Source organism: Meriones unguiculatus, chromosome 1 (genome assembly GCF_030254825.1).
Source record: "Meriones unguiculatus strain TT.TT164.6M chromosome 1, Bangor_MerUng_6.1, whole genome shotgun sequence".
Classification (NCBI taxonomy): Eukaryota; Metazoa; Chordata; class Mammalia; order Rodentia; family Muridae; genus Meriones; species Meriones unguiculatus.
In genome coordinates this window covers 113,982,542-114,054,431 of record NC_083349.1, presented here as the reverse complement: position 1 = coordinate 114,054,431, position 71,890 = coordinate 113,982,542, and the positions used below count along the sequence as shown (strand labels likewise).

The following is a 71,890-nucleotide window of genomic DNA, read 5'->3' as shown; positions in this document are numbered from 1 at the left end:
TTCATGGCTTAATTTAAACCTAGTTACTTCCCAAAGGAGCATCTTTACATTGCTTTGCTGGGGAGATTTTGTTGTGTGAAGGGGGCACAGCTGGGTCTGCAGTAACTTGAAAACAGACTTACAAGCTCCTTAGAGTGAGCAGTGGCATTGACCTACATTTCCTGTGTCTCCCAAGAATGGCTTTGGAAAGCTTCTCAAAGACTTTGCCAGCTCACTAGGTGACAGGGACTATGTTCTGAATCATCTTGTGGTTTCTTCCCAAGTGTGGCTTCCCCCACAGCCAAGTGTTCCCTCAGATGAGCTTCAGCTATGGTGAGGGCTATGTGGAGGGACACTGTTGGAGAATGTTGCTATGGCATCTTTCTGGTCAGCGTGACTCCTCCACCCTTTGTGACATTTATTCTCCAGCGAGGACAAACCAGGAAAACAACTGCTCAGAACAAAGATAGCTTGTTCACAGCTGCAAAATAGCCCAGGAAGAAGCATGATAAGGCTTGTTGACTTTGCCCTGTAGAGGGATCAAAAAGCAACTTCCCAGAGAGCTGTGGACTCTCCGGCATCTTCAACCTAGCAGTGCCTGAGCTCAAAAGAAAACACAAGTACAATGCTGGGCATCTGAAAATGCAATAATGAGCCCCATTATTTTGTATGTTGACTAAAAGAAATAACAAAAAGAGATAACACAGCCACCAACTTTGCTCTAATGGGATGGGGGTTGGCTAGTGCTTCAGTACAGTGAATGGTTTGGCTTGCAAATAAGAGACATAAAAGTACCACTTTGTAAGAAAAGAACAGACCCCCAAACTATGAAATTAGAAAGGCTTCATTTGGATGCAATGCCAGGCTTCTTCAAAGAAGTGTTAGGGGAAGCATTTTTGGCTCTTTATATGTGATATCTTTAAAGTGACTCTGAGGACATCAGCCAGCCTATGAACAAAAGGCATGTTAATAGAATATGATATCAAAATGAAGTGAAAATGTTATACCACTTCTCTGAGCACAACAATAGATTGATTCCATTATGGTCAGAGCCTTTACTCTGTATGATTCCAATGCTTTGAAGTTTGTTGAGGTTTGTTCATAGCCTAGAATATGGTTTTTGTTGGTGAATATTCCATGGGTAATTGAAAAAAAAGTGTTATGCTGAGATTTATTTTTTTGCAGTTTCTACAAATACCAGTTTAATATTACTTGTTGATGCTGTTGCTGTTTTTATTTATATCTTGGCTGGTTTTGTCTTTTGTTTCTAGGACAAGGGTGTTGAAGTTCCTACATACAAATGAAGCTGGGTCTCAAAAACAAAAGCCAAAAGCAATAAAGCTTCCCAGTGTCAGCCAATCAGTGGACCAGGATAAAAGTATTTACCAGCCTTTACTAGGTACTGACAGAGATAGAGTGTGATTAAGATGACTAGGTTCTTCCATCATATATGAAATATGTGTATGTTCATGTTGATGGGTTCAGATATATGTAACTTCTTTTTGAAAATATTTTTCAATTTTTTGTTTGTGTTTGGTTAATTTTCCTCATTAACCACACTTGGTTCTATAAGGAAGGCATGGCTTCTAACATTTGGAAGGCCCAAGGTGATTGTTGGCAGACTAAGAAAATATCATCCTCGTTTTCCAGAGCTACATTCTCATGCTTCAGCTACCTTTATAAATAATTAAGATGCCTATTATAAGGTTCAAATTCAATCTACATATGTGTTTTCAATATATATGGACTGATTGTTATGGTTCTCATGCATCATGGAAAGGATTCTAGATTTCCTATAAACAAAAACAATTTATTGAGAAGTTCTATATAAAGTGATCAGTACTGAAACTGAGCATCTGCTTAAAAGATGGGCTGGAAAAAGGGCCTAGAGAACAGAGAACTCACAGAGGATGGGGGAGGGATGTCTGCCCTGTCTGCCCCACCTCCCTAGAGAAGGATGAACACTAAAGATCGATCCCCAGGTCTCTGAACCCGTGAGCCCAAGTCTCCTAGAAACTGTAGAGCCCCACCCTAATGTCATAATATTTATGTCCAATCAGCAGGATAGATTAGTGGTTAAGATCTTGGCATCTAAAGTTAGTCTGCCTGGGACTGAACCTTTCTCTGGAACTCCATGATCTCCAGAGGGTTGCTTGATATCTTTATGGCTTAGTGTAAAATTGGAGATAGTCATAGTCCTACCTTTTAAAGATGGTCTTGTTATTCAGGTCAGATGAGTTAGTATAGGTTCACAGCCTTATAGGAATAGTAGGTAAAGCATAATAAAGCCATGTACATTGTTATTGCCATGTGTGTCCAAGTCATGCTTCACTTTATATGTGCATACTAGAATTTCCCCACCCTAACATTTGGTGCCTGCTCTTCTAGCACTTTCTTCTCTAAACAGGAGGTCATTCCTCTGGAAATACCAATACTTGTTTATTAGTCTGAGCTACTTGTGACATAACCATTTTTTCAGTGCACAAATTATTAAATATTGAACATCGCTTATGGTTCAACCTAAAATAAAAAATAAAGACCTTGAAATAAAACCTTCACACCAGACAATTTCCACTTAGTGCCGCGGGTCGGGAGCTGGATGTCTCTTTTGAAGCCCTCCCAGTCCTGGCACTGGCCTTTCTTCATTTGTCGCCTCCCTCCTCCGTTGTCCTGTAGAATTAAGAAAAATGAACAACAGCAGTGCAGGAGTCTTTATATATAAAAATCATACACATGACTTCTAGTAGAAATTATCTTAACTTAAACTAACGTAACTATCTCTTTATCCACACATTAGGGCACACGCGTAAACACACACATATATAGCCATGAGATAGTTTTGCTATTATTTATCTGCTTCATGAGTGGTCCTAACTTTGAAAAACTGACGATTTGCAAGAGACAGAAGCTGTCAAGTTGTAATGTATGATTGGACTGTGTATACATAGGTGCGTACTCTACTTGTGCGATTTGCAGTAGTGATGGTCACAAAGGGCTATTCTGTGAGCCTAACAGGAACATGGACAAAACATACTTATAGACAGCTTATAACAAAAGACAGTTCTTAAACAGGAAACGGTGAGCCATCTTTCCTTTAAGAAAAATACCATTCTTGATACTGTGAGATATCGTGTGAAAGACCTCCTAGTGGTTGGGAATGATACCCCTGGAGGCGGCAGGGGCGGAAGGGAGGAGTGACACTCCTCTTTTCTCACTTCTCTGGATGCTTCTGCACTTGTTTCCCCGGCCACAGCTTGGAAGGCAAAGCCTCTACGAGAAGCCCCTCACAAAACGCAAGGTCATCGTGCCTTTATGTGCTTTCTATTTGTTTCTTAGAGCTGTCGTTCATCTTGTCAGCACTTCTGTCGTGAGCCCTACCCGGTCCTCTGCATGTACTATCCGCATGGGAAAGGCATACGCGACATGACTGTCACTCTCATAAAACCCAGAAAGCAGCAGAAAGTTAAGTAGAAATGTGTAGAGTAAGCACAGGAATATGCTGAGCTCCTGCTTTTTTTTTTTTTTCTCCCACTAATTCAGAATTTGTTTTATTCCCCACTGTTTTGGAAGGCTGCCAATAAGTTGGGTCTGACAGTCCAGGCGAATTTTGGTGGTGGTGGTGGGGCATTATTTTGCTATGACTCTCTATGTTTCCTAAGAATAAAGGCACAAAGAGATGATATCTGCTAAAGGTAGCCGCACTTGCCACACCAGGCCTCAGACCACCACTTCCTGTTGTTTGGGTGGGGAAGATGCCTGGGTAAGCGTTTCTCTAGTGTTCTGAGATTCTGCAGAGGGGTGTCTCTAAGAGGGTAGAGGGAAGCTCTGTTGGCATGGGGAACGCTGGTCAGTGACAAGTACTGACACACACACACACACACACACTTATGATGGTTATATGGCTTATTTCCATCACTTTTCTCACCACCTCCTGACCTCTGAACTTCCCCAAGTAGGCACATACACTTTTCCCCATCTGCTTTTGCTAGTTGCTAAGAAGGCACCAGGGTGGTCTCCTATCCCCTGCCTCTATTCCCATGCTTTGTACATTCCCAAACCTGCTGACATGCTTCAGACAACAGGCTAATTGCTCTGCCTGTGTCCTGACCCTCCCCTGCTTTCATAGCTTCTTGTCCCACTTGTCATTGCTGTCTCTTCTAGCTCAAGACTGCTCCCTCAATAACGTTCTTGTTCCAAGCCTTGGGATTAGGTTTGGGTGTTCAGCCTGCTTCAGGATTCACTGGTCTTAGAATAGGCGGATTGTTTAAGTTCTCAGAATCAGCTTCTCCGTCTTCAAAAGGTCAACAAGAAACACCTTGGTACCACGTGGACTTTGAGGCCAGATGTGTGCTCTTTCCTAGCTTCATGCCCTTAACAAACACCTCACTTCTCTGTGTCTCTTCTCTTACCTGAAAAATGGGTGTGATAATATATATTCTTTTGCCTCATTAGAATTGTGAAGGTCAACTGGGGTAATAAATGTCAGTTAGGACACAGCTTGGCACATGGCAGGTACTTAATAAAACTTTAAATATTACCTTTTATTGTGGTTCCAAAGTTAACTGGGAAAGCATGTATAGGAAGCACTAAAATGGCACATATAAAATGTGTCGTGCTCTTTACACATAAAATCTCCCCAGTTTACCTGCCATCTTGAAGTGTAATTTGAACCCTGGACTCTCCCCACCACTCCCTGCTCGCCTTGATTTTCATGTAAATGTCTTCAATGCGCACCTCACAGGCGTCATCACCATCTCTTCACCTCTGAGTTCTCAGTTCAGTGCTGTCTGATGCAGCCCTTCTTACTACTCAAAAAGCACAACACTGCCTTGTTAACATCGCTGAGGCTTATTCTACGAATCCAGCGGCAGCATCTCAGTTATTTCCCTGATTAACCTAACTCCAGATGTTTTTGTTTAATTGAAAGGTGCCTAATGCATTTAAAACATTGCTCTACATCACCAATCACTAGGGAAATGAAAATCAAAACCACATCGGAGACCTGAGAGATGGCTCAGCTGAGGCAAGCTTTCGCTGCTTAAGCCTGGCGATCTGAATTCCATCCCAGGAGCCCATGTGAAAGGATGGGTATGGTACTGCACATCTGTAATCTCAGTTTTCTTCTGTGAGATGGGAGGTTCTGGAGTACGGTGCCCGGCGGCAGAAACAAGAGACCCCTACCTCACAAGCTGGAAGATGACGCCTAATCCTGAAAGCTGTTTTTGGGTTTCCACACATGCACCAACCATAGCAAGCTTCCTTGCATTTGCACATGCACATGGACATGACCATGCATGTGCATACGCACACACACACACACACACACACACACACACACACACACACTAAACTACATCACCACACTGAGACATTATCTCACCCTATAGATAATAGAATGGCAATTATCAGAACGACAAAAACTGAAAAACGTTGTGGGGAAAATAGAAACAGGAAAATATTATGCATGGCAGATAGGGATGTGAGTTAGTGCAGCTACTGAGAAAGCACTATGGTGGTTCTTCAGAAACGAGAAGATGAGCAAACGCTATGACTCTTGGAATGTCCATGGCTCAGATCCCTGTGTTCCTCCTGGTCTCATGTCATCATGTGACTAGTTCTCTTCTTAGCTTGAGCATAGGGTGTTTGCTGATTATACCTTCTGTTCTATCTCTTCCTCCCATGTCACCTTTCTCTTAGGCTCTATCTTTCCAACTCCTTAACTTATATCTGTATGTCTATGGTTCCATATTTATATTTTTAGCTCAGTTCCCCACCCTACTCCTGGCTTTCTAGATAGATGGATATAATCACTGACTAGATATGTCATGAGAATACATCATTTCAAGCATCTCCAATGCCCAGTGAATCTCTTTCCCTTGAATCTTCCCTAGTTTACTAAGTGGCACTTATTTTACCGAGAAAGAAACCCAGCAAGTGCTACAGTCCCCTCTCTCACTTATGACTCCCACCCCTGTCAATCATGGAGCTTAAAAAGCTAACTTTTAAAGTATGTCCTTCATGCATTCCTCTGACCCCTCGATTGTTACCCATCTAAACAGGACTCTCCTATTATTGCAACAGATTCTCTGCTCTCTGGTTGCAGTAGTCACAAAATCAGTTCTTGGTTTCATTGATAGTTCAAGGTATCTTATGACTCCAAGCCCTTGGAGATGTCTATCTGCCTGGAAGGCCCCTTTCCATTCGTTTAACAAACAGCGTTAAATTTATCTCCACAGTCTCCACAAAAATCCCCAGCAAAATTAACTGCTACTTCCAATGCTATCCATGTGCTCTGTGTATATTTTCTTGATAGAAATACCCACTTAAACTGTAATTGTTCGCTGGGCTGTAATTGTTCATCTGGCCACCTATCCTTCTGTTACTCAAAACATTTGGGATTGTGGCTATCTATGAACTTCCGCTTTTGTCATCTGCCTGCCAGGCACAGCAGAAGGTTTGTGACTGGCTCAACGTCCTGCACATATTTCAAATGTGACCCACCGGATGTGTGAATGAATTAATTAGTTGGCGAAGTCCTTTCTCTCTTTTGTCTCGTGAATGTGAGAAGAAACCGCTTTCACCATCTTCAGTGACAAATATTTGATGCTTAATCATGTCTTGATAATCTGTTTGTGCCTGTCGTTTATTATAAGTTATTCCCCTTCCCAAGCCTCAGGTTGTCTGTTCAGATGACAACTGCACTGTTTTCCCCTCTGAGGCAGTTCCCATTGTTCCATGAAAAGCTGTCATTTGGTTAAATCACAGTATCAACAGAAGTGCTTCCTGAAGGCACCGTGTGATTTCTGAAAATGTAGTTTTCTCTTATATGACACGTATTTTAAAACATTAACAAAGATAAAAATGAACCATCTCAATTCACCTTTAAAAACTCATTCATGTACTTGATAAATCTCAAATTAGTGATCTCTGATATGACGTAGTCACCTTATTTTTAAGCACTTATCCAAAAGATTTGATATCAGGGTCTCAGGGAGAAGCTCACATCCTTTGTTCATTACCGTACTGTGCACAATAGCAAGACCTGGAAACAAAGCTCATGTTCAAACGCGTGAGAAGAGAAAGAAAGTGTGACACCTGTGAACAATAGAGTTCTGCTGGGCATTAAAGAGAAGGAAAAATTTCACTATGCACCAATGTGGATGTGTCTTAAGGGAATTATGCTAAATGAAATAAGCCAGTCACAGAAAGACAAACACTGCACAGTAATTACCTTTAGAATGAGTTATTTAAAACAGCCAAGTCCAGAGACAGAATGGATGGTGATTGCCGAGGTTCAAAAGAATGGGAGCTGCTAAACAACGGGCTAAAGTTTTAGTCAAGGATGGTGAATGGGTGGGAATCTTGCTGTTTGTACAGTTTATGACAACGTGTTATACACCTAGAAATTTCACGTGTGGGCAGATCTCATGTTATATGTTATTATTGTGATCCAGTCCAATCCATTCCACTCCAGTGCACCTCAGCGTTTAGTGAGTGTTTAACGGAAAGTCTGCACACACCTTCACACAACATTTAGTGGTCTTTCCCAGCTTCTGCTCACTGGCAAGACACAACAGGAAGTTCTTCCTTTGCATCATGAGAAATTCCTTCTAGCTCTGCTCTTTAAAAAAAGCACTATGAGAAAAGAAACACAGCGTACTTTTATTTTATTCTTTATATGATTCAGTTATAAGCACAAGCTTTTATTTAATGAAATTCTTTGATATTTCAAAAAAAAGTAGTTTACACTTAGAAATACAAACTCTTTGTTACGAGGGCTACCTACTCAGTTCTTTAGCAAAAGGATGGATCAGTTAATAACAATGAAACAGCTATCTGGAAGACGCTATTAAGATAACTTTCATAATTTTTATTGTAATTCGAAATACACCACCATGCATTAAACAAATTATTTTTAAATTTTCCTGTCATAGTTTCACTTGCCACAAAGATGACATCATCTATTACCTTAGCAGCCAGTCGGAATTTATTTTGTGCAAACCTTACACAACTGTCCCAAATCAACATTACGTAACTGAAGACAACTGATATGGTTAACTGTTAACTCTATTCTTTATTACTTTATGAGTAATGACCTCATTCTGATAAAGATATTTATTAACTTAAAATATTTGAGAATAAATCAGGGAAAGGTTACTTTTTATAAAATCTAACCTTTTCAGCTGCCTGATCACAACTGCTAGTGAATAAATTAGTTTTGATAATATCCATAAGGCACATCCATGACAAGTAGGATCAGAACAAGCCCACTTATTCATACGTCTTTGCTTCTTAGGTGAAGTATTATCATACAAGGGAAAAGAAAAAATCCAACTTTATGTCTACATTTTATTTTGCTTGGAAAGCTATCAGACTGCAGTTCATGTTTTGACAAAGCAGCTAGAGTTAAATTACATTTCTTTAGCAATTTAAGGTATAATTCTTTTTTTTTGTTGTTGTTTTTTAAGGTATAATTCTTACATGTAAACTTTTTTCTTTCAGTACCTTAACTTTAAGGACATTCTACAATTAGAAAAGGACTTGGCCTCTTTTGGATCTATGCCTTGGAGTGGTATGGCTGGATCTTGAGGAAGCGCTATTCCTAGCTGTCTGAGAAAGCGCCAGATTGATTTCCAGAGTGGTTGTACAAGTTTACATTCCCACCAACAGTGGAGGAGAGTTCCCCTTTCTCCACAGCCTCTCCAGCATGTGTTGTCACTTGAGTTTTTGATCTTGGCCATTCTGATGGGTGTAAGGTGAAATCTCAGGGTTGTTTTAATTTGCATTTCCCTGATGGCTAATGATGCAAGTACACAATAAGGACATTTGCTCAACTATTTTTGTAGCAGCTTTATTTGTAATAGCCAGAAGCTGGAAACAGCCCAGATGCCCCTCAACTGAAGAATGGATGTAGAAATTGTGGTACATCTACACAATGGAATATTACTCAGCAATGAAAAATAAGGAAATCATGAAATTTGCAGGTAAATGGTGGGACCTGGAAAGAATCATCCTGAGTGAGATGTCCCAGAAGCAGAAAGACACACACAGTATATACTCACTCGTATAGACATATAATATAGGATAAACCTACTAAAATCTGTACATCTAAAGAAACTAATCAAGGGAGAGGACCCTGACTAAAATGCTCAATCCCCATTCCGAAAGGCAAAGAGGAAGGACATCAGAAGAAGAAGAAAACAGGAAACAAATTAGAAACCCGCCACGAAGACCCTCTGAAAGGCTCTGCCCTGCAGACCATCAAAGCAAATGCTGAGACTTATGGTCAACTGCTGGGCAGAGTGCGTGGAATCTTATGTAAGAAGTGGGAAATAGTAAGATCTGGAGAGGATGGGAACTCCACAAGGAGAACAACAGAACCAGATATTTGAGCACAGGGGTCTTCTCAGAGACTCATACTCCAACCAAGTACCATGCATGGAGATAACCTAGAACCCCTGCACAGATGTAGCCCATGGCAGTTCAGTGTCCAAGTGGGTTACATAGTAATGGGAAGAGGGACTGCCTCTGACATAATCTGATCTGCTCTTTGATCACCTCCCCCTGAGGGAGGAGGAACCTTACCAGGCTACAGAAGATGACAATGCAGCCACTCCTGATGAGATCTGATAGACTAAGATCAGAAGGACCTCCCCTATCAGTGGACTTGGAGAGGGGCATGTGTGAAGAAGGAAGTGGGAGATTGGGACTGGGAGGGGAGGAGGGAGGGGCTTATGGAGGGATACAAAGTGAATAAAGTGTAATTAATAAAAAAATGTAGAAGCTGAAAAAAAATAAGGACTTGGCTTCATCACCACGAAAGAATGAGTTGTCTAGATCCATGTTTTTTAAAAAATCGGATTATATATACACACAGCAATATCACATGAACAGTTAGTCAGGATGGGCAGTAACACTATGGAGGGCCTGGGGAATGGGGTCTACATGCTCTTTGTTTCCTGCATTTTTAATAGCAAGGACGGAAGCTACCATGAAGGGCAATCTTGCATTCCTCTGACTATGTGCTTTATACCATAAATTGTGCTGTTCCTTTTTCTTTTCTTTTCTTTTCTTTTCTTTTCTTTTCTTTTCTTTTCTTTTCTTTTCTTTTCTTTTCTTTTGGTTCTGAACTTGTTGGTTCTGTGGGAGTGTGGGAGTAGAGTTGGAGAGGCTACATGGGTGTTATAAGAAACAGTGGCATGTCACTTGTTGGAAAAGGTAGATGTCACAACATGACTTTCTTGGAGTTGGCAGTGAGTCTCTGGAATGAGATCAAGAAGCAGCCTGCTGAGTCACAGGTTCAGATCATTTATCTTGATAGGTAAGGAATTCAGGAAATAACTTCAAATTTGTCTTCGTTCCAGCTTTAGAACCCATGTGTGCGTGTGCATGTGTTTGTGAGTGTGTGTTTGTGTAAGGGAACGATTTTCAGAGAAGGAGCCCCCAAAGTTGTGGGTCTTTTCGAGTTCATAGAGATGACTTCAAGTACACTTTCGTGTATTGATCTGTGACCTTTGCCCTAGGTTCAGATCCTCAGCAACCTCTCAGAGGTAGCCTGAAATGTGCGTTGACTGTGCAGCCACACCAAGTCATGCACGTAGGGTGTGTCCCCGATAACCCATCAGTGCAGGTGTCAACCTACTGTGAGAATGCCCTGTGGGCAAACGTTCCTTTCAATTACAGCACCTTAAGAACACTGTATGGTGGCTCAGGGTGGTAGGCTTTTTACGTTGTGCTGTTTCCATGCCGCTTGCCCTACCCTGGTTGGAAGGATGTTTATATAGTAACCAGCCAGGGACGGGGCTGAGAGAAGACAATGAAGGGAAGAAGATCCAGATTCTGTGTGGGTGCACAGAGTTGAGGTGGATCAGGCAAGCAAGACTTCACGGAGCACAGGGAACCGGCAAGAGACCACCCTTATGTTGCTTCTTCCCAAGTGTGTGCCAGCAAGCCCCTCGCTCTCTCAGGGAGACTGCATAGACAGTCCATGTTTTCTTACCCCCATTGGCTCAGGCCTCCTCCACTCTAGTCCTCTGCTTTTGTTTTTCAATGTCTTGATTCTCACCTTTCCCCCAGGGACTATACCAATTGCATATCTTGGAAATTCAGTCTAATCTCTCAGCTCTGCTTTTTGTTTATAATATGCTGCTACTGAAGAGTAGCCTTCAGTAAGCGTGGCAGCTAAATACTCTAAGTATTATCTAGTTGGTTCTAGTCATTTGTCTGCCAGAGTTAAGTGCTTGAGAGCAAGATGTGGTGGGTAGAGCAAATATGGAAATCAAGAAATGCTGGACTAAGATAATAATCCAATATTAAGCCATAAAAAGGCAGTGAGGCTGAATCCAAATAATTTTATGACTCACCTCAGTAGTTTTAAGATATTTTGAAATTAACTAATATCAAAAAGTCATTTCCTCATCACAATACACTACATGCATACCAAAGCATAAAATAGAGACAAAGTTTACTTAAAGCAAAACTTACTCTTACTATGCACAGTACATTGTATTTTGGTATTTTTAAGCATATATATACATTCATATATATATTCATATGTATATGAATGTATATATATGTATATACATGAATTTGGCATATATTCACTGTACTTGATGCTGGGTTATATAAGAATATTTTAATACAAGTATAGAATGTATTTTGAGCATATTTCACAATCATACCTTTTGCCTCTTCTTTCTCAACCCCCACTGTGGTTAGTCGTCTCTCCCCATTGACCTTTTTGTTTCTAATTCCATTTCATATATGCATATATAATTTCCTGCACCCACATGAAATCTAGGAACCGTATATGAAAGGAAATATGTGTGTGATAACTATTTTTTTGAGAATGACAATTTGATTAAAATGAAGATCTTCAAGAGCATGCACTTTCCTGCAAACAAGTCCAGTGTTCTTTATGTCTGAGAAAAAGTCCACTGAGTCTATGCAGCACGTTTTGTTGATCTATTTAACGCCTGATAAAAATCAGGGTTGGAACTAACCCCTTACACTAAGGTGCACCTCTCTGATGGCTAGTGAAGTTGAGAACTTTTAGATATCCTCACTGACCAATTGTGCTTCATCTTTTGAGAAGTTTCTGTTCGTTTCATTAGCCCATTTTTTTTTTAAATTGAGTTGTTTGTTTTCTTAGTATTCAGTTTTTTTTTTCTTGAGTAAGATGTATTGCTTGCAAATATTTTCTGCCACATTGTTGGCTGTCTTTTTGTTATGTTGTGCTTTTCTTTGGCAAGGCACAGTTTTCTTATTTTCAATTCAGAAATTCTTATTTGTTTGTTAGTTATTGCAGTTGTTCCTAAGCAACTGGAGTTAGGCAAGAAGCACATGTCTATATCTTGAAATGTTTTCACTATATGTCCTTAACAGTCTCAGAGACATGTCTTATGCTGAGGTCCTTGATTCATTTGGGGTTTAATTTTTTACTGAGTGGGAGGCAGGGATGCAGTTTCTCTCCTCAATATGTAAATATCCAATTTTTCCAAGCACCTTTCATTGAAGAGGCTTTCTTTTCTCCAATGTGTCTTTTATATATCTTTGTCAAAAGTCAGATGACTGTTTCTGTGTGGGTTTATATCTGGCTTCTCTACTCAACTATATTCATGCCTATTTTGTGATAGTCCCATGTTGTTTTGGTTATTATAGTTCTGAAGTACATTTGAAGTCACATATTTGTATACTTCTAGCACTGCTCTTTCTATTCAAGATAGCTTTGGCTGTCAGAGGCTTCATTTTCCAAATGAGTGTTAAGATTATTTTTTTAATTATATGAAGAAAGACATTGGAATTTTGATGGCGATTTTATGGAATCTGTGAATTGCTTTTGATAGCATAGCTATTGTTTCACAGGGTTCGTTATTCCAACCCGTGAGTATGAGAGATTCCTCAACCTTCTAGTGTCTTATTTACTTCTTTCTTCAGTGATATGCTCTGTTTCCTGTCTTATTTCATTAAAACAATGTTCATTATTGTCCATTAGTTTTATTTCCTCACATTTTAAATAGGTGGTTACTTGCTTGGTAAATATTGGCTGACTCCAGTGTGACAGTATTATACCTGATAAGAAATTTTTCTGTTTGTATTCTTTTCTAAAACCCCTAGAATGACTTCTAACTTATTAATTTACATAATGTCTACAGTGAATCTTTACCACAATTCTGCACTGAGTTTTACTAGGTCTTAAGGCTGACAAGTGATGACACAGCTATAATTAGTTTCTAGATTCCAGCTCAAAGCCACTTCCTTCATGATGCTGCATTAGCTTCTAATGTACACCTACGTAGTGTTTTCAACTGAGTGAAAATAACAGAAAGACCAAAAATTCACCCAGTGACACACTAGCTGGCCAGAAAGTAATCAGCAGAAGCGGAATGGAATAATGCTGCTGGTTCTAAGCCATGTCCTAGCCTTGACATTGTGTTTGGAGACTGCTTTCTGCTTAATCTTTGCACAATACATTAGACTCCTGTTTTCCTCTCATTGTAGAGTCTGACCAGTAGAAATATATGATCCAAGTGCTTGTCAAATTCTTCGTATATGTTAGAGATACTACAGCTGGATACTGTTGGGCCCTGACCATTTCAGAAAGACCAATAAAAACACTATACAGAAAATTTCAGTTTCTTCTATGTTTTCCAAATATTTAATTTTCTTAAGGTTTTATATTTGTAGGTGAGGTTTCTGCCAAACTCTACTGTCAGTGCATACAGAACAGCATATGACACAGTTTCAGTATCCTGGGATGCCTTTCTAGATAAACACAACAGTTCTGGAGAAACACCAAATTCCACCTGCCTTGAGGTATACACAGTTGTGTATGAGTTGCTGGGTGGGTGGGTTGTGGTACTGAAAAGTCACAGAATAATCAAATTATGATTAATTAAGGGATATATAGGTAGAAATCAAAGCACAAATGGATTCTATGCACATCTTGGCATTTAGTATTTACAAATATTTTAAAGTTAGAATACAAAGTAATGGGTTTCATTGTGACATTTCCACACACACAGCACCTTATGCTTTGCTCTCCAGATTTTTAGTGCATTTATGAATCTGTTTTTCTAGATGATCAATGTAGAGATAGAAAAGAAAGAAACAGTTTTGTGGGTACTTGGGAAAGAAAAGGCTGGTGGAAAGAATTGCAGAGAGGAAGGAGAAGATGAGGAGACCATAAAAACAAGTGTGGAGAATGTGTAAGTGTAAGCACAGCTGCAGGAAGAGCAGCAACAGTTTTGCAGGTTGGTACCAATCCTTGTTAGCTCTGGACTCAGCTTTATCTTAGCTGTTACTCTGTCAGATTTGCTGAACTCAAAGTACAGACAGGTTCCTGTGATAGCAGTCCCCTTGTTGATTTGTTCTTCCAGACCCAGTGTCCCCAGGCTTGTGTAATTATCTCAGCAGGCTTCTTGTAACTGATACTTCCGAGCTGAGGTAAGGGCTAGGGTTCAGCTGTGCTGTGAATTTCTAAACCCAGTTGTGGGGGAAGACTGTGGAGATAGAGGAAGCCTTCTGTGATGCCGAGTCAGATGGAAAACTTGTGGGCAGGAAGAAAACAGGAGTGTTGCAATCAGAGTGTTCACCTTTCTCCCCTGTGCTCGATAAGGTTTTGGGAAAATAGCAGCATTCTTTTCAAAAGTCAGGTCAGCAGTCTCTCAGCACTCCGGTTTCCCAATCCCACTTTGCAAAGTCAAATAAAACAAAGCTCTTGGCTCAAATTGAGTTATCAGCAAACATCTCCCTGCTCTCTGGAAGAATGTGTTCTGTACCAAGAATCTTCTGAATTAACATTTCCTGCTGGAAAAGCAGCTTAATCTTTCAGTGAAGCATGTGATGGTAGACTTGAAGTCCGGGGTTTGGGGCTGTGTCTACTCAGTTGTCTTGGACAAGCAGCAGAATTATGGACTCGGCTTCTGGAGCCATACTTTGTGGCTCTGAGTTGGCTCTGCCGCCAGGTACGTAATTTATATCATCTTATGTTCCTTATGTGGAAATAGAATAAAATATTCTAGTAGAAATAAATAAGGTCATCCAGGTGAGTCTGCAAAATGGCGCCTACATAGAATAGGTGTACAGAATTAAGAGCTATTACATTTTCTACATGGAAAGTTTATTTTGGTGGCTTGTTTCTTTGGTGTAATGGTTAATGATCTTAGGGTTCTTTTAATGTTTGATCTGAAAAGAAGTTTGATAATACAGATGGGTAACTGGGACACAGAGAGGGAAATTCTCCAAGCCTTTGAGGATATACAGTGGTAGATTCAAAGTCAAAAGCCAAGGTTCCTGGGTTTAGATCACTATTGGCTGTGCCACACTTCTCCCAGAAAGAGCACATCTAAGTCCAAGAAGATGTGACTAGAAAAGGAATGCAACTAGAACTGACTTCCCCTTACAAAGGCTCCCTTGTCACGACAAAGACAGACTCACACAGATTCATACACACACACATCCATCCAACCATCCATCCATCCATCCATCCACCCACCCACCCATCCATCCATCCACCCATCTGTCCATCCATCCAGTCACTCAGCACAGATTGAGGCCACATTCAGAAAGTGAAGTTTCTAAAAGATATCAGTTGTAATTAGAGGAAGCATAAGCAGAGATTGAAATTATTCAACAGCACAATTATCCACATACAGTGAAAAGTGCTACAGAGTTTAAGCATCTGCTACATAGCTCATTAATCTCTAGAAAAAGGCTAGGATAAGGCTAGTAAATTTATGAATGGCTAAATGAATGAAGCCCAGTAATGGAAAAGATGTGTGGAAAACATTAGAGAAAAAAAATTCTTCTGGAAGGATCAGTAAAGTGTTCAGGGAGTAAAAGTGCCATTAGAAATGGTCCTGGAAACACGATTAAGTAAAAGAAGTAAAACTGACCCTTGGCTTTCTCCTCCACAAATAATTGCCTTTCAGGTATAAACACTTGCATAATACATGAACACATATGCATGAAATAAAATGAAGCTGTCCATAACGTTCCTCTAAAATGCAGAAGAAAATTTAATTAAACGTAAATGAGTCCACCCAAAGCAAGAAATGCAGGTCCTTTGGTCTAAATCGGCATGTGGCAGCTTGGAATGAGGAGGGTTTGGTTCAAGAATTACCATCTCACGTGAGTTCTTATTTCACCTCTGGCAGAGACGGAGCAAGCTAGTTCTCACAGGGCAGAATTATACTGGCCTGATTTGAAGGGGCAAGGTGGGAAGATTGAGGCCACCTGCCATCCATACCTCATGTGTCAGGAAGGGCCCTAAGCACCCAAATTTTACTGCTGTAGACACCCAGAGGCCTTTGCTGTGCTCCGGTAGCTAGAAAAGTGGAACTAGCCATGCCCAGGGGACTGGTTACCTAACTGCTCTCTGTTACCCGGTTTTCATTCCCACCAGCGATGAAAGAGGGCACTGACTGGGCTTTTCCACACTTACATTATGTGTCTTTTTGGGTTAGAGGTATCTAATGGGTGTGGATAGTTTGTTATTTTGGTCTCAGTTTAAGATTTTCTAGTGTTTGAATGACACTGAGCATGTTTTTAGTGTTTAAAAGCCATTGATACCTGATTTTCAGGCTCTGTTCAGATCACTTTTCATTTTAAATGTGGTTGTCTTTTCACTATTTGAGGTATTTATTTATCTGTTTTTTTCTTTCTTTTTTCTTTTCTTTTTTTTTTTTTTTTTGACAGAGTTTCTTTGTATAGCCTTGGCTGTCCTGGAACTTACTTTGTAGACCAGGCTGGCCTTGAATTCACAGAGGTCCACCTGCCTCTACCTTCTTAGTACTGGGGTCAAAGGCATGCGCCACTACTGTTGAACTCGAGATATTTATTTTTAAATTATTATTTAGAGCATATGATTGTGGACATAGTCCTTTACCTATTATTTGAAAATAGGTATTTCTTTCTACTCTTTGATATTTATCCTCTTATTTCATTGATGGTGTCATTTGAAGCAAAGGCATTGTCAAGTGTCTATGAGGTCCAAGCCATGCCTGCTTTTCTCTTCTCATTTGTGATACTGTCATCATTTCTTTTTTTAAAACAGTACATTTATTTCATTCACTTTACATCCCGATGATAGCCTCCTCCCTCCTCTCCCCCTGGTCTCACCTTCCCTCCCTCTTCTCTCCTAACTCTCTTTCCCTACCCTTGAGAAAAGGGGAGCCTCCCCCCACCATCCCACGTCAGCACATGAAGTTGCATCAGGACTGAGTGCATTCTATTCCAAGGTGGTCTGGTAAGGCAGCCCCAGGGGGGCTGCACCAGGGGGAAGGGATTAAAAAGCAGGCAATAGACTTCCTGTCAGAGATAACCCCTGCTCCCCTTATTAGGGAATCCACATGAAGAATAAGCTGCCCGTTGGTTACATATGTGCAGGGGACCTAGGTCCAGTCCATGCATGGTCCTTACTTGGTGCTTCAGACTCCGCAAGCCCACCTGGGCCCAGGTTAGTTGAACTTGTTGGTCTTTTTGTGGAACCCCTGCCCCTCTGGGTCCTTCTATCCTCACCCCCACTCTTTTTTTTAAATTCTCAGTTCTTTTCTTAATTTTAATTTTGCTTTTTAATAGTAATTACAGCCTATTCACTTTGTATCCCAGCTGTATCCCCTTCCCTCATTCCCTCCCAATCCCGCCCTCCCTCCCTCATCTCCTCCCATGACCCTCTCCAAGTCCACTGATAAGGAAGATCCTCCTCCCCTTCCCTCTGATCCTAGCCCATCAGGTCTCATCAGAATTGGCTTCATTGTCTTCTTCTGTGGACTGGTAAGGCTGCTCCCCTCCTCAGGGGGAGGTGATCAAAGAGCCAGACACTGAGTTCGTGTCAGAGACAGTTCCTGTTCCCATTATTCGGGAACCCACTTGGATACTGAACTGCCATGGGCTACATCTGTGCAGGGGTTCTAGGTTATCTCCATGCATGGTCCTTGGTTGGAGTATCAGTCTCAGAAAAGAACCCTGAGCCCAGATTTTTGGTTCCCTGAACTCTGCCCAAAGTTTGGCTATGAATCTCAGCATCTGCTTTGTTACACTGCTGGATAGAATCTTTTTGAGTCCCTCTGTGGTAGGCTCCTGTTCTGTTCCCTGTTTTCTCCTTCTTCCAATGTCCATCCCGTTTGCCTTTCTGCATGAGGATTGATCATCTTACTCTGGGTCCTCTTTCTTTTTAGCTTTTTAGGTGTACAGATTTTAGTATGTTTATCCTATATTATATGTCTAATATCCACTTAGTATACTTATATACTTATATAAGTATACTCATACTTATAAGTATACTTATATTTATACTCACTTATATAAGTGAGTATATACCATGTGTGTCTTTCTACTTCTGGGATACCTCACTCAGGATGATCTTTTCTAGATCTCACCATTTGCCTGCAGATTTCATGATTTCCTTGTTTTTAATTGCTGAGTAGTATTCCATTGTGTAAATGTACCATAATTTCTGTACCCATTCCTCTGTTGAGGGATATCTGAGTTGTTTCCAGGTTCTGGCTATTACGAATAAAGCTGCTACAAACATGGTTGAGCAAATGTCCTTGTTGTGTACTTGAGGGTCTTTTGGATATATGCCTAGGAGTGGTATAGCTAGATCTTGAGGAAGCACTATTCTTAATCGTCTGAGAAAGCACCAGATTGATTTCCAACGTGGTTGTATGAGTTTACATTCCCACCAGCAGTGGAGGAGGGTTTCCCTTTCTCCACATCCTCTCCAGCATGTATTGTCACTTGAGGTTTTGATTTTAGCCATTCTGATGGGTGTAAGGTGAAATCTCAGGGTCGTTTTGATTTGCATTTCCCTGATGACTAAGGATACTGAGCATTTCTTTAAGTGTTTCTGTGTCATTCGATATTCCTCTATTGAGAATTCTCTGTTTAGCTCTGTACCCCATTTTAAATTGGATTACTCGATTTGTTGCTTTTTAACTTCTAGAGTTCTTTTACATATTCTGGATATTATCCCTCTGTCAGATACAGAGTTGGTGAAGATCTTTCTCAATCTAAAAATATGGAATACTTCACGAGTTTGCATGCCATCCTTGCGCAGGGGCCATGCTAATCTTCTCTGTATCGTTCTAATTTTAGTATATGTGCTCCCGGAAGCGAGCCCTTGCCCTCACTCTTTCACAAGACTACCTGTGCTCCACCTAATGTTTGGCTGTGAGTCTCAGTACCTGTTTCGATCTGCTGCTGGCTGGAGCCTCTCAGAGGACAAGCTTAGCAAAGTGTCCTTAATCGTGTCAGGGGTTGGCTCTCTCCCAGGGGGTGGGTCTTAAGTTGGACCAGGCATTGGTTGGGCATTCCCTCAGTCTCTGCTCCCTATCTTTATTCCTGTACATCCTGTAGGCAGGGTAAAATTTGGGTCAAAGTTTTTGTGGGTTTGTTGTCATGATTTCTAAGAAATAACTAGGAAACAAAAGTCACAATATGAAAAAAACTGAAAAGGGACTGTCTAAGGTACAGAAGGGAACCGACCAGAAGGGAGCAGTGTGTATGGGAGAGCCCTAGGGGAGAGGGGAGAATTAGCAATAACTATAAGGAAACACAGACATGGAAATGTCATGACAACCACATTACTTTGTGCGTGAACTTAAAAAAAATCAATAAAAACAAAGAACCTTGGGTCTAAAGTTATAATCCTGTGTTGCTTCGGCCTTATATGAGCAGTTTATGATTGCATTGTTGCATGCTATGAGGAAGGGGCCTGCTTGGCTGCTTAAAATTTATTTTTTAGAACAGTTCCAGATTTACAGAAAGCATCAAGAAGGTAGTCCGGAGTCCAGTGCTCCTCTGTACCCAGTTTCTCCCATTACTCGTAAAATGTTTGCTACAATGAATGAATGGTGTATATTAATAAGGTCCATCATTCGTTTCAATTTCCCTGCAGTGCATATGACACACTTTCTTTTTTCTGCTTTAGGATCCTGTCAAGGACACATTTATATCCAGTCACCCCATGTTTCTAGGATTCCTCTGGCTGTGACAGTTTCAAAAAATTTTTTTTGTTTGGTTTTGATGACATTTGAGGAATAATGTTAAGGTACATTGAATCAAAATGTATTCCTCTGATGGAATTTAACTGTTATTTTTCTAGTGATTCAGTTATGACTGCAGGTCTTCAGACTTGAGGTGTGATTTTTTTTTAAAGGATGACCAGATGAGAAGTGACATTTTCATCACATTACTACACGCTACACACAATGACTGCACACCATCTGACTGTTGATGCTGGCCTTGAGCACCTAGCTGAGGTCATATTTTCTGGATCCCTCTACTGTAAAGTTATCCATTGTTTCCCCACTTTCCATGCATGTTTTAGAAGGAAGTCTTTATTCATCCCCCCGCAAAGTGTAGAGTGGGGTGTGGTAGTATGTCTCCTTGAGGATGGAGTGTCTGTAAATTCATGGAAATTTCTGTATGGGATATTTGTCACTTCTCTTTTATTAACTTACTTACTTGTTCAACCTGTCATTTATTTACATCATTCTATTCATAGATGCTTACCTAATTCTATGCACTTTAATCCTCTGATGCTCAGTTCTAATTGTCAACTTGACATAACCTAGAATCACTTGGGGAGAAAGTGAAAATGAGGAATTAACTACATCAGGTTACCTTTGTGTATGTCAATGGAAAGTTATCTTAGTTAAGTTAACTGATATAGGAAGACCCTGCTCACTGCGGAAGACACCATTCCCTAGCATGAGGTCCTAATTTATGAGAGTGGGGATACATATGTATATGTGTACATACACACAAATATATATCTATGTATGTATGTATGTATGTATGTATGTCTGTATCGCAAGCAAATGCATTAATTCTCTCTCTTCTCCTGACTATGGATGTGACCTGAGCATCTGTTAGACTCTTGCTGCTGGGAATTCCTTGCAGTGATGACTATAACCTGGAATTGTGAAAAATAAATACTTAGTCCCGTAAATTGATTTTGTTAGGGCATTATGTCATAACAACAGCAATGGAATTAGGGGAAATCTCATGCTACTTTTCTTTCTCAATTTTTTCTACATTTGGCCATTAGGGAGTTTTTTCCATTTATATCCCGTGTGCTCATTGACAGCACCTCCATCATTGTGTGTATTTACCTCCCATCCCATTCCCAGAATCAACCATTTGTCCAGGAACCCCAGGGTTCCTGGTATTGGAGGATGGTATTAGAAATCAAGATCTGGATGCAAGACACACTCACATCAATACATGAGTATCATTGCTCCAGATTCTTCTGATCTGATACGGATCAATATGTGTGTATAGGAAGCCATGTATGTGTGTGTGTGCATACACTCACATATATACACATGTATGGATATATGCATATATGTATATACATATGCAACATCTATATCTAGGCTAAGCTAAGTATGAACTGTATTATATCTTACACCTCATACAACATAAATCATTCTGCTCTTTTCATCTTTCTTTTAGCAAGTTCCCTCTCCAGCAATGGGAAGCCTGGCTCCTTCTGTCCTCCCTCCACTAATGTAACTGCTCCATCTCAGGATGCAGCATTATCAGAACTGCATTCATTCTGAAAACTGTATCAACTCCAGTGTAGTACTCATGAATAGTTTTTTTTTTTTTGCTTTTAATTTACAGATTCCACTCATTTCCAAGATTACTAAGATGAACACCATTTCCCTGACTCTCCTCATTAATATTGTTCCACATATTTTTAAGTTTTTATTCGTTCAATCTGAAGGTTTCTTTTATGTCCCAGATAATTTTTTAAATATTTTCATTGCTACAGGTTTTTCTTACTAGGTTTTGACAAACACGTAGCATCTTATACAACAGTTTGATTCTCTTAAAAATATTCCCTCTACTTACTTTACCTATTCAATTATCACCTTCTCTCCAAATCCCTAACAGCTACTAATAGTTTAAATGACTCTATAGAGCTATCTCCATTCTAGAATGTCATATAATCAAAATTATATAAACCCACACGCATGACATGTTTTTATTTATTTTTATTCTTCTCTCATATATTACTGTCTAACTGTTTGCCTTCCTCCCCTCTCCCCAGTCTCTACTCCCCAGCTCCCCTCTACCCATGATCCGTTTTCCTCCACCTCTCCTTGGAAGGGAGCCTGCCTCCCAGGGACATCAACTAGACATGGCATAACAAGCTATAATAAGACCAGGCACACACCATCACACAAAGGCTAGATGAGCCAATCCGGTAGAAGGAAAAGGGTCCCACAAACAGGCAAAGAGTCAGAGACAATGCCCACTCCTACTTATTTGTTTCTTTCATTTACTGATATGTATTTGGGGTCCATCTATGGTGTTTTTCATTGCTGAGTAATGTCCCATTATACAGTTCTATCACAATTTACCTTAGATCTATCACAGTTTGCCAGATATCTTAGTTGTTTTTTCGTTACTGGCAATTATAATTATCCCTGCTATAAATATTTACATGTGGGCTTCTGACTGGAAATACATTTTCAAGACAATTGATTATCTAAGAGTGTGGTTGCTAGTGTACAAGCTCCCTGAAGCTCTGAAGTAGCATGACCATTCAACGTGGATTTCTCCCCGCAGTGAACAAGGTTTGCTTCTTTGCACCATCATTAGTAACTGGCCTTGCCAGTCTGCTGGGCATGCTAATAGGAGCAACAGAACATTAAAGTTGTTTTTATTTGCAATGCTTTAATTATGCATGATGATAAGTGTCTTTTCACGTGCTAATTTTGCCTTAATTTTGTCTACTTTGGTGGAGTGTCTGTTTGGATCTTTAAGCTCATTTTAAAATTGTGTTGTTCTCCCACCACTGCTAGTTCTAGAACTGATTCAGGATGTTCCAACGAGGGGGTTAAGGCTTCTCATAATATTTCCTATAAGCCCACACCTGTTTGTTTATATCCCCCATTTTTATTCATTATTAGCCAGATAGAGCCAAGTAATTGTGGTAATGATACTTGCTTTTTTGCCCAATGCTGGAATGCTAGTAAATTTACTAGCTGGTTACTCGTATGCCTCGCTGGGTGCCTGTGCCCGTTGATGCCCTCACGCTATGACTCTCTTCAGAGAGAAAAGGGATCTTGGAATTACAGCTGCCATTGTTACTGCCATCTCATTGGCGGCAGTTGGAGCTACCACCACGGCATTAGCCATGAGTCATACTGGGCAGACTGCTCAGACCCTGAATAACCTTTTAGCCAATGTAGCTCATGCCTTAGATGTACAAAAAGGAATTAATGTTCAACTAAAAGGAGGTTTGATGGTGTTCAATCAGAGGATTGACCTCGTGCAGGAGCAAATTGATACCCTATGGCAAATCGCTCAACTTGGCTGTCAATGAAAGTATGCTGGACTTTGAGTCACTAGCATACAACATGAGAATTTTCCCTGTGCTGCAAATCTGTCTAAACAATTGTCTAGCTATATTTTAGGTAATTGGACTGGAGAATTCGATACTACAATGGAGCAGCTGAGGGTGGCCATTGTCATGGTAAATTCTATCAGAGTGGACGCAGGACTAGCCACAGGATTATCATCATGGATTGCTGCAGCCATGAATCATCTGAAGGAATGGGCAGGCATGGGAGCATTAGCAGGCCTTCTGGTGTTGGTCACCTTGGTTTGCCTGTGGTATATATGCAAGATTAGAGTCTCACAACAGTGTAATGCAGCCATGACCATTCAGGCCTTTACAGTCATTGAAGCAGGACAGTCTCCCCAAGCATGGTTGGCTACAATAAAAAGCCAAAATGTTACGCTCAGGATGTGAGGCTAAGCACTGCACTCAGGGTCAGCCGCTTTGGACCCAGAGAAGAGCATGTCTGATTGCATGCGGGTTGATGCCCCAGGTCCCACCTCTGAGAAAAAGGTATCAGACGGGTCTGATGCTCTTTGGGTGGATGACACCTAAATGAACATCAGTACAAAGTCCCAATTTATTTCTAATAACAGAGATCAGACCTCCACTCTTGCCTGATGCGTCCAAAACAAAAAGGGGGAACTGTAGAGAGCTGCGTAATGCCGCGCCTCAAAGATGGAGCTGGTTTCTGCCTTCCACCTTCCTGATGGTGAGTGCTCTCTGTCACAAACAACTCCACATTTGGCTAAGGCTGAGGATTTGGCTTGCTTCCATGTATGTGGACCTATCTGCATTGCCCACGTGGCATGCTGAGGTTGGCTACCCAGAGGCTATTTAAAGTGGGCTGGCTTTCCCCAGGGTCAGATGATTGTTCAAGGTTCCTGAATAAATTGCATTGAAAAAAAAATTGTGTTGTTCTCTTAGTGTTAAATCTTAAGGGTTCTTTGTAAATTTGGATACCTTTCTTTTTATTTGACTTTGTTCCACTTACAAGATATTTTGCATTATTTTCTCTTAACCCATGGGTTGTTTTTTTTTTGTCATTATCTTAATAATGTATTTTAATGGAAAAAAAATCCCTTGAATTTTAATAAGGAACAACTTACCTTCTCTTTGAAAGTTTTGTATTTCATATGCATGTATGTGGTTCATTTTGAATTGTTTTATCTGTTTTTTACATTTTTATGTATAAATATCCAATTGTTCCAGTACCATTTGCCAAAAACCCCACCCTTTCTCTCCTGAAGTGCCTTTGCTGTTTCCACAGACCATCACTTGACTATTTGTGTGGGTTTATCCCTTGCCTTTGTTGACCATATTAAAGATGGATATGTCTATTTTTCAATACCATGCAGTCTTAGTTATTGTGACATTATAAAAGGCTTTGGAATAAAGTAATTTTGATGCTTTGACACTCCTTTCTTCCTTGGTGCTCCGTGGAATATTCTAGCTCTTCCTCTTTCCACTTAGAATTATTTGTTGATGTGCTACATTCTTTTCATGCAGCTGTGGAGAAGTAATTTCTTAGTGATGTTTTCTTCTAATCCACAGTCATGTCTCTTCACTTATATTTTTATTTTTATGACAATTTTGTGGTTTTCATCATACAGACCTTGTGATCATTTTATTAGATACATTTCATATTGAGGTACAGTTTTAAGTAGCATGGCTGTCACAGTCAGGCTCTGTCAACTTGACACAAACTTATGCATAACTGGAAAAGAGGAATCTCAAACAAGGAAATACTTTTATCAAATTAGCCTGTGCATGTGACTGCATCTTGATTATTGATATGGAAAAGCCCAGCCCTCTGTGGGCAGTGCTATCCCTGGGAGGGTGGGCCTGGACGGCATAAGAAAGATACATGATTCCCTGCACTCTGCCAAAGATTTGGTTAAGAGTCTCAGCATCTGCTTTGATACCCTGCTAGGTAGAGTCTTTCAGAGGCCCTCTGTGGTAGGCTTCTGTCCTGTTACTTGTTTTCTCCTACTTCCAATGTCCATCCATTTGTCTTTCTGAGTGAGGATTGATCATCTCACCCCGGGTCCTCTTTCTTGTTTATGTTCTTTAGGTGTACAGATTTTAGTATGTTTATCCTATCTTACATTTCTAGTACCCACTTATAAGTGAGTATATACCATTTGTGTCTTTTTGCTTTTGGGATACCTCACTCAGGATGATCTTTTCTAGATCCCACCATTTGCCTTCAAATTTCATGATTTCCTTGTTTTTAATTGCTGAGTAGTAGTCCATTGTGTAAATGTACCACAATTTCTGTATCCATTCCTCTGTTGATGGACATTTGGGTTGTTTCCAGGTTCTGGCTATTACAAATAAAGGAATCATATGAAAGAAGGGGGAGTTAGTATGACCTGGAGAGGACAGGAGTTCCACAAGGACCTAATGTATCTGGGCACAGTGGTCTTTTATAAGACTGTATCTCCAACCAAGGACCATGTATGGATATAACCTAGAACCCCAGCTCAGATGTAGCCCATGGTAGCCCAGTATCCAAGTGGGTACACTAGTAAAGGGAACAGGGACTATTTCTGACATGAACTCAATGGCTGGCTCTTTGACCTTCTCCCCACCCTGAGGGAGAGGGAGGAGGAGCCTTGCTAGGCCACAGAGGAAGACAATGCAGCTAGCCCTGATGAGACCTGATAGGCTAGGGTCAGGAGGAAGGGGAGGATGACCTCCCTTATCAGTGGACTGGGGGAGGGGCATGGGAAGAGAAGAGGAAGAGAGTGTGGGATTGAGAGGGGATGAGGGAGGGGGCTACAGCTGGGATACAAAGTGAATAAACTGTAATTAATAAAAAATAAATAAATTTAAAAAGTGCACATTAATTTCAGCTAAAAAATAAAAAGATATATGAGCAAGCTGAGGCAAGCAAGCAAACAAGCCAGTAAGCAGCATTCCTTTATCATCTTTGCATCAAATATTGCCTCCTGATTCCTGTCTTGGCTCAGTGATGGACAATAATTCAGAATTACAAGCCAAATAAAATGTTCCCTCCTCTGTGTTGTGTTGGATTGTTGTGTTTATGACAGCAAAGGAAGAAGCTAGGACATAAATTGATACAGGAGTGGGTATCACTTTGATAGACATCGCGATGTTATGTTGGAGGATTGTGAAAATGTTTGAAATTTTGAGATGGAAATAATATTAAATGCTCAGAGTTTAATGGACTGTTCTGTGGGAGCTCAGAAGATAATGCTGAGACACATGCAGATGATGGAGGTCTGGCTTGTGATGTTTCAGAGGGAAGTGAAGACTATCAGGGCTATTCATATGATATTTTGGCTTAAGGATCTATGGAAGGAAAACATTTACTAGGCAAGAGATGTTGGTCAGCGGGATTGAACAATCATCTCTGATTAATAAGAGGTCAAATTCACTGAGTAAAAAAATCTCCTGAGAAGTATTTCCTAAGAGTTAGCATACAAAAACACATGGTGTAAGGCATGACATGGTTGGGTTGGAGTTCCTACAGTGAGGCCAAGAGGGCATGGGTGAAGGTCCAGCCTCAGGTGCAGCTAAGACCCCAGCATATCAGGGATGCCAGGACTATGGTCTGATTACCAAGGACAACTGTAGCTATGGAGTGGAGCTCCCTGAGACAAGCAGTGCATACCGTAGACGACAGAGCTGGAGGGGGGGGGGGCTACCTAAGCTCTTTGGAACCCAGAAAATAGTGAGTTCCAAATATTGGAAACTGAGCTATTACACTGTTGGAGTTTGGGTTTGGTGTGTTCTTATTGTAATTATGCCTCGGTTATTTACTCTTGCAACAAGAAATTATGTAACTTGTTTTTCTTTTAATTTTATTTTAAAGGAGCCCACAGTTAAGAGACTTTGGAGTTCCAACAATATTTTATTTTATGTTTATGAGTATCATGCCTGCATGTATATCTGTGCACCACATGCATGCCTGGTACCTATGGAAGCCGAAAGAACGTGGTGGATCCCATGAGACTGGAGTTACAGAGAGTTGTAAGTCACTATGTGGGTTCCAGGAATCAAACCCAGGTCTGGAAGAACAGCCCATGCTCCTATCATCAGCCATCTCTCCAGCTCGGAATTAGAATTTTAAAGAGAAATTGGACTTGTAAATTGTTAGAGTTTTAAAATGACTGAAACTTTTACTGACTGTGGTTTTTATTATAATATTAACACAAGCTTTTTTTTTGGGGGGGAGAAATTTAAAGCAGATGGCTTAAAGATGTTTGTGGGTCAAAGTGGACTAAAAGTGAGAAGTCATAGAGTTGATGGATATGACAAGGAATTAGACATATCTGAGAAGAAAAAATATCAACAAAAGAATCTCCTCTATAACACTGAGCTGAGGGCCTGTCTCCAGGGCATTTTATTGAGTTATGATTGATGTGTAAGGGCCCACCTAATTGTGGTCAGTGAAATCTCTGAGCAAGTGGTCCTAGACTGTCTAATAAAGGTAGCCAACTAAGCCAGTACTCCCCCCTGGTCTCTGCTTCCTTTTGCTTCTGTTTTCAGGTTGCCCTGAGTTGCTTCCCTGACTTCCCATAATGGTGGGCTGTGATGTGGAAGTATAAGCTAAACAGGGCCTTTCCTCCCTGAGGCGCTTTGGGTCATGGCATTTATCACAACAATGGAAGGCAAACAAAGGCAATTTAAAACATACAATTTGTTCATTGTAGGTACATAGACAATTAACTTTTGTATGTTGCTGTACTAATTTATTAGTCTAGAGAGATTTTGTGGTATATTAATTGGGAAGACTGAAGAATAGTGAGGAGAGCCAAAACCTACCTAGGAAAGTAGAATTTAGTTTTAGAGTGTGCTCAAGGAATTTTGAAATGGAAGCTTTTCCTTGCCATGTACAGTTGTGCTCTTTGTTTTGTGTGTTTTAATATGAAAATGTATAATGTTTCTGGAGGTAAAGCTCATGAATATATAAGGTTCCCCATGTACCTGAGGCCCCAGAGGTTCCCCACGCTCAGGCTAGACCACACTCAACTCCAGCAATGTGCCAAACGTTCTTGTTAAACATTCCTACTGATGACTCCAGTGGTTTCTGTTCTGGATGACTCAAACTCAGTGACTGTTTGGATTCAAGTTTGTTCAGGTTTGAAATTGGCTGTGTACCTTACAACTTACCTACCAGAGTTTTCTTTAATCATTGATTTCACTGTTTTTCAGGTTTTGTATCATTATAAGATTACAAATGTTGACTTTCAATATTTTTTATATTGAACTAGACTCTCCCAATTCAACTTCTTTGTTTGTACTTGGATTTGCAGTTGTGCCAGCAATATTTGCTGATTTATTTCTCTCGATTGGCATTCTTGTGAAAACACTGATCCATAGATGTAAGGGACTATTCCCACGTTCTCAAACTTAGTCTATTGATCTGTGACTATGTCAGGACCATATTCTCTTGATTACAGTGGAATGTAGTCAGGTTTGAAGTAGCTTTCCAAGATAGGCTGTTCTGATTCCTTGCATTTCCATTGGAACTTTAAGAGAGCATGTCGATATCAGCAAAGAAACCAGATGAGATTTTAATGTTGTCTTCATCAAGTTTGTCACTGAACCAGAAAGTCTTCCTATTTCAACAGCATAAGTGCTTGAACTCTTTTCTTCATTTGTTCCTTTCCATATATTTCACTTCTTTTGTTAAATGTATTTCTAAATATTTTAGTTATTTTGATGGGTGGGATTGGGAGGAAACAAAGGAGGGGAGGGCCCACAGCGGGGATACAAATTGAATAAATTGTAATAAATGATAATAATAAAAAAAAGAAAAGAAAAAAGAAGAAAATGGCTGATTGAAGACATTGTCAAAGGAGTCAAAAGGAAGTGGGGCAAAGCTGACACACTAGTTTTGAGAAACCTTACAGTTTTTCTTCATCAGGGAACAGGGGTGTAACAATGAAAGAGCACGTGAGCTATACACTTTAAAGCTGTTAATGGAAAGCCAACATCTGCTTGAGGGAATCCTTGACAACTTTGATTTCTCTGTGATGTAGGGAGTGAATGATTGAAGGGAAGGGTTTGAAAAGAGTGGCAAAGTTTGAAATAATTATTTGGAAAACTATTTGGAACCTGGGAATTAAAGTAAGTCTTTAACATGGAAACTCTGTAATAAAAATTCTCTGAAGTCATCTTTATACAAAGGATTTTATTTAAAGAGAATAGAGAATTCTCTGGAGTCTCCTTGCAGCAAATTTCCATTATTGCTGAGGCAACTGCAATCAGACCTGAGTGAAGGCAGATGTATGAAGGTTCCTTGGTGTGCTCCTACCTTCTGGTGAGCTGGCCAAGAAAGCCTAAGGAAATTTTTAATTAAGCTTGTGTGTACTATTCTATTATCAAAGCCCATTCGACTTTGTCCTCCAGCAGTCCCAGTCACTTCCTGAGCTCCTTATCATCTCTGAAATGTATCAGGGAGAAAATGACTTCTCCCCAGACCCCTGATGGGGACAATAAGCCTGACTCTGGCCTGGACAGGACGATCCTAATCCTGCTTCAGGGCCTGAAGAGAAAACCCTGGAATGTGTTCTTTGACTAAAAACTGAAATTCCAGCGTATACATGAGCTCTTGGAATAGATGCCTTAACTCTGGGCAGGTAAGGTTTGTGACTTTGAATACAGAAGGGTTATGGACTGGGTATCATGATCTTTCACTCACATTTGTATATTAAAACTCTGACCCTATGGAGGTGGTGCTTGTAGATGGGCTTTTTTGAGGTAGTTGAGGATTAGATAAGGTTCTGAAGGTGAGGCTCCCTCTGTCCGTGCACACACAGGGGTAACATGTTCACAGACTAAGAAGCTGCCTACAAGCCCAGAGGAGAGACTACAGAGTGAGCACTGGCCTGCTCACACCTTGCTTTTGGGTTTCTAGTCTTTATAATTGAGAAACTAGTTTTCTACTTTTAAAACCATCTAGTTTATAGTCTTCCGAAGTGCCATCCTGAGCTGAAAGAGAACGCAGGATTTGCTAAGTACCAGCTATGCTTGAGGCATCCTTCGTCATTTAGTTACTGAGACAGTGCTAGGAGGTGCCAGTTGTTTCCAGACGATTGCAAGGTCACCGTAAACCTGTCTCATTGTAAGGTTGGAATCTTACTATTTATTCTTTAAGATAATAGTTAAAATGATGGCAAGTTCTGGACTTGGCACATCAAATGTTTCTTAGAATTTTATTTTTATTATTTTTAATCATGTGTGTGCGCACACATATGAATATACAGAAATAAGTGAGTGCAGGTGCCTGTGGAAGATCCTCCTGGAGGTGGAATTACAGGCAGTTGTGAGCCACCTGACATGGGCACAGTTACAAATTGTATGTTTCCTCTGGGTACAGCCTGGTTAACAAGGAGTTTAGTTGTTTTCCATTTTCACTATTTTGAATAAATGTTCTTTTGTAAGAAGTAAATTGAGAGTTTGTAATGGAGGTTCAGTGTAAGAAGACTTCAGAGAATTCTCAGCTCTTTTAAAATGGAATCCATTGTCTAAAGATGACTTTGGAGGGTTGTTATTAGACAGTTTCCATGTTAAAGGAGTACTCTAATTTATCTTTTTCTCACTTTCTAGAGCAGACTCTCAATACTATTGTCTGCTTGTCTTGATTGTTGTCCCTTGTTCACTCAGATGCTGATTTCTCTCCCCCACTATCTGGTTTCAATCCGGACATTGCATTGTGATGCTTATTCTAATCATGACCTGTCTCAAGTTTGTGTAAATATGCCACAATTTGTTCTTCAACTTGTCAACTAAAACAACCAGCCCACAATGTTGAGCAATGGAGAGGATAGGGTGGGGCATCCTGGTTAAGAGTGGGAGGAAGAAGGAAACAGGAGAAGAGGAAGGAGTATAAGGGAGGAGAGGAGAGAAGCAGGGAGAGAGCAGAGGCTGGAGGAGAGGTCTTGGAATGACATGGAGAAATGAACTGGACCTAAGATATCACTAAAAGCAAGTATAATGGGTGAATCTGAATGGTAGGAAACTATGCGGGCTTGGAGGTTTAGGATGGAGTAACTATTGCCCAGCATTGTGTTCTAGGTTAACTAAATAAATCTTAGTCTCTGTGTGGTGATTTGGTTAAAGAGCTGTTTAGGATTAACCACAGCTTTACTAAAAGATATATCAATAGTAAATATTAATTACCAAATACAACAAATTCTGTAGGTCTCTGAACCTTGTTTTGAATACAACACTATACCCTCCATATGCTCTGCTTAGTGCTCTGTGTTTTGGTTTTTAGCATTCCTGAGTATTTACCTGGATGACCCAAGTCAGTGTATCATAGATGCCTAATCTTCAGTGTTTATCACAGCATTAGTACCATCTGAATGCCTCAAGGACAGGAATGGAGCTGGTCCCCGAATCAGTAGTGGCCTCCCTTAGCTGTGGGAAGTATACCTGAACGCAATTAGGATTAGGGTTTGGGTTAGGGTTAGGGTTAGGGCCAGGGTTACTGTACTCTCTACAGTAGCCAAGTTATAGAACTAACCTTGGTATCTACTCAGAGAGGAATAAAGAAAACAATGTGGTCCATATACACAGTCAAATATTTTTCGGCCATAGAGAAGAATGAAGTGATATTATTTGCAGGAAAAAGGAGGCAACTAGAGAACATGGTCAGTAAACTGTCAATGTCAGAGAAAGAAATATGTTTATCTCATTTGTGCTTCTTAGACTTTATGGTTTTATAAAATCATAATTATATGAGGACGTGAATTAAAAGTGAAACCAATTGGGAGACATAGGGGACTAATAGGAGGAGGGCTAGAGAAGGGAGGGCAATGGGGTGTGGGAGGGAGTGTGATCAAAGTGCAGTGAGCACTTCGTGAGAATGACCTATGGAACCCAGAATAATATATAAATAGATTATTATAAAATAATCATAATGAAAACTGGCCATGCTAGTCCACTCTAAGTGGAGAGTCCAGTGGTACTAAGTACTTTCACTTTATTGAATAAGCATCACCACCATCCATCTTTAGATCCTTTTCATTACCCCAAATGTAATGATTGTATTTAGTAAACACAACCAGTCCATTGCAATCTCCAGGCCATTCTGTGTCAGAGTCTAACTACTCCAGGTACATCATATAGTTGGAGTTATATGATCTTTGATCTTACATGTCTGGCTTATTTTACCTAGCATTGTGTTCTTACCTATCAGTGGACTAGGGGAGGGGCATAGATGGAGAAGGGGGACTGGGATCAGATGAGGGAGGGGGCTACAGCCGGGATACAAAGTAAACAAATTGTAATAAATATTAATAAAAATAAACAAAAATAAAAAGCATATCATAGTAGGAATGTCTTCAGATTTGCAACTGGAAGTGGATTTGGGGGTCAATTCTTTGAGATTACCTTTAGTAATAAATTATGAGAATTCAATGGAGAAAAAGAAAAGATTAATCCATGATGCAGTGTGTATCTTTTTCATTTTTTTTGGCTAAAGCTGCAACACACACACACACACACACACACACAAATACACATTTGTTTATGAGTTCTTCTGTCAATGAACTTTTATGTTGTTTATACCCATTGGCTATTATGAGTGATTCTGTTATGGTATGTGTTCTATGACATTATTCTTGGGGAGATGTGAACAAATCTTTACTCCCTAGAAAGGAAACCAAGAGCCCAAATACTGCTAAAGTTCAACTTGGTGAACTAATGAATTTTATTGGGATTATTTCTAGGAATATGGGTGAGGGGTTACTTATAGAATCAAAAGTTACAGAGACAGCTGCATCACCAAAAGCCCACCCAGCATGGGTGACAATTCACAAATTTTGGAAATCATGGGTATATTCCACAACCTCTACGAAACTCAATAGGTTGAAGAACATTCTTTGTAGATAGTTCAGTTGGTCTCATCCTCTTCTGGTCTCAGCACACTTGAGGGTGACTCTCAGCAGTCCTTGCTGGTCATATATGCTTGTGGAGAGAGGATCCTATTGAATCTAGTTAATTTCAGGGACTTCCTGTAGCTGTTTTGAGTTGTATAAGGCACTTATGGAGCTTTCTTGTAGGATGGATTATTTCAGCTCCCCATAGGACATCCTGATGTTTAACCTCCCTGCAAATATCCTGGGTCTTAATCTACTCTCTAAGATGGCAGGTTTTAATCTTGGTGGAAACTGCTTTATAACAGTGTGCAAATATCTTTCTGAGTCCCTGTTCTCAATTCTTTTGGATACATACTTAGAAGTGTAATTGATGGATGCTATGATGCTACTGTATTTAATGTCTTTTAAAGAACTGCTGCATTGTTTTCTACAATTCTTGTACCATTTTGCATTCCCATAAGCCATAAATGAACGTTCAAATTTCTCTGTACTGTGCCAATGCTTCACTATAATATTTTTGAAAATATCTATATTACAAAAAAAATAAAGTTCAAAAGTATTATATCACTTGCTCAAAGTAACAGTATGAATGTGTGGAAACAGTAAGCGTGGAGTTGTTTCAGCTTTTTTTTTTTTTTGGGAAAATTAAAGAATCTGTATTCTTTGAGAGTCTCTCCTGTGTTTATTTATTGATTCTGAGTTGCAGAAGAAGGCAGCTCACACATTGAGAAAATATTTCATAAAAGGAGGCATGCTCTTCTCTCAAGGTACCAAAGAAAATAAATGGCTACATAAATACCAAGAAGGATATAGGATAGCTGCTGAGTGGCTGGCATTAGTAAGATACTGGGAATTGTTATCGAAGAATGCTTTGACAGCATTCAGGATCCCCAAAGAGGCTGTACATTGCATTCCACTCTAGCAGAGTCTGAAGGCATAGGAAGCTATTCACAAAATATTTGCTGGTCACTTAAAAGCAAGGGACAAACTGGGTAATTTCCTACAGAATCTTCAAATTCTCTCATTCTACAGACTATTTAAAATAGACTTGAAACTTATTCTTTGTGGCAATGGAAAAATCTCATTTCCTTAATCACTTCATCCTTGAACTATAGAGAACACAGACTCCCATGCTCAATAAAGTTTCTTACTTTCAGAGTCTACTAATATCTCAGAAAAGATGTCCAAAAGATGTCTAGTTGATAGACCTGGAGAGGACAAAAGGTCCACAAGGAGAGCAACAGAACCAAAAAATTTGAGCACAGGGGTCTTTCCTGAGACTCATACTCCAACCAAGTACCATGCTTGGAGATAACCTAGAACCCCTGCACAGATGTAGCCCATGGCAGTTCAGTGTCCAAGTATGTTCCATAGTAATGGGAACAGGGACTGCTTCTGACATGAACTAATTGGCCTACTCTTTGATCACCTCCCCTGAGGGTAAGAGGAAGACAATGCAGCCACTCCTGATGAGACCTAACAGACTAGGATCAGAAGGAAGAAAAAGAAACCCTCCCCTACCAGTGGACTTGGGAAGGGGAATGTATGGAGAAGAGGGAGGAGGGGAGGGTTTGGAGGGGAGAAGGGAGGGAACTAGAGGGGGGATACAAAGTAAATAAAGTATAATTTTAAAAAAGATGTCTAGTTGAGTAGGGGTCTTGAGTCTTTCTTTGGGCAGGATTTTCTTTTTTCTTTTTCGGTAACAGGATGGTCTCACTTTGTAGTCCTGGTTGATTTGGGACTAACTATGTAGACAAGGGTAGCTAGCCTCAAACTCAAAGAGAGCTGCCTACCTCTGTCTCCTGAGTGATAGAATTAAAGATAAATGCCACCATAGCCCATTTTGGATGGGCAACGTTTTTGTAGCCTTGTTGAGTTATTTTTCCTGTTCTCCATGTGAAGGTGTGATGGGGTTGTGATTTTGGTCTGATATTGAAGACCACACCAGTATATGACTTTTATGCATTTTGAATGATGAAGGGTGGGTAGCAGGTATCAGGCTTAAGGTATAACAGCCTAGAAGAAAGCTCTAGCAATGACTCCATGTATCTGTATAGTTATTCAAGTATCAGGTGTCTTTTCACAGTGCCCTGTAGGGAATTTTCAAGTCTGTGTGACTTGATTTATGCTGCGAAGAACCAATTCTGATTCTCTCGGTATTCAAAATACACGCCTAGTTTCCTTGCTATGGTGAGGTAGGAGTTGGAATGGTCCACTTTACAGTAAAGAGGTTAGACAATAAATGACTTTGACTATTATTATGTATTCTGACCACATGTATTAAAGACCATTTCAGGAAAATATTAAAATGAAGGAAAACTATTATAGAAATTATCTAAAAATGCAGCTGATGAGAAGATGACATGCTGTAGATACTAGCAAACCACATGCCTCTGAAACACCACAAGGAAATAATGACGCAAATTATTGAAAAAGAAAAAATAGCAAGGGTATGCCTTCTCCTCACCCGTGTGCTCTTCCATTCCCTGTTTCACCCTTGAAGTCTCTCATTAGAGGCTTTAAGGGCCTAAACAGTAAGTCATGGGTGAAGAAGCACGCCTCATGAGTCCCTTAACAAGGCAGCCTGAAGTGCTGTAGTGGCAACTGTCCCGGCTCTTCCAGCTTTTGACAGGGAGTAGAGAGCACACTGCCATTGCCTGCTGCGGTTAGGATCTTCCATGATTCTTTTGTCAGACTTAGGGGTCACAACCTATGCCCCAAGACAAGTCAGCTCATCATCAATTCACCAATTAAGAAAAAAGATAACGATGGCAGCAGAAGGAGAGGTTTTATTCAGTGTGGTTACATTAGGAAGAGGGACAAAGTGATCAGCGAACATCCCAAGTACATCTTCACAATCCTGAACATCAAAGTTTAAATCACAGGGGCTTACCTCTACCAAAGGAAGATTGTCAGAACTCCCCGCCCCCCTCACCACACACAACATGCTCTGCTTGCTACTTAATCATAAGTTAAGTAGTTTCCCTCTGCCATATGCCCTGGCCATCCCGGACCCTCACCACAGTGCTTAACCCAGTGGCATTCTATGGTCTAGGCTCTCCTCAACTAGGAGCTAAAATAAACTTTTCTCTTTAAAGGTTGGTTTTCTCTGGTGTTTCACAGTGACATCACACTGACATCACACATTTCCTCCTGAGAACCACACAGCGTGGAGTGTGGATAGGAGAGAATTTACTGATACTTCTGTTCAACTACAGCCAAAATAGAGATGACTGTTTTGTTGTTGTTGAAATTCCTGATTTGTAAATTGGTGAGTGCAATAGAAAGTGATTTAAAGAGAAAAGTGAGGTGCTTGCATTAATACCAGATGCAAGGAATTAACATGTTTATGTAGACATGATTTCAGATGACCCATCAGGTTCTGTAGAATTTACAGAACAACTCAAGATCAACCTAAACTAGACAACATTAAAATCAACAGATGGAATGAAGGCCAACAGAACCTAGGCCAGTGCTTACCCAAACTTTCATCTACCTAATTACATCTCCCTTGGTGTTAGAGACCACTGAGACCAGCCTCTGCTTCTGGAGGGCAGCTCTACAAGCTGTTGGCTGCTCTAGTCAGTGCAGGGTCAATGGTAGCTCACAAGCTTTAGGCATCCTGTTTTTATCCCTGCAACCGCTTTCTCTCAATTTTAATTACCTGGACTTCAGCAACTGTAGTAAGAACCCTAGGGGAATGTAATACCTCCCATGCATCACACAGTGAGGCTAGCAGGGATCCAGCCCCATTTCACAATTTTCACACCCTATCATGAACAAAGTCCCCGCCTAAGTATGCTCTAATGCCTTATCCAATCAACTGCAAAATATAGAGTTAGAAAAAAAAATCAGAATTAGAACCTGGAGTTTTCATTTTCGTTTTATGACCTGTCATTGGGAAAGTTTATCTTTAACCAAAAAAACCTCAGTGAATAAAATAGGTTACAGCAGAATTATGAACCACAAAACTTATAACCCTTTGAGAAACAACAACAACAAAAAAAAACAACAGTATTTGTGAGTTAGAAATATATTGTTGACAGTAACCCACCAAGTTCTCTGGGAGTTGTAAGGCTTCAGGTCATTTCATCTTGGTCCCCAATTTCTGACTGAATTCACACCCTCACATTGAAAGTTTGGCTGCTTCAAAGTCATGTGACTCCACGAAATATTTAAGCTCACCCTCGTCTTAAATGATGGGCTTTGGGTTCTCATTGGGTTATTTAAAAATCAAAGGTTTGGGTTCTGAACACTCCAGTAATCTCTACTTGAGGGGTCAAAACAGAGGACAGGGACAAGCTCTAGGACAGGGGCAAGCAGCTTGGACACCAGTTTCTGCTGCTTCCATTTTTTTGCTTTGTGTGACTAAGCGAAATGCTCTTTGTCCCATGTCCAGAGTCAGAGACACCCCTGCCACGCAGCACACAGATTTATGACTCCGGCCAAAGGTTTCAGCAAAGGCAGCTTTCTTCCGTCTGAAGTCCACCTGTGTGCATTGTCTCTGAAACTAAAACAGAGCATTTTTGTCCAAATCTCTCTCACCTCAGAACCTTTGGCAACAGGGACAAGAGCTGCCAAAAGGCTCCTTACTGCTTGGTAGATAACAGCTGGGGTTGCCCTAGGGATATCCAAACTTTTATCTATTAGTCTCTTTTCAAACTGAGATAATGTGAACACTGACCCAGGCAGGCCAGAACAAAGGAATAGTGTCCATTATAATGTTTACTGATTGTAAATGGAAAGAGTATAACCCAGGGAATCGATGAAAATGTGCTTCTTGTCCAAAGCAGCCATTATATTACAATAGGCAAACCCTTTTCAGAGATGGAAGGATTTAAAACAAACACAAAACCAGGACAAGTCCTGGGGAATTCGTGGCTATCATATCACGATCTAGGTACATGTTTGATAATATTACTCATGATCTTCAATGACTGCATTTCCCTGTCCCTTCAGCCCAACTCCTCCGACAAAGATAGGGAACAGGGATGGTACGTGACCTCCTTCTGCCCCTCCTGGGTATCCCTGAGACATTTATTTCTTTAACATCTTACACAAACATGACTCCAGTAATAATTTACTGTCACCATTGTGCCTATTCCCAGTGATATGGTTTGACTGTTTGAAATCCATATGACAATACCGTTTGAAAAGTGTCTTACTGGAAGCCAACGTAATGATGCCATATTCACTTTTGTGAGTAATTCTATGTGTCTCCAAAGTAATAGGATTCAGTAATATAGGGCATTGCTTTTGTCTTGAGGCAGAGTCCAGGTATGGGGTTGACCTTTGAGTTGCTCTGTCTAGAAAGGAGCCAATTACCCCAGGGAGCACTTGAAAATAAAAAGCAACCCGCCAAGATGAGAACATAGTCCCGGCCATTCCTATAAGCTTTAATGAGATACCCTTGATAAGTGAAAGTCACATGAATGACAGCAAGCTTAATTTCTTAAGAAGTTCACTGTCTAGTGAGAAAGAATGGAAAACAGAACCTTAAAAATAAGTTATAGGGCTTTGGAAGGACATAGGCAGTGTGCTCTCAGCCCTCCCAATGCAGGTAGCCAGGGAGAGCCAGGATGGCCATTAGACATCCAACAAAGCTAGAACAGTCAACACAGCTTGTTTGAAGATGACAGAAGCTTTCCAAATAAATCAGACTGTTTCCAGAGATGTTCCAAGTGACTTAGCTCCTTCCTAGCCTCTCTGCATCCATTGCATCCTAGGTAAACAGAAGAAGAGCTGGAAACAAGGCTCCTTAGACACAGATTGGTGCTTTGGTTTTGCCATTTTTAATTATGCATGCTCAAGAAAGTGTGATATGCATGTCTAGTTTAATCTGCAATGATCTCATCAGGGAAACTCACATTTCCATGTGCTTCTGACACATCATTGGGAACCTTCCAACTCCTCTCTTCTAGGGCTTAGAAAATTCTTATTGCAGCTCAGTATCCAAGTGGGTTCCCTAGTAAGGGGAACCGGGACTGTCTCTGACATGAGCTCAGTGATGGGCTCTTTGACCACCCCACCCCCTGAGGGGGGAGCAGCCTTGCCAGGCCACAGAGGAGGACAATGCAGCCAGTCCTGATGAGATCTGATAAGCTAGGGTCAGATGGAAGGGGAGGAGGACCTCCCCTATCAGTGGACTTGGAGAGGGGAATAGGAGGAGATGAGAGAGGAAGGGTGTGATTGGGAGGGAATGAGGGAAGATGCTACAGCTGGGATACAAAGTGAATAAACTGTAATTAATATAAAAATAAAAATTTAATTAAAAAAGAAAATCCTTAAGTTATTTTCAATTCTAGGGTGTTTCTGTTTTAAACCCATGTAAAACTGAGCAGCTTCCTGAGTTGACATTTATCTGCCATGTTTTTCTTTTACAAGTCACTTCTTTTTTGCCTTCCAAACAGAACTTCTGATTGCTTCAACAATTCCCCATCATTTCTTTTTGGCCACATAAACTCCCTAACTTCATGAGACATTTTTTTTCTTTTTTCATAAAAGCATAATCACTTTTTTTTTTTTTTTTTACGTCAGGGTCTCACTGTATAGCTCTGCCTTACCTGAAACTCATTATGTACACCAGGCTGGTCTTAAACTCAGAAATCTGCTGTTTCCACCTCCTTACAACCCCATACTGGGATTATAGGCATCTATACCTACCCCATAATGACTGTTGATGCTTTCTTTGGTTTACGTGATTTGAGATTTTACTTCACTCAATATTTGTCCTTGCTTTCTCCTTTGTGTACATTTGATGGTGTTCTGAGTATCCATGAGCAAGCTCTGTGAGCCTGGCTGTTTATTTCTACATGAGGCCTCATTTTATACGTAAAAGTCCAGATGGGTATTTATTTCTTGTAAAGCTGACCCGATCTGGGAATGCCCTTAGAAGTGGCAAACGGACCCTGAGGCTGTGGGGAGAGCTCATGATTCTGAAAGCACATGCATCTTCTAACCCTGCCCGGGGTTCTTTGTGCTCCTTGACTCACTGTGGCTCTTACAAACTCAGGGAAACTTCTGACCAGCTTGCCTTGTGACAGAATGAGGCTGGATGTTGGAAATGTCTTTTCCCAATAGCCTTTTTTTTTTTTTTTATTCTCCTAGGCATTGATTATGTGACCATTTTTCTGGAGGAGGACTTAAGAGGCTGAGAAGAATTGGGTATTGCAAGAATGGATCCTGTCAGCTGGGCTCATGCCTGTAACCCCAGCACTCAGGAAGACAGAGACAGGAGGATCTCTGTGAGTTCAAGGCCAGCCTGCTCTACTAAGGGAGTCCAGGACAGCCAAGGCTACACAGAGAAATTCTGTCTCAAAAAATAAAATAAAAAAGAATGGGTCCTGGCAGTGCAGGCTGGGATCACTCCAAATGTGTCTTTCATCTGTGTACACTGCCCCATCATTTGTAGAGTTGCATAAGTTTGTTGATTAGGACTGACCTCAGGAGTTTTCAGCCATGTTTGGACAGAGGTCGGATACCACATCTGTTATTCTGGAAACAAGGAGGTAATATATAGTGGAAAGGTTATTTTGGAATAATGTTTTCAAAATCCACTTCCAGAGAGGGAAGTTAGGTTAGTAGGCAAATGTTTGCCACATGGTATGAGAGCTGAGTTCAGACCCCAGCATTCAAATACAAGCCAGGTATGGCAGGATGTGCCCATAATCCCAGAACTGGGGGGCTTCTTGACTAGCTCTAGGCAATCAATGAGCTCAGTGGAGAACAGTTGAAGATACTTAATATTGACCTCTGGCCTACACATACATACACACACACACACACACACACACACACACACACCCCATATGCTACTTCTAGTTCAAAAGTATATATTTTTCACCAATTAGCACACTTAAACATATTTTTTCATTGGGTCTGTTAATGTGATAGAATTTACCAATAAATACCGTAGTCTGGATACAATTCATTTAATGGGTAATTTATGCAAATAAGGCACACAGTTTAAATATTTTTTTAGCACAGGCTCAGAATTTTACAATTATCACTACTATTTAACTTTAGAAGCTTTCCAGCACCTTCAGAAGAAATCCTGCATCTAATAGCTATTATCACCAACTTGCTCTTTCTCCATCGACCTCAGCCTTGGGCAACCAGTAATGTAGCTTCTGCTCTGTGGAGTTTTCTGTTCTGGGAACTTCAGGTAAATGGAATCAGATGGTCTTTTGTGACCAGTGTCTTTCTCTTAGCATCTGTTTCCTTAGCATCTTAGGTTCTTCTGGGCTGTAGTGCCTATCAGTAGTTCTATTCTTTTAATTACCAAGTAGTTTTTCACTGTGCAGTCATTCCACTTGTGTACAGCACATTTTGTTTATCTATCCACAGCGGAAGAACATTTGGGTTATCTCCACCTTTGGGCTATTAATAATTCTGCTACAAGCATTTGAATATGAGTATGTGGGTATGCTTTTGTTTCTCTTGGGAAAAACAGGTGACATTCTCGATAATATGTTATCTATGTCTTTAATCTGCTAGGAATTGATTTAAAAACAAGACCACAAAGAAAACTTTTCCCAAGAAATTGTTAAGGACTGAAACTCAAAGGAGGTCATTACTGGGACTGATATAAGACTATCCAGACAGGTTGTTTCAGCTCTGACAACCTGGATGGCAAAGGTGGTTACTAAAATTGTTTCCAAGGCAATCATTAGAAAACAAAAGTGCAAAAATATCCTTCTTTGGTCCCAACATCCTAAGCTTATTCCCTGAGGCAGGGAAGGTAGGGAGATTTTCATATTCTTACATGTTAGTTTGACATAATCGATCTCAGAAGCACTTAGGGAGAAATGGTACGGGCTGTATTGCTTACAGGGAGATCGAGGGTAAATTTGTGCTGTCTAATATAATGGCCACTGGTCATACATGGTTTTAAAATTAAATTCATTAAAAATAAAATGAAACAAAATTTCGTTTCCATTAGTGCTGGCCTCATTCCAAGTGCTCAGTAGCCACAAGGTGTTTGTGAAACTAGCACAGGACAGAGCAGATAAAGCTATTTCTCCTCTGCAGTGAGCACTCTCACACAGCATTGTTCAAAACGGAACTCCCTTAACTGCTTGTGATTTTGTCCCCAAGAGGAAAAAGGCAATGCTTGTGGGGCATCTTACAGCACATAACTCAAAAGAAATAAGTGCTACTGAGAGACTTCCACAACAATTGCTCATCCTAACAATCTGGAATAAGACATAAGGTCTAAACAAGATCAGAATAACCAAAAGATAGAAAGGGGCCTGGGGAGATAGCTCAGTTTGTAAAATGCTTTTCTTGCAAGCATGAAGACCTGAGTTCAAATACCAGAACCCATGTAAAAATGCTAGATGAGCTGGTATGTGTTTGTAATCCCAGGGCAGAGAGAGGTGGATGGATGAGGCTCACTGTTAAGACAGGCTAGCCTAGTTCCTGGCTGATGAGAACCTGTCACAATGGAGGTAGATGGTATTCTTGAGGATGACCCCCAAGGTTGTCCTCTGGCCTCCAAGTGTGCTCTCTGAACTTCTGAGCTACTTTTCCTACTCTTACAGATCTAAAGCACAAATATTGAAGTAATCAATATTTGTTTGGCCATGTTTTTAAAAATCCATATGCTCAGATCCAACCTCGAAGGGTCTAAGAAATATGAACAGATTTTTAGGGATCCATGTTGTTTTCCAAGAGTCTCTTTGGCTCAACCAGATTAAAGAACTATTTCATTAGACCGAGTCTCAGTTCTCAGTTGAGAGTAATGTCACCTGGCAAACATTAGCACTACTCCCAGAATAAGTTAATGATTCCAAGGCCATTGCATCTTCTGTTTAATTTCTGCAATTACTTCTCTCTCAATTAATGGGGTCATTAAGCACTTAAGACTTGCATTAATTTCCCTCCTCTCTCTTTCACTTCTTTCGTTCTGCATAAATCTAGTTTGCAAATGATTACATCTTGTTAAATAGTGTACACTTTCTGTTTATAAACAGAACAAATGACCTAGAAAATGCTTGGCAGCTGTCTTTGTTCACTGGGGTTTAACGAAAAATAGCTGAGCAGACAGGAACCCTTGCCCTGTAGGTAGTATGGCAACATATACCATGGTCCATTCATTTGCTACCAGAAAACTCAGCACAGGTAAGAGGAATTTGCTTTTATGGATTTAAGTTGCATATTTAAAAGTCAATATAATGCTAAGGAAATTTAAAAGTATTTAAATGGATTACTTTTGTAATGAACATGATTTTCCTTCCACTGTACTGATATCATTCTGTAATGAATTATGAAGAGGGAACATGTCATTCTCTTAAGAGGCTTAAAGGGTCTCATAGTACAGAGACAGAAGTGAGGCAAGCAACTGAAAGGAAAGAGATAAAGACTCTCAGAGAAGTGGGAAGGATGGGGAACCTTCTTTCCAGGTAGAAACCTGGGAAATGTCCACAGAAGTAGCTGCATTTTAACTTTTTTTTTCATTCAACCTCTAAATGCCTGCCTGGGCCTACTTTGTGCCAGGTCCACCATGGCAGCAGGAGCTGCCATCCCTCTGCTTATGTGTTTAGTTGTTTACTCTGTAGCTGCTATGTGCTGAGACCACAGACAGACATGCAAGACAGACAGCCAGGCTTCAAGGTGATAAGTGTTGAGTGATAGGGAAATGACATAATACAGCTAATTTCCTTTTTGGTTTTCACATCAGCTTTTTTTTTTTTTTAAAGTACAGACATTTCATTTGCATGGTGAGGGTCAGAGGGCATTTGCTCACCCGTAGCAATGATTAACCGGGACATGGAATGTAACAGCAGGCACTTGGCGACGGGCTGCAACTGTCTAGTGGGAAGTAGTCTTAATTCTGGCCTCCAGAGACGAGTGCATAATTGGACCCAGCAATCTACGGAGTCAGTTCTCAATTTACTAATGTATCTTAAAGTTTTTCGGGCCAGTGAGATAATAGAGTACTAGCCACTGCATAAGCTTGATGTCCTGAGTTTGTTGCCTTTTCTGTAACTGGGGTGACTGCCACTTGTGGTTTTTTTCCCCCCAGGAGTATGATTACTATCCAGCTACACTGTTGTGTTCAATTTTTTGTAATAGTTGTCCGTAATCGATTTCCAAGTTTTTTATTAGAGTTTACAGATTATCTTTAATTACATATAGTAATTTTCTCGGCATTCAGTTGTAGACATTTTGACAAATGCAGAGCGTAGTGAAATTTTTGGTGTCTTTAAAAAACCTGTTATGTTATGTAAACATATTTTTATTTTAATCCCAGGTGTGGGATATGGGGCTGATTCAGATTGTCCACAGCAGCTAATTATTTGCCTCCTGTGGGCTCTGAGAGGGGCTCTTTGCCAGCTGCGGATAGTTTAATTCCAAGGACTCTGGAGAGGGAATAAAGGCTAGAGCCCATAGAGACAAAGGGGGCTCCGAGAAAGAAGGCTGTGGTTGATGAAGTTTGAGAAGAAGTTGGAGGTATTGTGAAACGAAGATTGGACTTGTCCCAAGGAACCCAAAAACCCTAAACAGTAGGAAGACCTTTGCCCCCTCTCCTATTAACCTTCTTTCTCTCCTAACTGGTGTTTGGGTATTGGAAGGTATTAGAGAGGATAAAGGCTGGAAGGGATTAGGGTAGAGAATGTAGAAAAAGGCATCAGAAACCTCCATAAAATAGAGTTTAAAACTAGTGCCTACCGCTGAGTTTTGTAGCTACCACGAGATAAAGAAAATTCCCCTCATTCCCGAAGTTGCCTCCTGCTGCTGTTACTCATGAAATCCTCCTCATCTCAACCTTTTGGCAGTGGCTGACCTGTTCTCCATTACTATTTTTTTCTAGAATGTCTTAGGTGATGTGGTTAATAGGTAAGCTTTTACTTTGACTTGTATGTATTGTACAGATGACATTCCTGTTCCACATAATGTTCTTTTGCCACACTCAGCTCCTCCATTGATCTCTGTTTTCTTTGTCTTTCTACCTCCTTGAAGTCTTCCTTTTATGTGCCTTGTTTTCTCTCCCCTTAGATTCTGCAATTTAGAAAAAACACGTGATACTTGTGTTTTTGAGGCTGGCTCATTTATTCCTTTTTAAAAATTGCCTGTACTTGTTTTAATTTTATCATTTTATTTATTATTGACACAGGCTGATTATGCATAGATATGGGTTTCATAAAGACATCTTTATTCATATACATCATGCACTTTGTCTTAGGGTTTCTATTGCTGTGAAGAGACACCAAGACCATAGTAATTCTTATAAAACATTTAATTGGGGCTGGCTTGCAGTTCAGAAGTTTAGTCCATCATCATCATGGTGGGGAGCATGGTGGTGTGCAGGCACAAAGGTAGCTGAGAGTTGTGCATCTGAATCCACAGGCAGTAGGAACAGAACATGACCCTGGGCCTGGCTTGAGCATTTGAAACTTCAAAGCCTACCCCCACTGACACACTTCCGCCAACAAGGCCACACCTCCTAATGGTACCTTTTCCTATGAGCCTATGGGAGCCATTTTTGCTCAACCCACAAATACTTTAATTGTACTTACTTACTCCTCATCACTTCTCTCTCCTCCATCCTCTTGCTATTTCCCTTTCTTCCCAAAGTCTCACTTCCCCTTTCATGCCATATATACAGGTGTGTGTATATGACAAGATTTTGAGCTGGGCATGGTGGTGCACCCTTGTAATCCAGCCCTTGGGGAGATGGAGGCAGGCAGATCTCTGTGAGTTTGAGGCCAGCTTGGTCTACAAAGTGAGTCCAGGATAGCCAAGGCCGCACAGAGAAACCCTGTTTTGAAACAGCCCTTCCCACCTTCCCGCCAACAAAACAAAAACAAAACAAAACAAAAACAAAACAAAACAAAATAAAACAAAAACAACAAAAAATTTTTGTGTATCTACAAAGGCTATAGAATCCATAAATGAGAGAAACCACACAATATTTCCCTTTCTGCATCTGGTTTATGTTGCTTTACCTTATGGTTTCCAGTTGCACCCATTTTTATGCAAATGGCATAATTCTATTCTTTGTGGTTTCATGAGACTCCCTTGTATATATGCACCACAGTTCGATTGTCTAATCATCTCTTGAAGGGCAGCTAGGCTGACACCATAACTTGGCTAACATGAGCAGGAGGTATGTACATGCAGCTTTGTTGAGTTAGAGGGTTTTGTGTGTGTGTGTGTGTGTGTGTGTGTGTGTGAGACCCAGCATGGTATAGCTGGTCATATAGAAATCCTATTTGTTGTTTTTTTACCTCTTTTTCTCCATGTGGAATCTCCATACTGATTTCCATAGCAGATAGACTAATTTGAACTCTAAGGGCACTGTTTAAGGGGTCTGTTTCCTTCCTCTTTAACATTGTCTTGTTGTTATATGTATTATTGATAACTATTCTAGGTGAGGTGAGATGGTACTGTAATGTAGCTTTAATTTACATCCCTTGATGATTAAGGAGGATAGACATTGTTCATGTGTTTTACTGGTCATTTGTACTTCACCTTTTACAAACCTTGTTCATTTTATTAGTCTATTGATTGAGTCATTTGGATTTTTCTAGTATTTAGATTTTTTGCTTTTTTACTTCTGTATATTTTCTGGATATTAATCTTCAGTAATATGCATAACTAACAAAGAATTTCTCCCATTCAGTAGGCTGTACCTTCCCTCTGGTGATTGTTTCCTTTGCTATGCATCTCAAATTATTTTAAATCATAACTCATTTAAAACACGTTTATAAGATAAACACTGTGCTTTACAGAAGCTTTTCAGTTTCATGAGGTCCCATTTATTGATTTTTGCTCTTAGAGCCTGTGCTGTTGGTGTTCTGTTCAGGAAGTTGTCTCCTATCCCAATGAGTTCTAGGGTCTTCCCCACTTTTTCTTCTAACTGATTTAATGTGTCTGGTTTTATGTTGAGGTCTTTGATCCACTTGGACTTTAGTTTTGTTCAGGGTGATAAGTATGGATCTATTTGCATTTTTCTACATGTAGACATCCAGTTAGACCAGCACCATTTGTTGAAGACGCTATCTTTTTTCCATTGTATGGTTTTGGCATCTTTGTCAGAGATCAGGTGTCTATAAGTGTGTGGGTTTATTTCTGGGTCTTCTGTTTGATTGCATTGATCCACCATTCTGTTTCCATGCCTGTACCATGCAGTTTTTAAAACTGTTGCTCTATAGTACAACTTAAGATCAGGGATGGAGATACCTCCAGAAGATCTTTTATTGTAGAGGATTGTCTCAGCAATTCTGGATTTCTTGTTATTCCATATAGAGTTGAGAATTTTTCTTTCAAGGTCTGTAAAGAATTGTGTTGGTAATTTGATGGGAATTGCATTGAATCTGTAGATTGCTTTTGGTAAGATGGCCATTTTTACTATGTTAATCCTGCCAATCCATGAGCATGGGAGATCTTTCAATCTTCTGATATCTTCTTCTAATTCTTTCTTCAGAGACTGGAAATTTTTTTCATACAAGTCTTTGACTTGCTTGGTTAGGATTACACCAAGGTACTTTATGTCATTTGTGGCTATTGTGAAGGGTGTTGTTTCCCTAATTTCTTTCTCAGCCCTTTTGTCTTTTATATACAGGAGGGCTACTGATTTTTTTGAGTTAATTTTGTATTGGGCCACTTTGCTGAAGGTGTTTATCAGCTGTAGGAGTTTCCTGGTAGAGTTTTTGGGGTCACTCATGTATACTATCATATCATCTGCAAATAGTGATACTTTGACTTCTTCCTTTCCAATTTGTATCCCTTGATCTCCTTCAACTGTCTTATTGCTCTAGCAAGGACTTCCAGAACTATGTATCCCCTTGATCTCCTTCAACTGTCTTATTGCTCTAGCAAGGACTTCCAGAACTATGTTGAAGAGATATGGAGAGAGTGGGCAGCCTTGTCTTTTCCCTGATTTCAGTGGGATTGCTTTAAGTTTCTCTCTGTTCAGTTTGATGTTGGCTATAGGCTTGCTATATATCACCTTTACTATGTTTAGATATATGCCTTGTATCCCTGATCTCTCCAATACTTTAAACATGAATGGATGTTGGATTTTGTCAAATGCTTTTTCAGCATCTAGGGAGGACACCATCATCAAAACAAACCAACTGCCTACAATTGGGAAAGAATCTTCACCAACCCTTTATTTGACAGAGGGCTAATATCCAGTATATATAAAGAACTAAAGAAGCTGAAAAGCAGCAAACCAAGTAATCCAATTAAAAAATGGGGAACAGAGCTAAACAGAGAACCCTCTGTAGAGGAATATAGAATGGCAGAGAAACACTTAAAGAAATGCTCAGTCTCATTAGCCATCAGGGAAATGCAAATCAAATTGACCCTGAGATTTCACCTTACACCCATCAGAATGGCCAAGATCAAAAACTCAAGTGACAACACATGCTGGAGAGGTTGTGAAGAAAGGGGAACCCTCCTCCACTGCTGGTGAAAATGTAAACTTGTACAACCACTCTGGAAATCAATCTCACACTTTCTCAGACAACTAGGAATAGTGCTTCCTCAAGATCCAGCCATACCACTCCTAGGCATATATCCAAAAGAGGCTCAAGTACACAATAAGGACATTTGCTCAACCATGTTTATAGCAGCTTTATTTGCAATAGCCAGAAGCTGGAAACAGCCCAGATGCCCCTCAAATGAAGAATGGATGCAGAAATTGTGGTACATCTACACAATGGAGTATTACTCTGCAACGAAATCATGAAATTTGCAGGTAAATGGTAGGAACTGGAAAGGATCATCCTGAGTGAGCTGTCCCAGAGGCAGAAGGACACACACGGTATATACTCACTCATATAGACATGCAATACAGGATAAACCTACTAAAATCTGTACATCTAAAGAAACGAATCAAGAGAGAGGACCCTGACTAAAACGCTCAATCCCAATCCTGAAAGGCAAAGAGGATGGCCATCAGAAGAAGAAGAAAACAGGAAACAACCTAGGAACCTGCCATAGAGGGCCTCTGAAAGGCTCTGCCCTGCAGACTATCAAAGCAGATGCTGAGACTTATGGCCAACTGTTGGGCAGTGTGTATAGAATCTTATGTAAGAAGTGGGAAATAGCAAGAGCTGGAGAGGACAGGAACTCCACAAGGAGAGCAACAGAACCAGAAAATTTGAGCACAGGGGTTTTCCCAGAGACTCATACTCCAACCAAGTACCATGCATGGAGATAACCTAGAACCCCTGCACAGATGTAGCCCATGGCAGTTTAGTGTCCAAGTGGGTTCCATAGTAATGTGAAGAGGGACTGCCTCTGACATAATCTGATTGGCCTGCTCTTTGATCACCTCCCCCTGAGTGGGGAGCAGCCTTACCAGGCCACAGCAGATGACAATGCAGCCACTCCTGATGTGATCTGATAGACTAAGATCAGAAGGAAGGAGAGGAGGACCTCCCCTTTCAGCGGACTTGGGGAGGGGCATGTGAGAAGAAGGGGGAGGGAGGGTGGGATAGGGAAGGGAGAAGGGAGGGGCTTATGGGAGGATACAAAGTGGATAAAGTTTAATTAATAAAATAAAATTAAATTAAAAAATAGACACTGTGATGTATGACAGACTTTTCTGGGGGAGGTGCAAGCCATTCAGGTCTATCCTTAGAGGGAACGCAAAACAAACCAATGGAACATTTGTACCAAGGTTCAAATTGGTGAACTGATACATTATTATTGGGGTTACTCATAGAAGTATGGGTGAGGGGTGATTTACAGGAGCATGGACAACTCAAAAGCAACTTCACCACTAAAAAGTCCACCCCAACAAGGGTGACAACCCCCAAAAACCTGTATCCCTGGAGTTTACTGCACAAGTTGCAAAAAGTTTACTAGGTGTGAGAATCTCTGCTCCGAAGTTCAGCTGGTTAGTTTACTCTCCAGCAGTTGCTTGCTCCTTCCAAAAAGCTGTGGGAGACGTATGGTAAGTTTCAGCCTTTCATCCTTATCTCTTTTAGAGGAAATATTTAAATTTTGGAGGAAACTGTTAGCCAACATATACCTACAGATATCTGGAGAGAAAATATGGTGCCTCCTTGTATAGAAGAGACTGTCTCATAGCAGATCTCCTGTTCTTCTGTATCTTAACAATCTTTGTGCCCCCTCTTCCATGATATTTTCTGAGCCTTAGGTGTAGAGACTGTATTGTAGGTGTGTCAACTGATGTTGAATGCCCCATGGTCACTTGCTATGATCTTTGTAGTAGTCTCCATCTTCTCCAGAAAGACTCTTCTCTGATGGATATGAGAGATACACTTAGCTGTGGACATGAGGATAAGTATTTAGAATATGGTTTGAAATTATACTGATTTAGGCAAATGACAGTAGTAGGTTCTCCTCTAGGGTCTAGGTTCACTAGGTTTACAGTACCAGACATGAATTTCCTCTACTGAATGCACCTGAAGGACAGTTAGACAGCTGTTGGTTACCCTAAAGCTAATAATGCCTCTATTGCACTATTGGGTAATTTTGCTGGGGCCTTTTCATTTTTGACATTACTTGTAAAAGACTCAGGCATTTGGGAGGCTTGTGGATTACTATTTCTTAGTAGATGCTAATACAGATGCTATGATTTTACTGTTATGAAAAACATATTTGCTGTTATGAAAAACAATCTATAAAAACAAGACAGAAGAACTTAAGGAATTTACTTGCTCAGGGCATTAGGTATAGAGGCTAACAATCCTTCCCTGGCCTCCACTGTACTGTGGTAGAAACTCACAATGAAGGCCTTGACCTGCTTAATCAAGTTAACTATTTAAGAACAGAGGAAATCAATCCTCATTCAGAAGGACAAATGCGATAGACATCGGAAGCAGAAGACAAGGAACAGGGCAGGAGCCTACCACAGAGAGCCTCTGAAAGACTCTACTGATGGAGGTCTTGAAGCAGTGGTTGAGACTCATAGCCAAACTTTGGGCAGAGGGCATGGAATTTTATGAAAGAAGGGGGAGATAGAAAGACCTAGAGGAGATCGAAGCTAAAAGAAATAAACAAAATGAACCCTGGGAGCCCTGCAGAGACTGATACCCCAATCAAGGACAATGCTTGGAGAGAATTAAAACCCTGGCTCAGATGTAGCCCATAGACTCAGTATTCAAGTGGAGTTCCTAGTAAGGGGAGCAGGGGCTTTCTCTGGCATGAACTCAGTGACAGGCTCTCTGACCACCTTCCCCTGGCATAGGGAGTACAGCCTTGCCAGGCCACAGAGGAAGACAATATAACCAGTCCTGATAAGTCCTGATAGTCTAGGGTCAAATAGAAGAAGAGGAGGACCTCCCCTATCAGTGGATTAGGGGAGGGGCAAAGGAGGAGAAGGGTGAGAGAGGGTGGGACTGGGAGGAGACTAGGGAGGGGGTACAGCCATGATACAAAGTGAATAAATTGTAATAAATGATGAAATACTTCTTAGTGATCTTCTCGAGTTACCATCATCCCGAGTGAGGTATCCCAAAAGCAGAAGGACATACATGGTATATACTCATAAGTGGATATTAGACATATATGATAAGCATACTAAAATCTGTACACCTAAAGAAGCTAAGCTAGAAGGAGGACCCTGGGTGAGATGCTCAATCCTCATTCAGAAAGGCAAAGAGGAGAGACATCTGAAGAGGGGGAAAAATGGGACAGGACAGGAGACTATCACAGAGGGCTTCTGAAAAACTCTATTCAGCAGGGTATTGAAGCAGAGGCTGAAACTCATAGCCAAACTTTGGGCAGAATACAGGGAATCTTTTGAAAGAAGAGGGAGATAGAAAGACCTGGAGGGGACAGGAGCTCCACAAGGAGATAAACAGAACCAAAAACTCTGGGCATAGGGGTCTTTTCTGAGACTGAAACTCTAACCAAGGACCATGCATGGAGATAACCTAGAACCCCTGCACAGATGTAGCCCATGGCAGTTCAGTATCCAAGTGGGTACCCTAGTAATGGGAACAGGGACTGTCTCTGACATGAACTCAGTGGCTGGATCTTTGATCATCTCCACCTGAGGTGGGAGCAGCCTTACCAGCCCACAGAGGAAGACAACAAAGCCAGTCCTGATGAGACCTGATAGACTAGGGTCAGATGGAAGGGGAGGAGGACCTCCTCTATCATAGGACTGGGGAAGGGGCATGGGAGAAGAAGAGGGGAGTACGGTGAGATTGGGAGGGGCCGAGGGAGGGGGCTACAGCTGGGATACAAAGTGAATAAACTGTAATTAATAAAAAAATATATTTAAAAATGCTTAGTGAACCAAAAGTGATAAATGAAAATTAATAAATATGAAAGATACCATAAAAAAGAACAGAGGAAATGTATAACAAGCAATACATTTTAGAGAAATTCTAGCTAAAAATGACTAAAGAATTTGTTCTGTAGAAAAATAAGGATCTGGTTTGGGGAGTATCTCAGTTCTAGGATATTTGTCTAGCGTATGAAAGGTCCTGGTTTCCATTGCCAGCATCCTAGCATCAGAGAGAGAGAGAGAGAGAGAGAGAGAGAGTCAGAAAAAACAGTTAAATATAATGAAGTTATATATAGTTAAATGAAGTTAAATATAGTTAAATATAATGAAGGTGAGCAATGTAATTCTAATTCAGAGGTAGAGAATGTTTTTTGACATATGCAGTGTGGCCATGACTTTAATCCTTGGTGCTGGAAAAAAAAGTAAGTTAAATAAAGTGGGACTAGTTAATCTATGACAGTTGTGGATAAAATCACTTGTAGGATGTAAGGGAATGATCTCTTGCCAAAGTTGATTTGTGTTGATAATACTAAAATTTCCACATTCTTGCTAGATGCTTATATGTATGTTTTTGGCTACTTACTTCAAGTTTCATATTTGATCCAATTTACCTTGACATTTTTGGAGGACATAGAGAATATCATAAAAGTAGCTGTTCTGCTTTGTAATCAGGAATGGGTCTGAAGTGTATGCCTTTGTAAATGTGTTACCTTTGCCTGGCTACTTCAAGGTCTTCATCTTTTCTTTTTTTTTCAAGGTCTTCATCTTAAGCTTTTGTATTCCATCACCATACAGGCCACATATTAATGGCTACCTTTGTACTTCTGTAATCCCTTCAAAGAGACTAAAGCTCTAGTGCAAATGGGCCAGCAGTATATATTATTTATTACCGTTCAATTTCCTACTTCTGAAAGAATTCTTCTCTACAAAGATCACGTTGACCTTCAACTGAAATTAATTTAAATTAATTTTTAAAAATGTTTGCTGTATTTTGTTTTATTTTTTTTCTATTTCCCCACAACTCCAAACCACAGCTATTCTCGGAAATATTAACTACTCTTTAATTTGTACTTGACAAGTTCCCCAGGATGCATGAATTAAATCACCTCACCTCCTATATATTTTCAGAAAGAGCCTGGCCTGCCATCTCTGTGAGACTGCTTTTATGGAAAGATGAACATTTTTTGTCCCACTGGTGAGGTTGAAATATATCTAAATGGCGCTTAAGGTTGTTTCTCAATTGTCAGACAGGGTGTTTGAGGAAGCCTTGCTTGAAAAACTAACCAAATGACAGAAAAACTTCAGTTTGGGCTGAGAAGAGCCACAAGTGAAGAAAATCTGAAATAAGAGAGGAACATGAAAGGGTGAGCATAAAAATGAGAATATTTTTAGGTTTCAGGAAGTAAATACAGATGCCAAGCCATGGACAGAGGCGAGGGTGGGAGTTGAAGGTAAAGGGGTGGAACTGGCTTTGCCCACCTAAGAGGGAGTATTCACTGTTGAATGAGGAATAGGAAATGGAACAGAGCATTGATGGAAAGATAAAGCTGGGCCTTCGAGAGGGGCTAGGACAGGAGCTCATAGAGTACACAGAGAAGGACCTGAGTATTTGGGTTAAGAGGGAGGACATTCTGAATCAGGATAATACTTTACAGTGAAGCGCTATAATGAGATGGAAAGAAATGCTGCCCTTCCATGTACCTCATAAAATTGTCACCTGTGCCACTTCTGGTGACAGCTGTTCTACATTTGGGGAGTTCTTTTTGTTCAACAACTATATTTTCAGCAGCCCTGGGCTAATCTATTGCATGATGCAAACATTCTTTTGCTGAAATTTGACACTGTATCTAACTTGTTATAGTTACATTGTATTGACTCATTGCTAACTCATTGCTTATATTTTGAATCATTTCTTTAAGGAATGAGGGATAGATAGGATACAAAGTGAATAAACTGTAATTAATTAAAAAATAAAAAAGAGAAATTGATGGGGCTAGGAGGAGAGTGGGCATAGGAAAGGGGAATCCCAGAGCAAAGGATGTGACAATGGGTTGGCTTCCCAGATTCTCTTCTTTATAAACTGTACCAAGATACACTGCCACAGATGTTGGGTGGTCTATGCTTTCTTATTCCCCACTGAAAAGGAAATGATGAGATTTAACTGCATTGTAAATAGAAAGAACATCTCCTTTTAAGAACTGGCAAGTTTAAAGATGGTCCAGAGGTTGAGGGAATGACCAGCCAATGAGTAGCCCAACTTGAGACCCACCCCCTGGAAGAGTGTCAGTCCCTGACACTATTAATGATACTCACTTATGCTTGCAGACAGAAGCACAGCATAACTGTCCTCTGAGAGGCTCCATCCAACAGTGGATCAAAGCAGATGCTGAGACCCACAGCCAAAATTCGATAGAGCTTGGGGAGTCTTATGGAAGAGTCAGGAGGACAAGAAATCCACAAGATCAACAGAGTCAATTAACCTAGGCTAATGGGCGATCACAGAAACTGAACCACCAACCAAAGAGCATTCATGGACTGTACCTACATCCCTCGCACATATGTAGCTGATGGGCAGCTTGGTCCTCATGTGGGTCCCTTTGCAATTGGAGCAGGGGCCAGCTCTGACATGGATGCAGTTGCCTGCTTTTGGATCACTTTCCCCTAGCTGGGCTGCCTTGTCTGGCCACAGTGAAAGAAGATGCACTTAATCTTGATGGTTTTGTTTTTTGGGGGGCTCCCCTTTTCTGAGGAGGAGGGAGAATGGGGGAAGAGGGTGGGAGGATGGGACCAGGAGAAGATGAGGGAGGGGGCTGCAAAGTAAATAAATAAATAAATTATTGAGAAAAAAAAAAGCAACAGGATTAACTCTGCCAGTTCCAGTGAAATTATCACTAACAAAGTCAGTGCTGCCTTCTAGTGGCAAGTCAGAAAACCTGATCAAAATAAAAAGTGTCTTTATTTTACGCTTTGAAAAGTTTTTATGTGTGTACATTCAATGGATTTTGATCATATCTACCTTCCCTCACCACTTCAATTCTCTCCCCAAATAGTTCCCTCTCAATGTCAGATTATTTTAAACAAATTTTATTGAATGTAATTAATATTGCCTATATGCCCATGCACATGGAGCCATCCACTAGGGCACGGGCAATCTACCAGAAGGTACATATTTCCTGTCAAAAAGTTACTTTCCCTCCCCAGATAACTATCAAAAACAAACATGGAGTCCAATTTCTGTTGTCCATATACTTCCGGTATATGACCATTCACGGGAGGGTGGTTGACCTATGAGGGACCACACACTTAAAAATGATTCTCCCTCTCCCAGTAGCTATCAGTTGCCAATAGATTATCTAACAGTGTGAACTGGTACCCACCTCCTCTTTCCATGATGGGGTTTTGTCTGGCTTGAGCTTGTGTAGATTTTGTGACGCTGTCACAGCTGCTGTGAGTTCATATGAGCACCAACCCTATTACGTCTGAAAAGTACTATTTCTCTGTAGTCAGCCACTGCCTCTGGCTCCCATGGACTTTTAAAGAAAGCCATCCGTTAATTTTGTTAGGACTAACATTCTAGAATGTGGGTAGAAGAAACATAGAAAAAATGGACCTGACTTTAGGCTACTGGAACCTGAGAAGTAGAGAGAATACATGTGGAGTGGTTATCAAAGTATGTGACATGTTGGGTATGGAGCGCTTAGGTAATTTCTTAAACCGAGGAACGACAAAGGACAATTCACGTCTCAATGCATGCTCCGAGAAGAGGTATATTGCTGCTTGTTTCTCAGTGAGTACAGAGATGAGGAAGCTTGCCCACTACCAAAAATGTTGAGGAAATCATTCCACCGCAAAGAACACGTGTAACAAGCAGTCACACACTCTGTGTCTTAGACTCAGTTTTTAGCAAATCAGGTTTGCTCCCAGGGGAAAGATGGAGGGAAAGAAAGAGGAGAAAACCTGTAGAAACAAAGGACACCCTGTCTTTACTAAGCTGTCTATCCACTGCTGTCTGCCAGAGTTCCTTTGCTGCTCCTGCTCAGTTCCAACAGCCCCGGGGACTTTAAGCCACACCTGCACACAAATGCATTAGTTGCTTAATCACTCATTTAGAGTCACAGAGGATAAACTATTTGGTATTATTTCTGTGAGTCTTGTTGCTGGAGAAACAGAAATCAATTAACAACATCAATAGGCATGTATTTATCTGTCACCACAGGTAAGAGACACTGTTAAGGTTACTATGAGAAATCATGATTTAGTTTGTGCTTCTTAAATTCTCATCTCTAATGATTGATAGATTGCCTAGATATTTGGATTTTTTTAAAGTACTAAACTTAGAGTATTTGCCTTGAAAAAAAATATTTCCTACTCAGACATTAGCATTATCTACTTTGCTAATTCTGAAAAGCTCAACAAAATCCTCATAAAAGTTACCAAATTACATGCATTATTAATTTACTTAAATTGCCTTGCTTAATAGAAATATTCAAAACATATACTATCATCTTCCCCATGCTTTTATTTCAGTGGTATATGAGTGCATTCATCAGCAAAATATAGTTAGTGAACTTTTAGCAGGTAGACACTGACAATAATCAGATCTTGGCTTTAAAATATTTTTATACACTTTTATCTTGTGGTCATTTTTAAAAAATCTTCAAGTTGGAGAATATATCCCTTATAAGATCAGGTACTTCTGCAGTCAAACTTTTTACCTATATTCTTGGGTTTTCTATAACAGAGTTATCCCTTAGGCACATTGTATTGGTTTTAAACATGTCAAAGAGATGGATGAAAATAATATTCTTACTTTTTCTAGGGTTGCCAGATAAAACAAGAATTCTCAGTTAAATTTGGATCTCAGGAAATTAGCTTAGTTTTTTAATAGTGTAGTCATACTAAACAATTGGCTATTTATCTGACAGTCAAACTTAATTCAACCATTGTTTACTTGCTATTTTTACTTGCTAAATCTTGTTAACTCTCCTCTTGCTTGACTATATATCATGTCTATCAACAATTCAACATGTATGAGGGCATGCTGTCTCTAATGCTTTTCGCCTCTCACAGAATATAAACAATATAGGTAAGTTACAAAATTTTCGCTGATGCTAATATTTGAAATAACTGCCTATTGGTGTTTGAGAGAAATCTACACTTCAGGGAAATAAGAAATAACGCCCAGAAATGGCAGAAATGTATTTTGATTTTGTGAACTGTGAATGGGGAAAAGGGAGAGAATGGAAAGAATAAGACCTGATCAAGTCTTTCTGACTTGATCTGGAGTTGCCTGGGTTCCTTAGATAGACCATTATCATGAAAGAGAAAACACAAAATGTCAGAATCTAGGGATTGAGTCCTTTAAAATTATTCTGTATCCCCTTGGATGGGGCATTTTGCTCAGACTTAGAAAGGCTGTTCCTTTTTGGCAGGAACAGCCTTTACATTGATATTTGAAGTGTGAGTCCAAATCTAGTAAGGCATTGGGGATGCTTTCCTCACTAGATCTTCCCAGAGATTCCCTCCAGCAGATGTCAGTAAGGAAAGCATGATAAAGTGGGCTAGCTACTGGTCACAGAATGTGCAAAGCCCTTGTATTGTGTATTTTAAGGCTAAAGACACTGGCTTTAGAACTTGCTCAAACTTCTGCTTAAAATAAGCATCAGCATTGTAGGGTGATCATGAAAAGGTAACACCAGAGTGAATAACTTCCTAAGTGGAAAGATGTAAGTAGATGATCTGAATAGTAGGGTAGAGAACAGTAGAATAATTAAATTTAGAATCATTCCAAGAGAAAGGATTAATGAGGTTAATGAGAGCCTCATGAAATAACAGCTATATCGATTACAAAACAAAGTGGGAAAATAAATAAAAGAATCAGCAATTTCAGTGTCATGATCAAAAGTTCATCCCACACACTTCTAAGGCTGAGTTGATAAGCAATGAGTTTACAACAAAAGACATTACAGTTACATACTATCCATAAGAGATCTAGGAAAACAGAAGGACATGGAAAGGTAACAGTTAGAAAATAATATAGCCAATTGCTTAGTTACTTCCTTATTGCTGTGACAGAATACCATAACCAAGGCAACCTGGAAAATAAGGCCTTTAATTTTCCTTAAGGTAGGGATAGAGCGCATTGGGATTACTACAAGGGTTTTGACACCTCAAAGTCTATCTCCAGGGACACACCTTCCCCAGCAAGCTTTCTCCTAATCCTTCCTGCTGGGGATCAAGCATTCAAATATACAAGCCAATGGGGGCCATTCCCACCACATCAAGCTAAATCCCAACTAAGTGAAAACAACAAAATAAATTGTAATAGGAAACAGGAACATTTTGAATGGTGAATAATAAGGAAATCTGCATTAAAACTGAAAACTATACAACTGAAATGTTGTATAAAAGAAAATTTGTTAAATACATTTTTCAGGAAACAAAAATGTTTAAAAATTTTAAACTTAAAAAATTTATCTTTTAAAAAATAAAAATTTCATTGAGAATGACAAAAATAAACTATTGAACAAATTCAAACAAGTGAAAAAGGATATGAGCTGGGCATGGTAGCACATACCTCTAATCCCAGCTCTTGGGAGGCAGAGGCAGGCAGATCTCTGTGTGTTCGAGGCCAGCCTGGTCTACAAAGTGAGTCCAGGACAGCCAGGGCTACACAGAGAAACCCTGTAAAAAGGAAATAATGTAGTCAAGGAAAGACACATTAAATGAAAACAAAGAGATTAACAAAAATGTGTCAATAAATGATACGAACAAAACAAGAATAAAGTTAGAATTGGTTACAGGTATGCATTTTAGAATAAAGAATGGCATTATCAAAAGTGTGCTGATAAAACGAAAAACCCAGAGAAATGTTTAAATAGACAGTAGTTATTCTTTTCACTAATCTGAACATTTACTGGGACTTCTGGGTTTCTATCATGAAACTGGGTTTCTTCTGGCTCAGCTCCTGGGCAGAGAACCAGAGTGCCACACCTTTCACCACAGCGGCGAGCCACACCTATAACCTACGCCCAGACTCTACAACCCGCTGTCTACCCTCGGCCACCCCCTGGGTCACAAGGCTACGGGATGCCCATTGGGAGCTCACATGACTCAGTCTAGGCATTCACAGCCTCAGCCATGCAGGCAGTTGGTGAGAGGTACCCTCCCTGGCGCAGCTTGGCAGCCTCCTCCTGTGCACGTGGCCTCAGGCTCTGCAGCTGGCCATCCTGGAGTCACAAAGGGCGCGAGCAGGCCTAGAGCTCGCTGCCATCTTGGTCCCTGGCGGTGTTCCCAGGGGCCTGGCCTGCGCTGAGGTGGTTGGTAAGTTCAGGCGCTGCCAACAGTCATCCTGCTCTAGGTTCTGTGCCTTGCCTCCTCTCTCTTTCTCTGCCCTGACCTTGCCGTGCCTTTTAGCTTCCGGGGCAACGGCCTTCCACAGCCCTGAGATCTCCGGAATCCCTGAAGGTCCTCACCCCTCCACCTCCAACGGTGGTTGCGCAGCCTCTCTCTGGGGCCCACTCCCCACTAGTCCTATTGTCTTGTCCTCTCTTGAGGTATGGGATCTAAGGACACGGGGAGAAGGAGGGTATGAAGTGCCGTTTGAAGTTTTTTGTTGTTTTTGAGTTATTTAATTGTAACTAATACACATTCCAAAACTGTTTTCTCCTCTCCCACCCCAGAATTAAATCTAATAAGCAAGCCCTTTGCAGCATGTCTGCTAAACCAGAAAGTAAAATGAGACAGCGTTTGGCTTTTTCAGTTTCATGCCTTAGTTTAATGTTTAATGGTACCCCATGCACTCTTCTCTCTTTGCATTCAAATGGGGTTTCCGGTCTAGGATGGTGTTTTACTATACTGTGTACATTGACAGGGCAGATGTTCCTCCAAACTAAATGAGATTTCTAAAGTCTCTCCACTCCATCACTCAGTGAAAATATGTTCAACATATATGCACACACACACACACACACACACACATACACACACACACACACATATAAATTAGAATAAAACAGACTGTCATTTTTCAGCTAGCCTACCACTAATCAACAGTCAGGTTGGGTCTGTCATCTCACGTGGACGCGATTTGACACTTTACTAGGATGTAACTGAGCCACAGCAAACTGCACGCATTTGACGTGTAAAATTTTATGACACTTGAAAACATGTGCACATCCATAGAACCGCTGTAATCAACAGAATAATAAGCCTATCCCCTAAACCAGGTTTCCTTCGCTGAGACACCTTCCTACGCACCCTTCTGCTAGGCAGCGACTGGAAGCTGCTTCTTAGGGAAGTTTGGTTTTTTTTTTTTTAAGTTTTTTGTACTTTTGTGTGTTATCTCTCTGTTGCTTTCATTCAGCATGTTTTCAGACTCACTCGTGCTTTGGTATACACAACATTGCTCTTTCATTGTTATGTATCACAGAATGCCAAGCTGTTCCTCCGCTGTGTGCTTCTCCTGCTGTTTTGAATGACATCTGTATTATTCTCGTTTTCGACATTTGTATTACTCTCATTTTTGGCTTTTACAAATCTACCACAGTCTCTTTACATGCTTTTCATCCCTGTGAATATTTTTTAATATTTTTTTATACGTAGGAGTGAATTGGCTGAGCCAAAGGAATATATGTATGTGTGCGTGTGTCTTATCTTTTAAAAATGAAACTATCAAACTTTGCACGGTTACAGCATTTAATGACCATGCACAGTCAACAATGTTTCCAGTTACTATTCCATACCTTCGCCTGTGCTCAGCCTCATTACCCTTTAATTACAACCATTCTACAGGGTGTGGAATATCATTGTGCTGGGATTTAATTTGCGTATGCCTGTAGAAATGAGCATTGAGCATTCTTCCTATGCATCAGTTTTCAGTTTGTGTGTATATATATGAATTAATACATACATATATACACACACCCATATGTGTATATATACACATACACACACATACAGAAAAGCCTGCCTCATAAAAGAGTCCACCACCTCCACGTGTGTGCACACGTGCAGGCTTGTCTTTTTTGCAGCAGGCTTTTCTGTATCCCAGGCTGGCCTTGAGTTTGCTACGGGCCAAGAATGACCTTTCCTCTGATCCTCCTACCCTAACCTTCAGAAGCTGGGATTACAGATATGTGCCACCACGTCGGGTTTATGCCGTAAAGGGGCTTGAACTCAGCGACTTCTGCATGCTAGGCCTGCACACTACACTCTTAGCCTTGTCTATCTTTTGTAATATAACTGCTTAAAATGTCATCCGTTTTGCTATACTATTTATTTTTCTTTTCGTACTCTTGCCCAGTGAAAATTGGTTTTTATTCTTTATTTTAATGGCTGTGGAGCCTTTAATTCTTTTTTAGTTTCTTATTATCATATATTTATTGTAGAAAATGTAAGCTTAATTGTGACATTTGCCTGCGTAATATCACATATATTGGTCCTAACTGCCCTTCCGTCACTGTCAATGTTGCTCTGCATTGTTACTGGTCTGCTTCCTCTCCCCGAATCGTCCCTTTCTGCTTTCTTGTTGTTTTTTAAATTTAGATGGTGTATATGAGAGAAAACATGCAATGATTTTATGAGTCTGGCATATTTCCCTTAACATAATAATCTTCAGTTCTATCCATTTTCCTCCATGTAACACAATTTCATTTTCTTTACGGGTGAATAAAACTCCATTATGTATGTGTACCCCACTTTCCTTGCACATTTGTGTACTGGACCCGTAGGCTGATTCCACATCTTGGTTGTTCGCATGATGGAGCAATAACTGCAAATGTGTGAATATCCATGTGGGATACTGACTCAGATTCCTTCATGTAGACACATACCAGGAGTAGTGGAGCTACTACTGTCGGGTGCAGCCCTTTAGTTAAGAATCCATGGTGTAATGTCCATAGTGGCTGTAACATGCCTTCTCCAGAGGAGTGTGAATGAATGTGGGGACTCCTGCCCTCTGACACCGCGGTATCGCTTGTTCAGGGTTTCCTGATAATTGCCCTTCTGACTGGGTTTAGATAGAGTTGAAACGTAGTTTGGATTTGCATAGCTAAGAATCTTGAAAATAGCCATGTATATTTCTCCTTTTAATTCCTATACAGTACATGTTTGGTAAGTTTGTACTGATACATTCTCATGTTACAAAGGCAATTGTGAGGAGTCTTTTCTCTCATATTTGTATCATATGAACAGGGGCAGAAACATACAGTAAAAATATTTTGTCCTTTGGTAAACAATGTAAAGAGCAAAATAAAACCTTTATACAGGGAAACATTGAAGTGGTCCTACTTTAGTTTTTTGTTTTTTGTTTTTCTTCTGAAAACAAAGAGCAGGTGAAACTCTAAGATGAGTGTGTCTCTGTCTCCTGTTGTCTTGATGCAGGTCCTTCCTTGACTCTCTGTGTTTGATCCTCTCACTGTCCCAGCTGCAGATGGTCTCATCCTAATAAATAATTGCTTGCTCCAACACTGCATACTCTTTAGCAGGCTGGATGGGCACCTGTGTGTGTGCCGCTCCCATTTTCCTTGAATTCTAGACCTTTTGAATTCCATTTGTTTAGGGATTCTAGTTGATCCCATACATTTGCTCCAATGCTCCATTTTTTTTTTCTTTTTCTTTTTTTTTTTTTTTACAATTGTTAGTTTATTGACAACATCACTGTATTACAAAGTGACATGAACCTGTCCATGTATAAAAAAGGTCTAGGTGGGTGGGATTGGGAGGGAATGAGGGAGCGGGATACAGCATTAATAAAATGTAACTAATAATAAAAATAAAAATAAGATAAAAAAGGTCTAGACAATAAAGTCCATATTAACATTCTATTCTCAATAAAACACTAGCACTACTGAGTTAATTTCTCCTGCTTTCATTTTTTTAAATTTTAATTATTTTTTACAGTTTATTCACTTTGTATCCCAGCTGTAGCCCCCTCCCTGTTACCCTCCAAATCCCGCCCTCCCTCTCTCTTCTCCTCCCATGCCCCTGCCCTAGTCCACTGATAAGGGAGGTCCTCCTCCCCTTCCATCTGACCATAGCCTATTAGGTCTCTTCAGGACTGCTTGCCAATGCTCCATTTTTAACCTGTCCTTCTAGTTCTCTCCAGGTCCTGTCTTTGTTCCTCAACTGTGTGTCCCTGTGAGTTGTGTTTCTGCCTTTGCCTGGAGCTTGCCTTTGGTTTCCCTGGCACCATCTACACATTTTATTTCACTGTGATTTGAGCAAAGGATCTTTCTACCTTCCATACAAGTCTAGTCCTCAAAGTCACTCCCAAATTTCAGGAAGCATTAGTTCATTTTCTTTTTTCTTTTTTGCTAGAGACTTCGTTGTAGGCTCTTTTTGCCTACTTTTGGTCTTCTTGTATAGATCTTAACTTGCTTCCAGTTTATTTTGCTTTCTTTCGGGATTTCTGGTAACATAGTCTTTCCTTAAAAAAATAAAAATAAAAATAAAAAGCACCATCAGATACATGTCTTTGTATTGGTGTCCAAGGATATCTGCCACTGCCTTGGGAGAGTGAATGCTACCCAATGCAGCAAATATTGATTGCTTAAATGCTTTATAAGATGCTCTTCTCATCCGGACCTTAGTATTGACCCTCGTTATCCCGCCATTCTTGTATACCACCAAGCAGTGCTCCAGCTGGGGAAGCTTTTACGTGAAAGGTTTATTTACATTAATGCAGACCATTTAAGCACTACTTTTATGTTCATCTGCCACTCAAAGTTGCTTGGAGATCTACTGTTTTATCTTTGCATATTTCCCGGAGTTCTACAATAGATTGGCTTGTGATAAGAAGTGAGGATTTCCAGGTAAATGGTGGGACCTGGAAAGGATCATCCTGAGTGAGTTGTCCCAGAAGCAAAAAGACACACACGGTATATACTCACTCATATAAACATACAACATAGGATAAACCCGCTAAAATCTGTACATCTAAACAAACTAAGCAAAAGGGAGGAGCCTAACTAAAATGCTCAATCCCCATCCTGAAAGGCAAAGAGGATGGACATCAGAAGAAGAAGAAAACAGGAAACAACTTAGGAACCTGCTACAGAGGGCCTCTGAAAGCCAGAAGAAGAAAACAGGAAACAACCTAGGAACCTGCCATAGAGGGCCTCTGAAAGCATCTGCCCTGCAGACTATCAAAGCAGATGCTGAGCCTGATGGCCAACTGTTGGGCAGAATGGAATTTTATGTAAGAAGTGGGAAATAGCAAGAGCTGGAGAGGACAGGAACTCCACAAGGAGAGCAACAGAACCAGAAAATTTGAACACAGGGAACTTCCCAGAGACTCATACTCCAACCAAGGACTATTCATGGAGATAACCTAGAACCCCTGCACAGATGTAGCCCATGGCAGTTCAGTGTCCAAGTGGGTTACATAGTAATGGGAAGAGGGACTGCCTCTGACATAATCTGATTGGCCTGCTCTTTGATCACCTCCCCCTGAGGGGGGAGCAGCCTTACCAGGCTACAGAAGATGACAACGCAGCCACTTCTGATGAGAACTGATAGACTAAGATCAGAAAGAAGGAGAGGAGGACCTCCCCTATCAGTGGACTTGGGGAGGGGCATGCATGCAGAAAGGGAAGGGAGGGTGGGATCGGGAGGGGAGGAGGGAGGGGCTTATGGGGGGATACAAAATGAATAAAGAGCAATTAATAAATAAAAAAATAAAAAAGATGTTTAAATATGGAATATATCAAAGTATAACTCAATTATTAAAATCTAGAAACAATAAAAAAAAGAAGTGAGGATTTCTTTTTCCTCTTTGCATGTGGCTGTCCAATTGTTTCAGCATCCTTTAAAAATATTTATACTTTTAATTTTTATTTTCTGAGTTAAGGGCATAACCCAGGGCCTTGTACTTGCCAGGCAAGTGCTCTACCACCAAGGCATATCCCCAATTCCTGTGGCTGGGCTTGATGGTTAGAAATCTCTTTCTCCTTGATGGATCTTATGCACGTAGTTATTATTTCTGGATTTCCTCATTTGTTTACATGACTAAACATTCTCTTGTCTGTACCACTTCAAGTGGAGACCCCCCGGGATCTGTTCTTTCTTAAGCGCTGTATTGATGTGTGTAGACTGTAATGTTCTACGTACGATATAGAGCTACCACTCTAATTTTTGGTAAAGAGCATACCAGAGTATTGGCTATGTTTGTATCAGTTCTACTGGCACATCTGGCCATGACACATGTGATAAGTTAGCATCGGTGAATGTCCCCCTGACGAGGCCATCTTTGACTACTGGTGACTGTGTCTCTAGCCTCATCTTCCAGAAGTCCCCTCAGGCTGCATTGGCAGAAAAAACGTGATGCATTTTAATCAAAAGACATATTTTAATATTTAAAAGATACTTTAAGTCTACAGGGTGAAAAATAGCACTTTATTCCCCTACATGGACCCCCAAGAGTTTTTTCTTTCTATATCCTTACTTAATCTGGATGCACTCAGTTGCTTGCAGTTTTGATATGCAATAGATGAAAGAGGCATAATAACTTTTTAAATTTATGCTTCTTAGGCTTCTGAATTGGGGTTCTTTAGTTTTTATTGCATGCTACATTTTTTTAAAGGTAACCTGTCACTTATTCATGAGAAACTCTCCTTTTGTAGGTGTATATACACTCACCTTTTCCTTTATAGATTTAGTTTCTGTTTTGTTCCTGATCGCCCCTCTTCCTTGGAAGTGTTGCAGATGTTTTCCTAAGTTTCCCTATTTCAACATTCTGAAGACCGTTTTTGTTTTAGGTTGGTTTTTCAGTGTTAGAGAAAAGCTATATGATTGTTTATAGAAAAAATTAGGAACTAGAGAATTCTAAAAGAAATAACTGTTAAGTATAATCCATGGGAAATGAATGGATACATGTTCTTTTAAAAAATTGCAACCACCTCAAGCATTTGAAGATAACAATGTAATCTGTCCCATAACCTCATCGTCCAGGTGGACATGATTTTGTGTGGATGTATGGTTTTGGCTTTCTTGGTGATGCATCTAGAGGTATAATTAGAGGCCACTTAAGTGTTTTAGGGCTGTCTAATTGTTTCCAAATCGCAAGATTTAGTACAGAGTGACTGCAGGTTTGTGGGCAGAGTTCACCAGAGTTAGCCCACAGCTGAAAAAGGAAGCACTGATAAGCTGATCCTATTGGCTATGGTTTTCCTTGTATTTGAAACTTTCTTCTTCTTCTTCGTCCTCTTCCTCTTCTTCCTGATAATTATGTGGTTCATATGGCATAGTAGTGGGAAAAACTGGAGGTGGTAATAGAGTGGGGGGTGAAAATCAGAAAACCTGGGCTGATGCTTCTGAACCTCTTGACCTTCAGTTTTGTGGCCTGAACAATGAAAAAAAGTATTGTAAAAATAAGTTAAACTAATATACATAAACATGTTTAAATATGTAAAATATTATAAGTGTGAAGGACAGCATCGTTAAGCTATTTAATGAAGTTCATAAAAAGCAAAATGAGAATAGGTTTTAACCTATGCCCTTCAATACAGTAGACACTTGGGGGCTCTAGGTTCATACACTCAGCAAGTTCTTGAAGTGTGATTGGCCTAAATTGAGACAGGAATATATGTCTATGGTTTGATTTGAATACTTACTATGATTTGAATACTTACAATTAAAAAAATACTATGATTTCCTTGTTTTTAATTGCTGAGTGGTATTCCAGTGTGTAATTGTATGACAATTTCTGTATCCATTCCTCAGTTGAGGGACATCTGGGTTGTTTCCAGGTTCTGGCTATTATAAATAAAGCTGCTATGAACATGGTTGAGCAAATGTTTTTGTTGTATACTTGAGCATCTTTTGGATATATGCCTAGGAGTGATATAGTTGGGTCTTGAGGTAGCACTATTCCTAATTTTCTGAGAAAGTGCCAGATTGATTTCCACAGTGTTTGTACACGTTTACACTCCCATCAGCAATGGAGGAGGGTTCCCGTTTCTCCATAACCTCTCCAGTAAGTGTTGTCACTTGAGTTTTTAATCTTAGCCATTCTGATGGGTATAAGGTGAAATCTCAGTGTCGTTTTGGTTTGCATTTCCCAAATGGTGGGAACTAGAAAAGATCATCCTGAGTGAGGTATCCTAGAAGCAGAAAGACACACATGGTATATACTGAGTTATAAGTGGAGATTATACATATAATATAGGACAAACATACGAAAATCTGTTCACCTAAAGAAGTTAAGCAAGAAGGAGGATGCTGGGTAAGATCCTCACTCAGAAAGGCAAATATAATGGACATCAGAAGAGGGAGAAAACAGGGAAAAGGACAGGTATCTACCACAGAGGTAGATTCTGAAAGACTCTACCCAGCAGGGTATCAAAACAGATGCTGAGACTCATAGCCAAACTTTGGGCAGAGTGCAGGGAATCTTATGAAAGAAGGGAGAGATAGAAAGAACTGGAGGGGACAGGAGCTCCTTAAGGAGAGCAAAAAAATTCTGGGCCCAGGGTTCTTTTCTGAGACTGATACTCCAACTAAGGATCACGCATAGAGATAACCTAGAACCCCTGCACAGCTGTAGCCCATGGCAGCTCAGTCTCCAAGAGGGAACCCTAGTAAGGGGAACAGGGACTGTCTCTGACATGAACTTAATGTCTGCCTCTGTGATCACCTACGCCTGAAAGGGGAGCAGCCTTACCAGGCCACAGAGGAAGACAATACAGCCAGCTCTAATAAGATGTGATAGGCTAGGGTCTCAGTAGACTGGGGGAGGGGTATGGGAAGAGAAGAGGGAGGGAGAGTAGGACTGGGAGGGAACAAGGGGGGAGGCTACAGCTGGGATACAAAGTGAATACAGTTTAAGAAAAAAAGAAAAAAATACTATGAATTTGAATTTAATTAAAAAACATAGATGCAATTAACTTTTTAAAACCAAAATATTCAGATGTATACTAAGTTTTAAAGTAAAGGAGGACACAAGTCCATCTGAAGAACTGTTAGACTCCCTTGTTTGTTTTATTTACATCTTCCTGTCCTGATTGTCACACAATTATAGAAGGAGGTGGGCAATTAGAGATGTATAAACTTGATGTTTTCAACACTGTGCTATGGGATGCAATAAGATGTGTTATGTGAACTTGTGTTCATTAGAATGATTGTATCCCCATTTGACGATTTTTACAATTAAATTTTATAAACTTGAGGTTATTAGAATACCAATCAATCAATTTTATAGATCTCTATCTATTTTTATCTTTAATGACGTTTTTGCTGAAACATTTGAAAAGTCCTAATTTAATTGAACCTCTCATTTTATAGTTTTAATGTTTGAGTAGAAGCAAAAACAAGTTTGTCAAATTCCACACTTCGGGTTCGGGTGAAAGGTGACGTCTGAATTATGTTAACACAATATACTTCCTATAGAATAGTGAGTGACGACTCCCAGGACTCTTATAGGGAGAGAGGGTTGTCTTAAATTATGCTTTGAAGTGACCCAGCTGTTCATTGTAAAAAATAATTGATTTGCGTTTGCAATCCTAGCTTACATATTTTTTCCTGAATGTTCTCTGAATTTTAGTTGGTCAGTAGATGCAGGAAGGTGTGGCTTTGTCCATGACACAGAAACTTTCTTTCTGATCCCATTGAGCAAGCTTTGGGCAGGCAGATGTCGGAGGCTGATTGACACCCACAGGATACATTTGTTTTTACACAATTAAGAATTTATTAAAAAAATTATTCCACATTGTGGGTCTTTGTTGAGCATCTTTATTCGAGAATTCATCTACAAACTGCATCTTCACATCCATATGTGATACATCTCCTAGGCTGTTTTTTATGGATTCCTGTTGCCCTCTGGAAACCATTAGCTATTGCCCATGAATCTTCAACCTTTTCTTCAGATAAAGCACATGTAACAGTATGTCTGTCTACTATGAAGATTTTCCATGATTTCTTAGGGAAACTCAGCACACGGTTGGAGTGTAATTCCTCAGCAATTTATTTTGGGGTATTACTAGCTTTCGATGAGAGCCATGGGCAAGCCAGACTTAGATTCTTTTTTACCCCCCTGTTATGAAGCAAGTTTGGATTGTCTGAAGGAATAAAAATGGTCTGGACAGTTAGAATTCTAGTGTTATAAGGACTATTTCATACTACATCCTTGTGTCTTTGGGCTTGGATTGGCTAATACCATTCTCGGTATTTATATTTGACAAAGTTATTCTGCTGGGTTCCCTTTAAATACTAAGAAGATCTGCCATGCTGCCCAAAGTATGGAATACCCATTGATTGGACCTAGCAACTGAGGGCCAAGCCATGATAGTATCACTATAATAATATGTGGCACATGTGCCACTTTGCGGTGCACTTCAACTCCAAACTGCAACACTGGGAGTATCTTGAACCTTCTGCATTTACTTACTTTAATTTTAGAGTCCCCTAAATCCGGAGATCAAAATAGAAACAAAGCTACATCTCAGAGCTAGAGATTTTTCTTTCTGTTTGTGGCTGGCCCACCAGGGTTAGATTTGCCCAGGCTTCCCTGACTTTCCAGGATTGTCCTACCCTAGTGGCATGCAGATCTCAGCTTATTATCCCCACAAAGCCTTGGGACTACATATTGGTAGTGTCTAAGTATTGCAAGCTAACACAAGGGAAAGAATGCAAACTTTGCCTCTTTTCTGACTTGCACCTGCCTGTTTTCTTCTCTCATCCCTTTGAATTGTTGCTTATTAGAAGCACCCTAGGCAGAGAATGAGGTCACTGGTGAATCTGATTTTCATTTTCTGTTATGCCACATCTACTGTATAGTAGAAATTTGCTAAGTTTTCAGGGAAGTAAGGATTACCTCTGTGTGTTCCAATAATGAGCTACACTATCCTATCTTGTCCTTTCAGTGAAATTTGTCTAATGTGTAATGGGCAGTGTTTATCTCAGCAACATCTTGTTTATGTCAACATCTTGCCTAGTGCATACAGTTTTTGCCAACATGTCTGACATGATAAGCAAAACAAAACACAACAAAATGTAAGGGCTGGTGAGATGGCTCAGTGAATAAGGACACATGCCACCAAGCCTGATGATCTGAGTTTGAAGTCCAGAGCTTACATGGTAGAAGGAGAGACCAAGTCCCATAGGTTGAACTCTGAGTTCCATTCACATACCTTGTCATGTGAGTCTCACCTACCCCCAACAAATAAATGTAAAAACAAATACAGCGTTATTGATCTACTTCAATTTACATAAGATTTTTATATAATATCGATATAGCCACCTATCAGAAGCTAATTTGTACATGTTTGTTTTCTTTCTAGAAAATGGAGTCTACGTCATTATTGCCAACATTTTTAGATGCAGATCTGACAGTTTTACATATTGAGTGTCTTCCCAAGGATATTCTTGTGAAATTTCAAGGCAAAAATAATTGTGTGTGTCAGTTTGACTATCACATATTGCAGAGGGAAATACAGTATATCCCCAAAGTGAAGGACAATGTGGGCATTGACGAGTTTTGCCTGGTGGAGGAAAGAGCGACTGGAGAGTGGCAGAGAGGAAGAGTTGTGGGAAAGAAGAATGAAGTGTACACAGTTCTGCTCATTGACCGGGGAGAAGAGCTGAGGGTGGATGGTACTCGCGTAGCCTCCGCTTGCAAAAAGTTATTTGAACTCCCGCCCAGAGTCGTATTTGGCATCTTTGCCAACATACTCCCAGTTGGAGAGAAATGGTCTCCCAAAGCTTTGAATTATTTCAAGTCACTGGTAGGAATACAGCTGAAAGGCAATATGCAAACTATTTTGCCTCTTCAAATGATTCTGCTTGAGGCACCCAAAGTTATATCTGGGGTTCTTGAATTACAGTTAGGAAGATTTGTCGATAGGGATACATTTCGTCTTATTGTGGAAATCTTAAAGGAAATCCCCCAGCCCATGCCAGACTTACTACAACACACAAGACCCGAGACATCATTAAGTAGCAATAGAACTTTGCTTGATGTTCAGTATGTCCTAGATAATTTCCAGCCATCTTTACCAGTGGGAGGTTTAGACAGCATCCAAGTGTCCTGTGCACTGAGCGCCAGTAAATTTTATTGTCAACTACTTAAGCGGATTCCAGAGCTAGAAGACTTGACAGACTGTATGAGTTTGCATTACAACAAAGCTGGTCAAGAGACTAGCCCTACTTGTGATAATTTTGGACTCCTGTGTGTTGCTAAAGCGACAAATGGACAGTGGCAAAGAGGAATTCTCCAGCAGCTCCTGCCTGATAATCAAGTGAAAATTTGGTTCATGGATTATGGCAGCACCGAGTCTATACCCTCCATTTACGTGAAGAAACTGAAACAGGATTTTCTTTTTGCACCGTTGTTTTCATTTCCATGCTCTCTGACATATTTACACAGTCCAGACCAAGAAGTAAGAAAACAGCAACTTAGTGTGTTTAAGCAAGCCCTCTTAGGACACATAGTAAATGCCCACATTGACTGGTTCAGTGAGGATGAACGCTTGTATTATG

General features: G+C 40.3%; 1 protein-coding gene, 2 long non-coding RNA genes and 1 other non-coding gene across 5 annotated transcripts in view; 3 read left to right on the top strand and 1 right to left on the bottom strand.

The window, feature by feature from the left end:
* Positions 1 to 14,528: 14,528 nt before the first annotated feature.
* Positions 14,529 to 33,865, top strand: LOC110559068 (uncharacterized). 2 transcript variants are annotated; one of them, XR_009585108.1, is made up of 5 exons: positions 14,529 to 14,945; positions 15,912 to 16,110; positions 17,322 to 17,437; positions 23,935 to 24,050; positions 27,180 to 33,865. It is a non-coding gene; the product is annotated as an uncharacterized LOC110559068 (long non-coding RNA). The 2 variants fall into 2 exon arrangements; XR_009585107.1 differs by lacking the exon at positions 17,322 to 17,437 and having other exon boundaries at positions 14,541 to 14,945.
* LOC132652071 (U6 spliceosomal RNA) lies at positions 18,995 to 19,102 on the bottom strand. The gene has a single exon (XR_009589563.1). It is a non-coding gene; the product is annotated as a U6 spliceosomal RNA (small nuclear RNA).
* A 9,340-nt stretch (positions 33,866 to 43,205) lies between the features above and the next one.
* LOC132649475 (uncharacterized) lies at positions 43,206 to 55,137 on the top strand. Its single transcript, XR_009587939.1, has 3 exons — positions 43,206 to 43,320; positions 53,665 to 53,781; positions 54,743 to 55,137. It is a non-coding gene; the product is annotated as an uncharacterized LOC132649475 (long non-coding RNA).
* A 15,558-nt stretch (positions 55,138 to 70,695) lies between these two features.
* The window catches only part of Tdrd15 (tudor domain containing 15), a 6,452-nt gene continuing 5,257 nt past the window's right edge, over positions 70,696 to 71,890 (top strand). The window contains exon 1 of the mRNA XM_021654305.1: positions 70,696 to 71,890. This exon is cut by the window's right edge and continues 4,569 nt beyond it. Coding sequence (XP_021509980.1) covers positions 70,696 to 71,890 — 1,195 coding nt within the window.